Source organism: Leptodactylus fuscus, chromosome 6, assembly GCF_031893055.1.
Source record: "Leptodactylus fuscus isolate aLepFus1 chromosome 6, aLepFus1.hap2, whole genome shotgun sequence".
Classification (NCBI taxonomy): domain Eukaryota; kingdom Metazoa; phylum Chordata; class Amphibia; order Anura; family Leptodactylidae; genus Leptodactylus; species Leptodactylus fuscus.
In genome coordinates this window covers 136762364-136834452 of record NC_134270.1, presented here as the reverse complement: position 1 = coordinate 136834452, position 72089 = coordinate 136762364, and the positions used below count along the sequence as shown (strand labels likewise).

At 41.8% G+C, this 72089-nt stretch overlaps 6 protein-coding genes across 6 annotated transcripts; all 6 read left to right on the top strand.

Annotated features, from left to right (window-relative positions):
- Positions 1 to 7711: 7711 nt before the first annotated feature.
- On the top strand, positions 7712 to 8629 carry LOC142210079 (olfactory receptor 10A7-like). The gene has a single exon (XM_075279108.1). It carries the CDS (start codon positions 7712 to 7714, stop codon positions 8627 to 8629), a length of 918 nt encoding a protein of 305 aa, XP_075135209.1.
- A 7995-nt stretch (positions 8630 to 16624) lies between these two features.
- Positions 16625 to 17578, top strand: LOC142210078 (olfactory receptor 2A7-like). Its single transcript, XM_075279107.1, has one exon. The coding sequence runs from the start codon at positions 16625 to 16627 to the stop codon at positions 17576 to 17578; it is 954 nt and encodes a 317-aa protein (XP_075135208.1).
- Positions 17579 to 26379: 8801 nt separating this feature from the next.
- Positions 26380 to 27297, top strand: LOC142209715 (olfactory receptor 6C3-like). Its single transcript, XM_075278759.1, has one exon. It carries the CDS (start codon positions 26383 to 26385, stop codon positions 27295 to 27297), a length of 915 nt encoding a protein of 304 aa, XP_075134860.1. The 5' UTR covers positions 26380 to 26382.
- A 6966-nt stretch (positions 27298 to 34263) lies between these two features.
- Positions 34264 to 35184, top strand: LOC142210077 (olfactory receptor 10A7-like). The gene has a single exon (XM_075279106.1). The coding sequence runs from the start codon at positions 34267 to 34269 to the stop codon at positions 35182 to 35184; it is 918 nt and encodes a 305-aa protein (XP_075135207.1). The 5' UTR covers positions 34264 to 34266.
- A 5013-nt stretch (positions 35185 to 40197) lies between these two features.
- LOC142210076 (olfactory receptor 2A25-like) lies at positions 40198 to 59130 on the top strand. The gene is made up of 2 exons (XM_075279105.1): positions 40198 to 40224; positions 58324 to 59130. Exons 1-2 carry the CDS (start codon positions 40198 to 40200, stop codon positions 59128 to 59130), a joined length of 834 nt encoding a protein of 277 aa, XP_075135206.1.
- A 9444-nt stretch (positions 59131 to 68574) lies between these two features.
- On the top strand, positions 68575 to 69495 carry LOC142210075 (olfactory receptor 11L1-like). Its single transcript, XM_075279103.1, has one exon. It carries the CDS (start codon positions 68578 to 68580, stop codon positions 69493 to 69495), a length of 918 nt encoding a protein of 305 aa, XP_075135204.1. The 5' UTR covers positions 68575 to 68577.
- Positions 69496 to 72089: the final 2594 nt, after the last annotated feature.

Genomic DNA, 72089 nt, shown 5'->3' with positions numbered 1-72089 from the left:
TCGGCTCTGCTACATCAGATTGCTACATCTGATGTAGCAGTGCCGAGTGTGCATCAGATGTGTAGTTGAGCAAAACTGACTCAGCACTGCTAAGTCTCTGCATTCGCATAGGAATGCATTGGCCAGCCTTCGGCCAATCAGCGCTGGCTCTGCCGGAGGAGGCGGAGTCTAAGGTCGGACCTGAATGGAGACTGGTGTGGAGCGATCTTAGACTCCGCCTCCTCCAGCAGAGCCAGCGCTGATTGGTCGAGTTCCGTACTCTGGCCAAACAGCGCTGGCCAATGCATTCTATTAGCCCGATGAAGTAGAGCTGAATGTGTGTGCTTAGCACACACATTCAGCTCTACTTCATCAGGCTAATAGAATACATTGGCCAATCAGCGCTGGCCAATGCATTCTATTAGCTTGATGAAGCAGAGTGTGCACAAGGGTTCAAGCGCACCCTCGGCTCTGATGTAGCAGAGCTGAGGGTGCACAAGGGTTCAAGTGCACCCTCGGCTCTCCTACATCAGAGCCGAGGGTGCGCTTGAACCCTTGTGCAGCCTCGGCTCTGCTACATCAGAGCCGAGGGTGCGCTTGAACCCTTGTGCACACTCTGCTTCATCAAGCTAATAGAATGCATTGGCCAGCACTGATTGGCCAGAGTACGGAATTCGGCCAATCAGCGCTGGCCAATGCATCCCTATGGGAAAAAGTTTATCTCACAAAAATCACAATTACACACCCGATAGAGCCCCAAAAAGTTATTTTTAATAACATTCCCCCCTAAATAAAGGTTATCCCTAGCTATCCCTGCCTGTACAGCTATCCCTGTCTCATAGTCACAAAGTTCACATTCTCATATGACCCGGATTTGAAATCCACTATTCGTCTAAAATGGAGGTCACCTGATTTCGGCAGCCAATGACTTTTTCCAATTTTTTTCAATGCCCCCAGTGTCGTAGTTCCTGTCCCACCTCCCCTGCGCTGTTATTGGTGCAAAAAAGGCGCCAGGGAAGGTGGGAGGGGAATCGAATTTTGGCGCACTTTACCACGTGGTGTTCGATTCGATTCGAACATGGCGAACACCCTGATATCCGATCGAACATGTGTTCGATAGAACACTGTTCGCTCATCTCTATTCCTCACCAATCCATCCCCGGTTACACCCGTGTTCTATACTCTTCCCAAAATCCACAAAAGACTACAAAACCCCCCAGGCAGACCGATAGTGGCGTCCACAGACTCTATACTCTCACCTTTGGCCATCTTTTTAGAAAAAATCTTAACCCCACTCACCAAAAATACATCCTCTTTTCTGCTTGACACCTCTATGTTCCTCAACTATGTACGCAACATTAGTCCAGTACCAACTGACACCATTCTTGTTACCTTCGATGTAGTGAGCCTATACACCTCCATCACACACAACAAAGGCATTCAGGCCACAAGGAGGTTACTTGAGAAATCATCAGTGAGTTCACAGGTCACCAGCCTAGCGGTAGATCTCCTGAAAATAGTACTGGAGGAGAATTATTTTCTCTTCCAGGACACATACTACAAGCAGAGACAGGGCACCGCTATGGGGTCCAATGTGGCCCCTCCATATGCAAATGCATATATGGCAGACTTTGAGGAAACTTGGATATATCCGTTTCCTCACTTCCAAACACATTGTCGTCTATGGAAAAGATTCATAGACGACATTTTCTGTCTATGGACTGGCGGACTAGAATCCCTGTTGAACTTTAGGGACTACATCAATAATATCTGGCCAGAACTGCAATTCACACTAACACACAGTGATGAGTCCATCAGCTTCCTTGACACACTTGTTAACAAGGACGGTGAAGGTAACCTATCCACAGATCTATTTGTTAAGGACACAGATAGAAATAGTCTCCTTCATTACTCCAGCTTCCATCCCACAGCGACTACAAAAACCCTTCCCAAATCCCAGTTTACGAGAGTAAACCGCATAGTTGAGGACCCACTAAAACGCGCCTCTAGATTAGAGGAAATACGACTTAAGTTCAGTGAGCGGGGTTATCCACAATCTGTTCTGGAGAACTTCCAACCCAACCCGACACGCACAACGGAGAGGGTAAGATCCAAACAAATACCATTTGTTCACACGTACCATCCCTTCAACTACAAGATACACCACATTATTCGCAAACACTGGGATACCCTAAGGAAATCCTTCCCTAATGTTGAGGAGTTCCAGAACGGGTTTATGCCATGCTACAAGCGCCCAAAAAATATACGCGACACTATTGTGAAAGCTGACCTCGGCTCCAATCAGAGGGTACCAAGACAGACATTCCTATATACACCCAGAAGAGGCACTTTTCCTTGCCTGGGATGTCTCCAATGCTCCAACATACTTAAGGGAGATAAGATATACCACCCTCTGTCAGGACGCGTCTTTAATTCACCAGGTTACTTCACTTGCGAGTCCTCATATGTTGTGTACTTGATTAAGTGCCCGTGCGGTCTCGCATACGTTGGGGAGACCACCCAGCGTGTGTGGGACCGCATACGCCAACATAAGTCCAATATTCGCTGCCAATTGCTACACTTGCCAGTACCAGCTCACTTCCATAGCCAGAATCACAATATTGCTCAATTAAGGTTTCAGGTACTGGAACAGGTGGAGACACCTAGGAGAGGGGGCGACAGGATACGCCTCCTCAAACGGAGAGAGGCATTTTGGATCTACACTCTACAGACTATGGAGCCCTTGGGAATGAACAGGGAATATGATATAGCTGCTTTTCTATAAACTTGGACCTGTTATATTAACATTACTCTCGTGTCTTTCAGAATCGCCGTTAGAAGACTCTTGTGACGTCGTTAAAAGGTATCCTTGGTCCAGGACAATCTGGTATCACTGTCATCATTCTACCTTGTGTCCCCTTACATTACCTTTTTATCCCTCATTCCCTATCTTCCTATTCTCCAACTCTTATCTCTTAGATCATTCGTGTATCTAATGTCTTATCTATTCTATCTTCTGTTACATCCCACTTGTTCATATTCCACCTAAATACATTCAAATCAACACACATTTATTCACACCCCTGCAGCATTTACATATAGCCTTCCATGATGAGGTATAGTCAGCCTCATCACATACTAACTTTGCTGACACCTTCCCTTGTCATATTCCCCCGTCCCCTGCCATTTTTATCCCCCCACACCCTGTGGGTGATCGCCGCTGGCACATGCATGCGGGGGCGGCACCTCACTATGTTTCCTAGGAAACGCAGTCACGTGTGCACACTCGCACACGCGACCGCTCCTACTTCCCGGCCGGCAGCACTATCATCCACTGTGATGATACGTGCGCTGGCTGTGACGTCGCGACGCACGACGCGCATGCGCCGTGACGTCACATCGGGCCGGCTCAGCGCGGGATAAAGAGCTGACCGCCCGCAGTCAATACCACACCACCAATGACAGAGGACGTACCTCGGACCTCCACCAAAGGTAAGCTGGGCATCCCAGGACCAGCAGCTCTCTTTCCTTCACCCCCCAAACAGCCATGGAACTATGCAAACCCTTATTGATTACCTCCATTCTCCCACCAGGGAACACTGCACCACCAATGCTATTAACCCCTGAATGAGGTCACTGCACCACCAATGCCATTACCCCCTGAGGAGGTCACTTCAATTAAGATCTCCGAATTTACCAGCCTTCTGGTCACAGGGCATGCTGAGCATCCTTGCATGCCTTTTTTTGGGTGAGCTACCTTCTTTATCTATGTCAATATTCACCTATCCATGCCACTGTCCTATTTACCTCCAGTTTACATATTTTTCCTCAGTACTTCTGGAATGAAATGAGTTGGGGACCACATTTGAGTACATTTTCTACTGACAGCCTAACACCTTTAAAATCATCTTTGGGTAAGCATCCAGTCTATCACACATCATGTCAGTAATATACTACCTTACATTTTGCATGACAGTATGTATTCGCCAACAGGCTTCTACATTCCTTTGAAAACTCTTCCATGTTTAAAGAATACTCTCCAACTATATTGGTATGTCATAGTTGCCATTTAATTGCTTCCTCATCTTCTCCTATTATAGGGGTGTTTAACAGTCTGGAGACCTCTTCATTTTCATCTTCTCTTGGTATCTAAGGGACACTATCTCTCAATCAATTCCACTCCATTTACCTTATCTGTGTGTGACCAAGGACCTTTACGGCTACAACAGCGAATTTATTACTATGTGATATTAGTTAGCACATTCCAGGATATCTCTTTGAGATATCGACCTTAACTTCTGGACTTCTTTAAACTGACCAGTGATGCTTTGATGTATATGTTGTACAGCCAGTTGATAATCACTTGTATATTGTACACGATGTGTTATGGTGTATTACTCACTGTTGACTTATTGCACTATATATTTATCTATTTTGTAGAGTCTGACGAAGGCCAGATAGGCCGAAAACGTTTATTCAATTTCGTTGTTCACCAAGCATTGTCATAATCTTGAGAATAAAAGGAATTAAGCATAAAAGATTGTTTCCCGGTGGGATCCTTTAGATTATCAGATACGGGTTGGGACCCTATCCTACCTTAACTAAGCCGCATCCATCACACCTATTTACACGGTGAGTGGACTTAGTTACATGAGAAGGCCTAGTAGTTGGTGGGATAGCTTAGCTAGGGAGACAGGGTGGGGGTGTAACACAGTGAGAGAGGAGGGCGGAGAGCAGTGGCAGGGAGGTAGTGTGGAAGGTACACAAGGAAGCTACATAGAAGGAAGCTGACACCCGATAAACAAATGCAGCTGATACCAGGAGTTCCCACAGACACCTAGAAATAACTAAAAACAATACTAAAAGCATATGGGTGTACTTTTAACCCATTAATAGCACTAACAGACCTTTTAAAAAAAAAGATTTTCTGCCCGGCAAACTCCTTTAAGTCAAATCTTACTATGATGCTGCTGTCCACAGGCCTGACCATGATGTAAAATATGAGACATTTATTTTACGGCTCCATTCAAATAATGAAATCTTCATTAAACTAAATCAAACAACACAATAAACAAAAGTTGAGTTCTTGTGTGTCATGAGAATAAAACCCATCCCTAGATATTCAGCCTAATGGAGAAAGAACAGTATATAAAGGGCAATGACATGGATTTGCTGCCTGTCACACGCTGTAAGTACTGCAGTTTATTCTTTATATAAATCAGTTATTGCTTATGAATATTTATAATCAGAATATCTGTCATTGTTTCATGATCTGTCTTTTTAAGGCTTATGAACATTTTTGGGTGATTTTTATTATTACATTGGCTGTATTATGAGATTAACATAACCTATTTGTAGCTGCTTTTAGTAACACTTTGTACGTCTTCTGCATCCTACATGCATTTTATACACTACAGGCTCAGTTTTCTTCAGTTTGATATCTGGAATATCTGGATGACCTTCTGATTGACACCCGTATAACCAAATTATATAAACTTAAAATGGTTGTCAGTTTTATGATCCTTCAGGAGATCACAGATAAGGTCTATAGATCAAAGCCTCAGATAAGCTCTCTAATAAAGACACATTGTACAGCAAGCCAGGTAATGTGTTAAAGGTATTTTACTTGTCTGTCTATCTGTCCTATCCTATCTGTCAGGATCTGAGTTGTTTATAATATTTTTGTGTATTTTTTTAAGTAGATTCACAATATACATTTTTTCCCTGTCAGTATGTCTTTGTAGAATGGGAGGAATCCACGCAAACACGGGGAGAACATACAAACTCCTTGCAGATGTTGAACCCAGGACTCCAGCACTGCAGGGCTGCAGAGCTAACCACTGAGCCACCATGTTGCTCCTTGTATTTTTGATGGTGTTCATCTGGGGATGTGAGCTACTGAGCGGTTAGTGGTTGGGTCTCGGCCTCAGTGTATACTTGAGCTTGCTTTGTGTCTCAGTAGATGCGAGCTTCAGGTGTGTGTAATGGTCGTCAACCTATCAGGTCTTTCTGGGGTCTGTAAAAGACTAACTGCTGACTTCAGTCCTTGCTGATTTTCGTGGTTACCAGCTAGGATTCTTGGCCCAGTTTTGAAGAAGAGTTTAGGGGAGTTGTACGGTTTCTGGAGCTGAATTGGAAGTGGCGTGAGTTTTGTTCTGTGTGAGAGTCTGTTTTCTCCTCATACATTCCTACTGTCCAGCAGTTCTGGCTGCCTGTCACTGTTTGATATTAGTGAGTTTCTGTTTTAGGTTTCAGGTTTGTTTTTCCCCTGTCCTGTGATACCCTTTCCTCACTACTCCACTCATTCTCTCCTTAATCCCTGTTGTGTGTTTAGTGGTTGCGCTGCACCTGTTAGTTCTCCAACACGTCCCATCCTAGTTAGTAGTGTTTGCAGCTGCACTTATTCTTATTCTTAGCTGCCAAGAAGTCCTTTCCTTTCACTAGTCCTTTCACTAGTCCTTATCCTTTCACTAGGGGTGACCGCCTCTGGTTTCCCAGTCCCTAGTCTCTTTCAGCTCTAATCTGACCTGTCTGTTAGGTCTTCGTGTTTAGAGATCCAGTATTTGTCGGGCCGAGCTTAACTTGGGTTCAGCTGGCCAACACCCTCAGGCAGGGCCTAGTCAGCCCTCGTAGCACTAGGGACAGCTTACCTACCTCGTTTCCATAGTAGTGCAACAGAATTCAGTACCACGGTTGTTCGGGGATTGACAACTGTGACATAATCGACCTGTTTATAAAAGCAGCATATGAAGAGTCATCAGGGGTGAATCCCTTAGGGCACTGACTTCTCTTCAATGTAAAAAAATATAGAAGATAGAAGCCCTGAAAAATAACTTGTTGACTACTTTATACACCCATATGTGTGCCACATTTCAGTTCATGCACAGCCTTTTTTTTTCTATCTATCTATCTATCTATCTATCTATCTACAGTATCTCTATCATATTTCCTTACAACAATGAAAAAGTCTTGCAAATCTAATATATACTGTACATTCAGTGGTGACTTACTTTATAATACACCTGTTCATTAATAGTCATCTAGATGTGGCCAAGGGGTCTAGTCCTTGTTCCTTCTCTACCAGTCACCAGAAAAGGGAACAGATGTGATCTAGGTATAATGGAGAACTCTGAACATTTGGTGATTAGTGGATAATATTGAAGTTGTAATGGCCTTCATAAGAAAAGGTTAATGAGAACGGTCAGACTGGATCACATTGATGGTAGATGCTTGAGCAATAGACATAGTTATATCCAGAGTGGCTTATCTGAACTCACAACACCTTGAAGTTCATGCTACAGCTGTAGAAGATTGAGCTTATCACTAGGTTCCAGGTCTGTATAGTAAATGCAGGGAACTGAGGCTGTAGTTGGCATAACTGCATACATACAGTTATATACTATATACTTTGTTGTTGGTGGTGTAGTTTTAGTGTAGGGAATATTATCTTGTCACTCATTACTTAGTCTGCAGTCTCTTTCAGTAAAGTTGTTGACCAATATCACCAATATCATTTTAACCAAATGGGGTCATGAAAAGTCAATAGCCTGCAATAGCCTGCACATCACCAGTGCCGAAAAGCACGTTATTTACTAAAAATATATATGTGCAAAGTATCCACTTCATCAATGTTTTTGTCTACCTAAATTACTTGTCTTCATATGATCTAAATTCAATATAAATATCACTTTTATGTTCCAGGTTAAATATTGGATCTTTCAATAGATCTACAATGAACCAGACAAGAGTGGCGGATTTCATTCTTTTGGGTTTTGGAAATCTTCAAAGCTTTAATATCGTCTTCTTCATTCTTTTCTTGGTCATCTTTCTTTTTACAGTAATGGGAAACTTTCTTATCATCATCCTTGTCTCCACCAATGTCCACCTCCAGTCCCCCATGTATTACTTTCTTTGTCATCTTTCCTTTTCTGACCTTGTGATTTCCACAAATGTTATTCCCAACATGCTTGGTGCCATTCTACTAGGAGGGAAAATAATGACGTACTTTGGCTGTATTACCCAATTTTACTTCTTCAGCGGTTCAACCATTACAGAATGTTTTCTTCTTTCAGTGATGTCTTATGATCGATACTTGGCCATCTGCAACCCCTTAAGATATTCTAGTATCATGGACCTTAAGCATCAGATCTGTCTTTCTGTATGGCCATGGTTGGTGGGTCTTACGATTAATCTGGTTGCAGTCATGCCGGTATCAAACTTTAATTTTTGTCTTGACAATATCATTGACCATTTCTACTGTGACCTTTTTCCTCTTCAGAAGCTTTCTTGTTCAGATACTTCTCTTGTAGAACTTGAAGTCCTTCTGTTTTCTATGCCAATATTTATATTTCCTTGTACTTTTATCACTGTAACCTATGTGTACATCTTTCTCACCATATATAAGATACCGTCTACAACTGGCAAACAGAAAACCTTTTCTACCTGCAGTTCTCATCTTATTGTTGTGGGGATGTTTTATGGGACACTCATAGCTAAATACATGATCCCATCTAAAGGACATTCATTGCTTATAAATAAGATTGTTTCCTTACTGCACACTGTATTTACTCCTCTGTGTAACCCCATAATATATAGTCTGAGAAACCAGGATATAAAAACGATACTTAAAAAATTTTCTGGCCAGCAATAAGAACTTACAAAATTTTGAAAATTCTGTTAATACACTTATAAAGCTATTTCACTCTTTTCTGCTATACTGTATAATGCTTATTAGTAATTGTTACCACTGTTTAGGGTAATGATTCAAATAATAAATTAGGATCCCATTTAGTAATCTTGTTATTTTATATTGATATCTGTTTTCCTCTAGTTGGAGAATACAACAATTTAGGAAGACTAGGAGGAAAACTGTCACAGTTGTGTCAATGCCCAAGCAACCATAAAATGAATGCTGCTTGCACCTCTATGGGAATGGGGTAGGAAAACTCTCCCTGGCAATACGGCGGATGACTAGGCCCTGCCTGAGGGTGTTTGTCAGCTGTATCCAAGCTAAGCTTGGCCCCGACAACTAGCTCTCTAAACGCGAAGACCTAACAGACAGATGGGGAGAGAGCTCAAAGAAGCTAGGGACTGGGATGCTAAAGGCGGTCACCCCTAATGAAAGAATAGGTGCAGCTGCAAACAGAAACAACCAGGATGGGACAAGCTGGAAAACAGGCAGCACAACCATAAACACACAACAGAAGCTTGAGGAGAGGAACAGTGGAGTAGTGAGGAAAGGGTATCACAGGACAGGGGTAAAATAAACCTGAAGCCGTAAACAAAAACTCACTAATACCAAGACAGTGTCAGGCAACCAGAAATACATGTCAGGGGTTGAGTAGAAATGTTGAGGGTTAAAAACTCACACCACTTCCAAATCAGCTCCTGAGACTGTGCAACTTCCACAAAACACTCCACCTAACTGAGCCAAGAATCCAGGTTGGTAACAATTAAAACCGGCGAGGACTGAAGCCAGTAGTGAGTCTTTTACAGAGCCCGGAACTACTTGATTGGTTGATGACAATGTCAAACACCTGAAGCTCGCATCAACTGAGACGCCCAGCCAGCTCAAATATACACTGAGGCAGTTCCCCAACCCCTGACGCCACAGCTCAGCAGCAAAGAGAACGACCAGAGAGCCACAGGACACTGGCTCAAATCCCCAGACAAATACACACCAATTTTACAACAACTCAGGTCCTGCCAAAAACATCAAGATAGTAAACCTAGTAAAAAGCAGGATAAAATTGGTATTAGGTGTTAAAAGAGTAGTCCCATTAGGGTAACAATCTGTGCCCATATGCTCCATTAGGGCTTATAAACAAGATGTTCACGGGTAGACACTTTGAAAACCCATTCAAGTGAATGGGTTTGAAAATTGGCTGCCAGGTTTCCGTCTCCTGTCCAGTTTCTCGGGCAGAAGACAGAAAGCCGCAAAGCGGAGACCGGGTGCTGGTGTGAACCCACACTTTGTAGCAATGGCGCTCCACCATACCAGCAAAGAGCACCAGAACCCTGCGTCCATGGCGTTTCAGGCAGACAGCAGGGTGCCCTATTTGTCAAGGAAGAGAGAACCACAGAAGGTCAGGGATGTTGAGAAATTATGGGCAACAAAGTTTATATTTAACAAAGCCTAAGTAAGGGGGCATTCACACAGAGGAAGTTGGCACTGATTCTGGCACGATAACTCGCGTCAGAATCAGTCCTGAAAAAAAGACTCCCATTGACTTCAATGGGTTCCATTTTCAGCGCAGAACCCATGGAAATCAATGGGAGAAAAAGCATCCTATTGATGTCATTGGATTCCGCGTGGAAAACAGAACCCATTGAAGTCAATGGGAGTCTTTTTTCAGCACTGATTCTGTGTTATCGTGCCAGAATCAGCTCCAACTTCCTCTGTATGAATGCCCCCTAAAAAGAGATAGACTTGGACAGTATCTCAGGTGTGACTACTGAAGTCCTTAGACCCAGGTCAAGCAGACACTTGGAAGGAGAAAAAATCTCCATTCCTGCATGTGTTATGGAAGAGATGAATATTATCAAATATCTGTGTTTTTTTATAGCATTACATGCAAGCTTCATGTTCTTAAGTGCTGAAAAATTCACATTAAACAATCACGCAGTAAAACCAGTTGTCAGAAGGGTCAATTTTATTTACAAGATAGAGGAATGGTTCTTAAAGAGGACCTTTCACCATATCTGGGCACAGGCAGTGTTATATACTGCCAGAAAGCTGACAGTGCGCTGAATTCAGCGCACTGTCGGCTTTCCCGATCCGTGCCCGGTGTAAAGCGCTATCGGTGCCGGTACCGTAGCGCTTTACAGTCAGAAGGGCGTTTCTGACCATTAGCCAGAGACGTCCTTCTGCCTCGCGGCGCCTATCGCGCTGTGCTGTGGAGCGGAGAGGAACGCCCCCTCCCTCTCCTGATAATGCTCGTCTACGGACAAGCTGTGTGAGCAGAGGGAGGGGGCGTTCCTCCCGGCTCCACAGCACAGCACGATTGGCGCCGCGAGGCAGAAGGACGTCTCTGGCTAATGGTCAGAAACGCCCTTCTGACCATAGAAGAGCTACGGTACCGGGCCGTAAGCTCTTCACACCGGGCACAGATCGGGAAAGCCGACAGTACGCTGAATTCAGCGCACTGTCAGCTTTCTGGCAGTATATAGAACTGCCTGTGCCCGGATATGGTGAAAGGTCCTCTTTAAGGGTTTTAGCCAAGCAAATATTACATAGATGAATTATAATTAGTGGAAAAATCTGTTGCCATTAAAATTTGCAATATGAGTATAGAATATGTATATCATATGTACAGAATATCCCTATAGGAGAGGGCGTTAACAATATCTATAAAGCAATGTGGGATATGTTGGCACTATATAAATAAGCAAAATAAATAAAATAGGACTAAAGATTAAAAAGCAAAAAAGGATGAATGTATTTGATATAGCTGGACAATGATCATTTATGCCACTGTTATGGAAACTTTTACACAAAACCAAGAGATAAACCATCTCTTAGGTCAATAAATAGATGAAAATTTATATAGATACTAAACAAGATAAACAGAAATAATTGAAGTAGCCACAGAGACCTCTGATAGGGCAAAGAAGATTGGATAATGTCCCATTACAAGGGTTCTTAAGCCAAATGTATGGCATCCAGCCATCTAAATTTCCCCTTATAGCCAATATCACTCTCATAGGAGAGCTAACATAATTATACACATGGCTTATAGTTAACTCCAAAAAAATCCTTATCAATCAATTTTGACTCATGTATCTAAAACAATGTTTGTGGACTCACTAGGTTCCTAGTAACTAGATCATAACAGAACATTCTTGATCATATGACAAGGCCACATGTGAAAATGTCTGCAATAGAAGAATTAGCAGTATACTTATATACTATGGGATTACAAAATAATAGCTATTAATTATTAGTAAAAACTATAATGATTATTTTTCTTTATCAACTCCCCATGATAAAACGCATGTCAGGGTGGATGCCATTTATTAATTTGCATTTTCATGGATCAATATTGATTTGTGTTTATCTGTATGTTCTAGTATACCATGTATGTGTTGTTCTTTGCAGCTTAGTTGGGGCTAGGTTTCATTGTTTAGATCATAATAGCACTGCCGATACATTAATAGTTGTCTATTGACCCATGAATTTATTATTATACTATGAATTGTATATTCGGGTTATCATATATTGTAGTTGTATGTGGGGGTGTCGTCATGTTTAACCTTTTAATCTCTATACCTATGTTTTAATATTCTTCTAATAAAGATTTAAATTTTATATTGGTTCATTTGATTAAATTGTTGATGCTGTGTTGCCTTTGGCTACAAACCATTGTTGCTTATATGTTCACTAAACTTGGATTGGTTCTGATCATGTTTGCTTCATGCCTCAAGGTTCTAGACCTGAATCTGGATTTGTACACCCATGCTTCTGTTTATTGATTCTGTTACATTACTTTTGTAATGCAATCTACACACTGCAAGGAGTTACTATTAGAGGATACTCTGTTTCTACTCTACTTCTACTCTAATTGATCAAGGAAAGCTTAAAAAAAAACAAAAAAAAACAAAAAAAAAAACAACAAACAGCTGGCGGATTAGAAATACTCACCACTTCAAGCTCTGTCCTCTTTTGAGAAAGCCAGACACTTGCTGTCTAAACATGTGACCACCACAGCCAATCACTGGTGTCAGCAGTGGCACAGCTATTGGAATTGGTGCTATCATAATGGCTACTGGTCACAGGCTTAGATCGATTACAGGTCTCGGCTTTATCACTGTTGAGGTCAAGAATTAACCACGGGAATCCTATATTTAGCGTATGGAGTTCAATGAGATGAGATGAGTAGTATTCGATCGAGTAGGTATTCGATCGAATACTACGGTATTCACAATATTCGTTCTTGATCGAATACTACTAGCTATTCGCAGTAAATATTCAATTCAGTACCAGTGTTGATTGGCCGAATGCTGTACAGTGTATAGCATTCGGCAAATCAACGCTGGTTCTGCAGCAGGCTCGTCCTTGCTAGTCGGGAGAGCTGGCAGCTTGCTGTTACGAGGGAGCTGACTTTTTCTCATAGGAATGAATTGACCACCGTTGATTGGCCAGTGTACAGCATTTGGCCAATCAACGCTGGTTCTGCCGGAGGCTTATCTGTGAGGAGGCGGAGTCTAAGATCGACCACAGCAGTCTCCATTGTGGTCCTATTTTAGACTCCGCCTCCTCACAGACGAGCCTCCAGCAGAACCAGCATTGATTGGCCGAATGCTGTACACTGGCCAATCAATGCTGGTCAATGCATTCCTATGACAAAAAAGTCAGCTCCCTCATAACAGCAAGCTGCCAGCTCTCTTGACTAGCAAGGACGAGCCTGCTGCAGAACCAGCGTTGATTTGCCGCAGGCTCATCTTTGCTAGTTGGGAGAGCTGGCAGCTTGCGGTTACGAGTGAGCTGACTTTTTATCAGCAGAACCGCAAGCGCTGTGCAGTTCACGGGCCCCATAGACTATAATGGGGTCCGTGCACTTTAACTGCACAGCACTCGTACTAAACACTCTCCTCTTACTATTCATGGACTTGGTGACTCTCCTTTAGTTGAATAGTGGTTTCCCCTGAAACAAGCATTTTTTCCCATAGACTATAATGGGATTCGATATTCGATTGAGTAGTCGAATATTCAGGCTCTACTCGAAACGAATATCGATATTCGCTCATCTCTAGTGACCACATTTAGGATTGGACTAGAGTCACCTTAGACAGTGAGTATTTCTTATTTTAAAGCATCCTCAATATTTATCCTCTTCCCGCTGCCCATTTTTCGATTTTGGTTTTTGACTTCCAAAAGCCATAATTTTATTTTGTTTTTTTATTTTTTTTTCCACTCATGGAGCCAAAGAAATGCTTAATTTTTGTGAAACAAATTGTGTTTTGTAATGTTACCCTTTATTATTCTAAACGTTGTACTGGGAAGCTGTAAAAATAAAAAATTCAGAATGGGGTGGAATTGGAGAAAAACTTTATTGTGTGATTTTCTTATAGGCTTCATTTTTGCAGTTTTCACTGTGCAACCAAAATGAAACGTCACCAGTATGGGTTGGTACAATTCTGGGGATACCAAATGTGTCTAATTTTAGCATAATATTTTAAGCCCTCAAAAAATGAAAAAGAAAAAGTTTTTAACTTTTTTATATTTACGTGCTGGGCTGAATAAGGCTTCTTTTTTGTAGGACATGGTATACTTTTTTTCCTGCTACGACATTCATGGTATGGGAAAAATATTTGTTATATTTAGTTTGTACATCGGGCGTTTTTGAATACAGGGATACCTATGTGTACTGTATGTGTTTAACTTTTATGAGTGTTCTAGGAAAAAGTGGAGTGAGATGAATTTTTTATATTTTTTTTAAATTTTTTTACTGTAATTTTTTAATCCACTTAGACCCCTGGGAATTTGATCAATAACATAATGTACTGCATTGCATTGTTAGATTGCTTCTATAGGATACATACAATGACAAGACTGGGAGTCTTCAGCTATCATAATAATGGATCTCTTGCTCTGGATCCCGCCTAAACTGCTGCCCCTTTCTATACATCCGGGAAAAATGGCACTTTGGTAATCTTTTACCAAGGTGTCAGGGGGGTGGGGGGTTAATACTTGTGATCAGTGTCTATGGCATATTTAAATACCTGACATCTGCCGATGTCGAGAAAGGTTTAATAAAAGATTTTAGAGACAACCTCTTTATAGTGACCCTGTCAGGTGGTTTCTGGACACCAAGCCACCCGAATATCAGTATGGGTTGGTTTAGTGTCCCAAACCTGTCTATGGTAAGCTTGTTTCCCCCAGAATTATTTTACAAAATGTCTAATATAAACCAAGAGCTAAGTCTAAAATTCTCATTGAGCTTATCTATGGTGTACCAGTGGATTCACATTTCTCCAATGAAGTCGGGACAGCATGCGAACATACAATTAGATGCTACTGGTTTAGCCTCAAGTCAAGGCTACTGGTTTAGCCTCAAGTCAAATCTTACAGTGGCACAGTGGGTACATACAGTCCAGAGCACTGACCATGATGGCATATTATTATTATGTAACATTTATATTGGAGTTTCATTTCATTGAAGTTTGCTTAAAGTAAGTTTAACAGTGAACAAAAGTTAAGAGTTCTTGTGTGTAATGAGAATAAAAACCATCCCTAGATATTCAGCACAGCACACAGGAATGGAGGAAGTACAGTATATAAAAGGTGATGCCACTGATATATTGTTGTGCTGTTGCCCAACAGTCACACTGTAAGTACTGTAGTTTATTTCTTCTATAGATCACTAGTAATTTATGAATATTTATGTAATTTTATATGAGGTATATCAGCAAACCTGCCATTGTTTCATGATATAAAATCATTTGGGGATATTTTTTTTATTATTATTATATTGACTTTATTATCATAAAAAATGATTAGTGATTGATTTTTATTCATTTATTACATTATCTTCTTCAGCTTGCATGTTTTCTCTTACATTGCAGGCTGCTCAATTCCTTTTAGTTTGAAATCTAGATTCACCTGGATGACCTTCTAGATGACATCTGTACAACCAATTAAGATAAAGGGTCATTAGTATTTTGAGCCTTTAGGAGATCACAGCAAATGTTTATAGATAAGACCCTCAGAAGAGGGACATACTCACAGACACATACATACAAAATATACATAATTCCATAAAGGGATTCTATCTATCTATCTATCTATCTATCTATCTATCTATCTATCTATCTCCTATCTATCTATCTATCTATCTATCTATCTATCTATCTATCTTAGTTACCTACTTACAGGTATCTATCCATCTACTGTATATATCCATCTATTTATTTACTCTTTCTATCTGTCATAACAATTAAAAATCCTTTCTTATTTAATATATACATTTAGTTGGTCACATCATCTGTTCAACAATAGGTATAGTCAATGAACCAAAGATACGATAACAAGTCAATTTATAAAGTCATGCAGACAAGAGGTTAAGCTTGCGTTCATCCTCCACCAAAATCGGAATGATCGGTCTGAGCTACAGCAGAAGTTGTATTCAGAACAGCTTATCTGAACTCACAATACCTTATCATTTTAGCTATAACAGAAGAAGCTTATCACTTGGTTCCATGTCTACCAGCTAAACTGAGGCTGAAGTTGGGATAACTAGATAGATGAGGATAGAAAAAGCAATGTCTTGTCAGGATTAGGTTTAAGCCACATGAAGCTAAGAATCCACCCTGTTTGTCCACATTTCACATTCTTGTCTGTGGTGTAGTTATATCGTAGTAGGGAATGTGTGTCTTGTCACAGGTAACTAAAACACCACAGTGGCCTTATCCACGTACTGACCATCCATGTACCAATCATTTAATGACAGCAACCAGGTAAACCCTTGGATACTAACCACACATCAACCCTAGCCTGTTCCCAGAGAATAACAGTGGGTTTATGTACCACAAATAGCTTGCTCATCACCAGTCCCGTAAAGCAACGTTAAATCCCTATTTCAATGTCTGTAGTCAGATGATCTAGAATAAATATCATTTCTATGTTCCAGATTTCTGTCAACTCAGAATGTCTACAATGAACCAGACAAAAGTAACTGATTTCATTCTTTTGGGTTTCAGAAGTCATCAAAGCTTCAATATTTTCTTCTTCATTCTTTTCTTGGTCATCTTTCTTTTTACAGTTATGGGAAACCTTCTTATCATCATCCTAGTTTCCACCAATGTCCACCTCCAGTCCCCCATGTATTACTTTCTAAGTCATCTTTCCTTTTCTGATCTAGTTATTTCCATGAACATTGTTCCCAACATGCTTGGTGCTTTTATACTAGGAGTTAAGGTAATGACTTATCTTGGCTGCATCACCCAGTTTTACTTCTTCAGTGGCTCAACCATTACAGAATGCTTTCTTCTTGCGGTGATGTCTTATGATCGATACTTGGCCATCTGCAACCCTCTGAGATATTCTAGTATCATGGACTTTAAGCTCCAGATCTGTCTTTCAGTATGGCCATGGTTGGTGGGTCTTACTCTTAATCTTAATCTTAATCTTGGGGTCTTGCCAGTATCAAACTTTGATTTTTGCCATGACAATATCATTGACCATTTCTACTGTGACTTTTTTCCTCTTCAGAAACTTTCTTGCTCTGACACTTCTCTTGTAGAATTTGAATTCGTTCTGTTTTCCCTGCCAATATTTATCTTCCCATGTGGTTTGATCATTGTAACCTATGTGTGTATCTTTCTCACCATATATAAGATACCGTCTACAACTGCTAAACAGAAAACCTTTTCTACCTGCAGTTCTCATCTTATTGTTGTGGGGACATTTTATGGGACACTCATAGCGAAATACATGATCCCGACTAAAGAACAATCCATGCTCATATATAAGATTGTTTCCTTACTGCACACTGTATTTACTCCTCTGTTTAACCCTATAATATATAGTCTCAAAAACCAGGACATAAAGATGACACTTAAAAACATTTTGGCAGGGGCAACACGGTGGCTTAGTGGTTAGCACTGCAGCCTTGCAATGCTTGAGTCCTGGGTTCGAATCTCACCAGGAACGACATCTGCAAGGAGTTTGTATGTTCTCCCCATGTTTGTGTGGATTTCCTCCCATTCTACAAAGACATACTGATTGAAAAAAACATTGGGGCTCACAACCTACATATTAAAAAAAGTAAAACTTTTTGGCTAACAGTTTTTTAATTGTGGTAACGAAATTATAAACAGCGATTCTGATATTGTTTTTTTGTGACGTACTTTACTGAGAAGGTAAAATTAGACTGATATAACTTGCATAAACATATTAAAAAATTAGCAAATGCTGAAAATTTTGAATATTTATCTGCTGCAATATCTCACATATACACAATAATACAGGGCAAAAAAGTTAGTTATATATTTCCAAATGTTCCTTTTGTGTTTCAAGCATATTTGAAATTATTTTAGCATATTTGAGTAATTTAGACAATTTAGAAGTTTATCAAGTTTATAAGCAAATTTTGGAAATTTTGAGTATGTGATTTTTTCCTGTACCAAGCTATGTTTGCAGACAGGAATAGGTGGCATAATGGCAGAACCTCCTATTGATCCAATTTGGAAAACTAGACCCCTTCAGGTATTCTTTGAGGGGGTATAGTGAGCATTTTGGTCAATATTGTTTTGCAAGAATTTTTTTCAAATACATGTAATTTTAAAGCCAGTTTTTTTGCACACAACACATCAAAAAGAAGAAACGCAAAATATATCACCACACTTCTCCTATGTTAAAAAATGTGGCCTTAGTCCTATGTACGCACATACAATAGGGCCCAGGAGGTAGGGAGTGCCGACTGGATTGCAAAACACAAATTTTGCTTGCAGATATTTTAGGCCCATTGCACATTCAAACAAGATTTGAGTTATAAAAGCAATTGCACCCCCCCACACCATAAATGACACCATTTTATAAAGTAGATCCCTTATGGTATTCACTGAGGGGTATAGTGAGTATTTTGACCCCATAAGTTTTGAAAAAATTTGCATCAAACAAAGAATTTTCATATTTTTTACACAAAAGTGTCATTTTAAAGGCAGGTTTTTTTGCACACAATACATGAAAATGAAGAAAAATACCCCATAATCGATGACCCAATTTCTCCTGTGTTCAAAAATGTACTCTTTGTGGCCTTAAACCTAAGTACAGAAGCATGGTGGAGCCCAAAAAGAAGGGAGCACCAGCTGGATTTCAAGACACATTTTTTGCTTTAAAATGTTTCAGGCCCATTACACATTCAAACAAGATTTGAGTCACCAAAACAATTGAAAACCCCAATAAATTACACCATTTTAAAAACTAGACCCCTTGAGGTATTCATTGGAATTTTTTATTGAACCTCTCCAGACCGTGCAACAGGTGACGTCTATGCAGGAAAGAAATAGAAAGTTCAGGAAATCTAACAAGAATGTCATCTAATGAACACACCGCTCCATCACTGGAAACATCACGCAGTGTCAGACAGTTACATTTATCCCATAAAGAACGGTAAGCATCAACGTTAATGTCCAACAGATCAGGTAATAGGCCTAGTGGAAGCAAATGGGGCTTGGGCGCTAGTTGTTCTTTTAATAGTAACCAGATTGACGGAGCACTGTCCAAGAACTGATCAGGAAGAGTTCGTCCAGAGGTAACATTTTTGGGCAGCCATAGTCGTCATAAATAAGACAATCCATATAATCCAGATAGCAACTGGGCGGACACTGGAGAGTGTAATGGAGCCACCAGCTCGGACCACCAACTCAGCATAGCAGATTTATAGCAGTTGTATAAATTTGGGAGACCTAGTCCACCTTCCGACTTACGCCGAGACATTAACAACCATGCTAGTCTGGGAGCTTTGTTGCGCCAAATAAATTTAGAAAAGATCGATCTTAGGGAGCTAAAAAAGGGCTTAGGGATCAATATCGGCAGCATTACTAATTTATATAAAATTTTTGGTAGGAGATACGTCTGTATGATAGTTTTACAGCCAAACTAGGACACAGGGAGGGTTTCATAAGATGACAGTAGTCGTTTCAGATCATCTAACGGGGGGGATTTCTAACGTATAAGGAGAATAAGTCAGATGTAAGGCGATTTCCCAAGTATTTAATTTCTGAGGTTGCCCAGGAAAAGAAGGTGCGAGATCTAAGTATATTGACCATCGATTTAGACAATGTAATGTTCAAGACTTCCGATTTCGAAAAATTGGTTTTATAGCCTGCAAGCTTAACAAAATCAGTCTGTCAGAGAGAGAGCCTGTAAGCCATCTTCAGGGTTAGAAATAAGGAATAAAAGATTGTCTGCAAATGCTGTAGCATGTAAGTCTCCCTCCTGGACTGGCATACCTCTGATTCTCGGGTCTTGACAAATGGCTTGGAGAAGGGTCTTGATGAACAATATGAATACGGTAGAGGATAGGGGGCAACCCTGTCGTGTTCCATTAGAGATCTTAAAGCTATCTGAGAGTATTCCATTAACGTGGAGGCGTGCAGACGGTTGGTCATAGAGTGAAAAAATAGCTGAAATGATTTTTTTTAGGGAGACCAAATCTGAGAAGGGACAATCTTAGAAAAGACCAATCGACTCTGTCAAACGCTTTCTCAGTGTCGACGCTGAGCAAAACTAGAGGCTGCTTGGTGGTATGCGCTACGTGGATGGCTGGCAGGAGTTTCATCATATTGTGGCGGCCTTCCCTCCCCATTATGAAACTAGACTGTTCATCACAGATCAGCTGAGGGATAAATGGTTGTAATCTCCTTGAGAGGAGTTTTGCCCATATCTTAATATCCAGATTCAACAGGGAGATGGGTCTGTAGCTACCGCATGTCTTCCTTATGTATCAGTGTGATGTGCGCCTCCTGGGCCTGAGGGGTGTAGTTGGGAGCATTACACCAGTTAGTGAGATGTGGAGATAGGATGTCATGATACTGCTTATAATAACGTAATGGGAGGCCATCTGGACCTGGGCTCTTGCCAATCTGGAAACTGTCCACAATTTCCAGGAGCTCTTCTTTAGAGATAGTGGCCAGGAGAACATCACCAGCCTCTGCAGTAAGTGACGGCAATTTTAAAGAAGAAAGGAATGGTTCCGTTTTTGCGGTCTTTACCTCTTGGGACATCTCAGACGGTGCTCCAGAGAGATTATAAAGTTTAGAATAAAAGGAAATACATTCTCTAGCAATCTCTTCAGTAGATGTGACAGATGGGCCTTTTGAAGAGCGGATGGAGGAGATAAAAAGTTTCTTTCTCTCTTTCCTCAAGAGGTTGGTCATAATGCGGCTGCCCTTGTCGCCATATGCGTAAATCAATTTTCTATAATGTAAATGTTGTTTAGCAGATTGACGATTGAAATAGTCCCTTAGTTGCTCTCTTAAACTAGACAGTTCCTTTTGAGCTTCATCCGTTTATGAAGTTTCTCAATCTGGGCTATACGCAGGAGAATCTCATCTAGTTTTTTACGAGCATCTCTTTTAACCTTTGTTGCCAAAGAAATAAAGAAACCTCTAATGTAGGACTTATGTGTTTCCCACACAATCGCAGGACTACAGTTAGATGTAGAATGTATCTCGAAGAAATCTGTGAGTTTATCCCCGATCCATTTCGCATCGACCTCAGGATCTAAGAGTGATTCATTTAATTTCCAAGACCATTGGGAGGGGGGAGGTGAAGGAGGGAAAGGGGATATGAAGGTGCTTTATGACTCAAAAGGGATCAGTGGATAAAATCTGTGTGTCCACCGATCACACACCAGACTAAGTAGGCCTCGATAAAATATCCAGAACAGGAGCTCTACGTTTATTACAAGTAGGGGGGGGGGTGGAATGGGAACTATGGCCTGATCAATTGGGAGCCCTTTACACACCCCTTTAACCAATCCAAGAAAAATATATGGTCACAGTCTGAAGTAACAATAGGATAATGAAATAAACATATGGTAGGAACAGTATTCCGGCAGTAACAATATTTGAGCTATTGCTGCTGGCAACACATTCCAGTTGTAGTTGGTGGAGAACCATGCAGTGGGATATTTGTGATCCTGGTTTAATAGCTGTATAAGGCCTCATCTGTGTTGGGAATCCGTTCGGGGGAGTCCGCATGAGGACCCCCCCAAACGGAATACCAAATACAATGGCAAGCGATGTGCCAATGAAAACACATGGACCCCATAGACTATAATGGGGTCCGTGTGCTTGCTGCGAGAACATGCGGACAGGAAAGTATTTCACAATCTACTTTTCTGTCTGCATGTTTCGTGCGGAGATCTCGTGGCAAGCACATGGACACCATTATAGTCTGTACTTTCACTGCAAACACTGCAACACTGGCAAATGAGAACGGTTTACCAAACGCAGATGTGAACTAATGGTAAATGTACAACAGGGCTTTACCGTACACCTATGAATCAAGGGTGGTTGAGTGGAAGCAGTGTCTTGTCCTGATAAAGTTGAGGGTGCGAAAAGGTCCACACCAGAGGAGGTGGATGGGCTCCACTTGGTATTAGAACTAAGCCTGCACAAATGGGGTGGTACCAGAATCTGGCCTTGTTGCATTTCTGGACTGTAACTATTGCCGATCAAAAAAATTACCCAATGGGCTGTGAAAGCCATGTATTATCCCTGCCTTTAACTGTAGCTACAGGTGTTGATGGCGGTGTGCACTTTGCCCCACAGTGACATATCCAAAGAGGTGTCCACATTGTTTGACACAAGGTGAGAAAGCAGGGACAGCTTTTCTAGATAAATAATAGCAGCTAGGTATCCTCCATCGAGGCTGAATGCATGCCATCATTTGACTGTAACTCCAGCTACTTGGCCAGTTAAGTTGCAGAACCACCAGATGACTGAGCCCATATTTTTATTTCCTGGACACACATTCCCTTATGAATGCCAGCGTCATAAAAATTGAATCCGCTTCATTATGAACTGACTTGCCCATCTCTATTTGACAATCCACTGTATGAAGGCAAACACAACGTATGGATGAGTATTCCAAACCCTTCACCATGCACAATGCCATACATGGTATTGCAGCTCAGCACCATTCACTTGAAAGAAACTCTCCTGCAAGCAGGCCATTTGACCTAGGATGAAGTCACATGAAGGAAGACACGATGGTCAGCTGATGATGCCTTAGGTGTTGGACCCCAGTTTTTACTGATAGCCTTGGACCCCCAGTATTACTGATAGCCTTTCCTATGGGTAGGTCGTAAATATTTTAAACCTAAAAAATTAAAAAGTTTTATAAAATAAATCAAGTAACACAATGAGCACAAAAACGTGAGATTTCTCATGTGTAATGAGAATAATTCTGTCCCTAGATATTCAGCCCAGCACACAGCAATGGAGAAAGTGTATAAAAGATGATGACTCTGATATATTATAGTGCAGCTGCTTGAGAGTCACACTGTAAGTACTGCACTGTACATCATTCTTTATACATCACCTTTATGGGAATCTGTTCATATAACACTAATCTAATATAGTATAATGGTGTTTCTTTTTCCAAAGCTGTAATAATATTATAGGGGTATTACAATTTTAGTAACTAAAACTATTTTTCATTGTATAACGAAGAGAAATACAATTTTTCAATATATTTTCTCTATCAGTTGTATGGCATATTGAAAATCCTGGCTTGCTGTTATTCAGTAGGAACCTTCACTGTTTACTTCCAGAAGAAGTAGCTGTGTGAACTTATGCACTAAAGGTTCCTATAGGATACAGCAAATATAGCTCTTGAACACTGTGATGAATTGACAGAACAGATATCTGGGAATATTGTACAAATTGTAATTGACCACTAGGGTCGAGCGATCGGGACCAGGAAGGATCAGGAAGGATCGGCTAGAAAATTATCGGAAATCGGATTTTAAAATCGATCCTGAAATCTCAAGATCGGCTCAACCCTACTGACAACGTATAGCCTTTGCTAAAATAGGATGACCAATTAAACCGCTGTAGTGTAAGGTCATGAATATAAGACAGGACATAATGGGAGTGTCACTCATTTAGAAAACTAGAAATCTAGAATGAATTACTAGCAGCACTTTACAATCTAAAAGGTCTCCACCTTCCATTACATTTTGCAGTCAATAATGGTCCCATGACTTAAAGGTACACATTGTCTTAAAGGTGTTGTTCACTTTCTTCAAATAAATGTTATTGTTTCTATGATGAAAAGTTAGACAATTTTCCATTTACTGTATTTAACTTTATGTATCAATTCCTTAAGATTTTCTAAATTGTATCTTGTTTTGATTTATTGTTTACTTCCAGTGGATAAAAATCAGGACAGCTTGTTACTGTGTAGTGACTATAATGAGCTGTGCACCTGTGTGTCCATCACATGACCACGGATTCTTCATCACATGACCATGGTCTGATTTTTATCCCCTATAAGTAAACAATGATTTAACAAGACAAGATTTAGAATATCTTAAGGAATCGATACAGAAAGTATATTGGAAAATTGTATAAGTTTTCAAACAATAACATTTATTTGAAAGTGGACAACCCCTTTAAAACATCTGATCTATCCGATGCCTATATTTATATAACTAGTCACAGTCTGTAGATGGGTAGATAGTTACACAGACCGTTTTCTGACATCAGCAGCTGCCTGACAGCTTCTCTAGTCATGTTTCACTCCATACTATATAGAGAATTCACTTCTTTATGTGCTGTCACTGGGATGTTATATGGTCAAGATACACACATAGATTTAGATGTTATATTCCACTATGAATGCGACACATACAGATCTTACTTTATAAGCATGTGTCTATAAGAATGTATAGCCAAGATAAATATCTCTCTATATAAAATTTAGGTCATGATGACTCCAGAGTAGAAAAACATGGCGGACGTTTATAAGCCCATGTGCAATGTTTAGTCCCAAACAATAGGTCATTTTTGCCGCAGTATATTCGTTAACAAGTACAAATATATACTGTATACGTAGTAAAAAGCATCATGGGAAATTGACATTTACAAATACTCTATGATACTTATAAAAATACATGAGTGAAATGTGTGAATTGTAACACATATACTATACAGTATGTTAATCTATGTATCAATAAAATGTTCTTATTGCACATCATACTAGATAACCAACATGATTATGGGTTCTCATAAGGCCAACAGACCTATGGATGGTGGAAGGACATAGGTAGACACATCTATAGGCATGAATTATTTTTCTCACAAGGGTACAAAGACCTTCACACTTGCTACACAGTAATGATATTTGCACTTCAGTATTTTCTAAGCCATCAATACACATTAGATGTTCATTGGCTGACTAGGCTGGTTTGGCCAATTCAACCAATGAAGATCCAGCTATTGGACATCTAGATGCATGGTTGATTGGACCTCCGCTTATTTTACTCTGGGGTCTGAGGAAACTTCAGAGTATAATAGTGAATCATGAATGAGAAAATTCAAAAGTTTTTGTTTTGGATTGAGCCTGAAACATTTGGTTCAATCATTATGAGTTTAATCTAGATACTACACGTTATTTATGGCTGTCCAAGGGCAGAATTTAGCATTCTCATAACATTCTGGATAGAAGAGAATACCATGAGTCTCCAGCCACAATTGGTTGCGACCCATACCACATCTCCTTGACTTAATACTGAGAACATACAAACTACATGCAGATGTTGCCCTAGATTGGAGTTGAACTAAGGACTCCAGCACTGCAAGGCAACAGTGCTAATCAACAAGACACCTTTATGAACTACTAATGTAACTTTGCCTCTATCCCTGTTTAGATATGTTGCAGATGCTTGACAGTGCTGAGACCTCATGCATGAGCCCAATTCTCTGCACACATCATTACTTTCAGTAGCTGTCTCCTTCTATGAAACACCCATTTGCTGAGACTTTCCATATGAGCACACTCCAGTACTGCTTCTAGGATGTTGCAGAGGAGTCTCATTGGCCTGTTCACTCCAACACATGCTGATATTGTAGGCTATGGATCTCTTTTTCTCTAAATTCAACTTTCACACCCATGGACACATAAACACAACCATTTCCTTCAAGGTGTGGAACAGACCATCAGAAACTACTGGTATAAATATATATGTCTTATTATTGTATATAGATACAGTGCCTTGCGAAAGATGGCCGGGTCTTGGTAGATTTGCAGTGGTCTGATACACCTTCTATTTCAATATGATTGCATGCACAGTGCTCCTTGGGATGTTTAAAGCTTGGGAAATCTTTTTGTATCCAAATCCGGCTTTAAACTTCTCCACAACAGTATCTCAGACCTGCCTGGTGTGTTCCTTGGTCTTCATGATGCTCTCTGCGCTTTAAACAGAACCCTGAGACTATCACAGAGCAGGTGCATTTATACGGAGACTTGTTACACACAGGTGGATTCTACTTATCATCATCAGTTATTTAGGACAACATTGGATCATTCAGAGATCCTCACTGAACTTCTAGAGTCAGTTTGCTGCACTGAAAGTAAAGGGGCCGAATAATTTTGCATGCCCCACTTTTTAGTTTTTTATTTGTTAAAAAAGTTTAAAATATCGAATAAATTTTGTTCCACTTCACAATTGTGTCCCACTTATTGTTGATTCTTCCCCCCAAAATTTAAATTTGATATCTTTTGTTTGAAGCCTGAAATGTGGCAAAAGGTTGAAAAGTTCAAGGGGGGCCGAATACTTTCACAAGGCACTATAGTTCTTTGTATTTGTTTCAATTTAACTGTTTAAGATTCAATGTCTTCTCCCCACCTAGAATTCATGGTATGTCAATGGTCTGAATTAGAGCTTAAAGATGAATAAAACAAGAGTGACAGAATTCATTCTATTGGGTTTCGGAAACCTTCGCAGCTTCAATATTATATTCTTCATTTTTTTCTTGATAGTCTTTCTTTTTACAGTTATGGGAAATCTTATGCTCATTGTCCTGGTTTCAGTCAACATCAGGCTTCAGTCCCCCATGTATTATTTCCTTTGTCATCTTTCCATCACAGACCTTATAGTTTCCACAAATGTTGTTCCAAACATGCTCGGTGCCATTCTCTTTGGAGAGAAAAAGATGACTTACGTAGGCTGCATCACCCAGTTATACTTCTTCAGTGGTACAACCTTTACAGAATGTTTTCTTCTTTCGGTGATGTCTTATGATCGATACTTGGCCATCTGCAACCCTCTGAGATATTCTAGTATCATGGACTTTAAGTGCCAGATCTGTCTTTCAGTATGGCCATGGTTGGTGGGTCTTACTCTTAATCTTGTAGGAGTCTTACCTATATCAAACTTTGACTTTTGCCATGACAATATAATTGACCATGTATTTTGTGACATTTTCCCTCTTCAGAAGCTTTCTTGCTCAGACACTTCCATTCTAGAACTGAAAGTCTTTATCTTTTCAATGCCAATATTTATCCTTCCTTGTGGTTTGATCATTGTAACCTATGTGTACATCTTCCACACCATATATAAGATACCGTCTACAACGGGCAAACAGAAAGCCTTTTCTACCTGCAGTTCTCATCTTATTGTTGTAGGGGCATTCTATGGGACACTCATAGCGAAATACATGATCCCATCTGTAGGACATTCCTTGACTATTAATAAAAATGTTTCTCTACTTAATACTTTATTTACCCCATTGTTTAACCCCATAATATATAGCCTTAGAAACCAGGACATAAAGATGGCTTTTAGAAAACTGATTGCTCAATAAAAAAAGGAAAAAAGAGTAAAAAGAATTGTAAGCCGATTTCTGGTGAGGTAATGGAGGGGGTGTACATCTCACCCAGACTACTAAGTTGGGTGAGATAAGAAAACTCCAGAAAGAACGTTTCTTAGCAGATAACTATTGTCTGCTGAGGGTTATTTCAAAGTTTCAGTTAATGGGCTGGATTTTTAGGAATGGCAGGTAGGATTGGTAGTGGGACCTGTCATTCCACCCCCCTCCAGTCCACACTTTGGGGAGGTTCCGACAGCCACTCAGCTGCAGAGAGTTTGCTCATCAAGGGAGGCTTAAGAAGTTGCTCCAGCAGCAGACTGTGGGCAGAGCTTGGCTGGAGAGCCAAAGAAAGAGGTCATATTTTTGGAGCTGTGTCCTGAATGATTCTACTGGCTTTTGGATTTCTGTTATTCTAGGTGAGGTAACCTATTCTATGTTTAGTTAGAGCCTAGATGGGCAGGGATTTATTTTTGTATTGTTTCCTTTTGTTGCTGCACTACATTTTTGAGTGAAAATAAACTCTACCTTTGTTTTGGACTAAAGAATCTGGACTTTTGTGTCTATGCCACCCACCTAGCAACCCCAGACCCTGACAGAATATATAAATAATAAATATGTATGGATAGTTCAATAGCTGAAAGATTTTTGTTCTTCAAACTATATAAGTTTTGATGCCTTCTATTGGCTAAACTAAAATGCAATAACATTTTAGTGGTTCCCATTGGAACTTCAATCTTACATCATGACATTAAGGTTTGTGAGACCAATAAGGCTTCAATATCATATTCTTCATGGTTTCAGAACCCCAATGACAGATGAGGCGTAGATGTTTCAAAGAGTTCCAAGCTGTGCATTGAATACTATTATGTATGGAATAGTCTATCAGTAATGATACAGTTTTTATAATTGACTGTCATGTTAAGAAGAAATATCTAGTTAGTATTTCTTTTTGTAATTCAGTTTTTATCCAGCTTATACAAAATAGTTATCGAATGTTTGTAGAGCTGGAGATGGGTTTGCCTAGTGCTAAAGAATGACTTTAGAGCAGTTACCTGTCTAGCATTATTGGAAATAGAAAGTACATCAACTCATTCTCAAAGTCAGGAGCTGAAATAGGCTGGGAAATTAGAAGTTGAGTCTGAGTTATACAAAGGAAGTGCTGACATCTAGGGCCGTTTTAATCCATTGGAAGGTCCAGTGCAAAGGTTTCATAAATCCCTCCACTTCATCATCATCACCACTTAGAAATTTCAGACTTGCAAAAATTTGAATGCTCACTTAGAGGCCCTCAACCAGTATAATGCTTCCCTAATGGCCCTATTCAATATAATATCCCCATCCAGCTAACCCCACAGTTTAATGTCCCCCACCAAGTATCCCCACAGTTTAATGTCCCTCTCTAGCTGCCTCCACAGTTTCTTGTTTCTTTCCAGTTGCTCCCACAGCATAATGTCCCTGTTCAATTGCACCCACAGTATATTGTCCCACTCCAGCTGCCCCACACTTTAATGTCCCTGCCTGTCCATTCACCCACACAGCATAATGTCCCCCTGCAAGTACACTCACAGTTTAATATTCTCCTCCAGCTACCCCATGGTTTAATATCTTCCTCTAGCTACCCCTACAGTATAAAGTCCCCATGCAGTCACCCCCTGTTTAATGTCCCCGACCAGCTACCCCATGGTTTAAAGCCCCCTTGCAGTCGCCCCCACAATAATATGTTCCTCTTCTTAAAAAAAAAAAAAAAAAAAAAAGGCTAATACTCACTTTTCCTTGCTCCCCTGCTTCTCTGGTCTGGAGTCTTCAGGGAGCTGCGGGGGCGATGTAAGTGACATCATCACATGGCACTTGTGGCTCTCGGGGAAGAGAGGGGATGAATGGTAAAGCAGGGAGAGGATGCTGATGAGCTGAAGTTGGGGCATCATGGAACAGTGGGACAGAAAAAGCAGGACTGTCCTGTTGTCCCAAGGGGGCCCCTGCTACCCTAAGACCCACAGTGCAAGTGTAACATGGGTTTTATGATTAAAGCGGCCCTACTGACACTCATGATCATCAACCCTCCCCATGAGAGATTATGAGGAACCAATTGGTTATATGGCAGCCTGTCATGTAATATTCCTATTGAACCATGCCTTTAAATCACAATGCATTATATAAACAATCAAACAATTGCATGTTCAAGTCCCCTAGAGGGACTAAAATAAAAGTAAAATTAACTTCAAAAGAATGTGATTAAAAAGTACAAAAATTCCCCATTATCCCAACTTTACACAAAAATCTACCTAGACAACAAAAAATAAACATAATTTGTAGCCACACAAAATATCCAAACTAAGTATAAAAAAAAGTAAAAAAATTATGAGGGTTACCCCAATCCCCAAACCAATAACCACACCATTAGCACTGCCAAACAAACTCCTAACTCCCACCAATCATTGTAGTGCTCTCTTCATAACACCAAAATGAAGAAGGGACAGAACTTGCTTGTTGTTCCTCCATGTGCATGTGGATAGACAACCCCCTTGTTACTGGGAGACAGTACCCGTGAAAATGTCAGACATCAAAGGAAATCAGAAAAAAGGTCAACGAAGTTGATCCAGTTGTAATATGCTGAGGGTGACCTGTGGGCCTCCTTGACTTCCAGTTATTTTCTGAGAGATGTTTACACAAGTATACTTCAAAATATGAGACATTTCCTCAAGAGTCAACATTTCCTTTGTGTATTGAGAATAAATCTCTCCCTAGATATTCAGCCCAACACACAGCAATGGAGAAAGTGTATAAAAGGAGATGACTGATATATTGTGGTGCTGTTACCTGACAGTCACACTGTAAGTACTGTACTGTACACCATTCTTTATACATCACTGGTTGTAGGAGTATTTATTCATGTAACATTATATCTAACCAAATATTGTGCAATGATGCTCTCTTTTTAAAGACTATGAAAAGTATTATGCGTCGGTAACCCTTGAGCAACTTCAGGTCAGCTGGAATGAGGTGGCCAATTGGAGGTAGGTGGAGATTGAGGAGACTATGTTAGATGCTCCGCTCTTGAGAATTTTAAGCCCTAAGGATCTTGGCCTGCAGTGCAGTCCGGCTCCATTGTTAAGTATTAAAGCATCTATATGGGCGTGGAAATATTTTGTATCCCATACTTCCCTAGAGGATCTGCTCCCCCTAACAAAGCTCCCATGGCTTTATGCGCCCACATTTCTCCCCCAGTTGAGGATTCGTAGCTGGATAGCAAAAGGTCTTAGCAAAATCTCCCATCTATGTGAAAATAACTGCTTTAAATCATTCTCGGCGTTACGGGAGGAATATGATCTTTCCTACAAGGATTTTTTTTAAGTACCTGCAGCTTAGACACCTTCTTCAAACTCACGGAGCATCAAGACTCGTTTTTCCCAGGCTTGCATGGAGATTATGGAGGCAAACTGCACCCCCTAAGGGCGGCATCTCAGCTTTTTATACTTTTTCTCTACACCCTCTGAGCAGGTCAAACCTCTATGCCTTTCGAGGTGGGAAGTGGACCTCGCCAAATCTATTTCTCTGCCTGAGTGGTATGAGGCCTTTGGGTTTGTTAAGTGGGTGTCGAAAAGAGTGGCCCACTGGGAGACAGCTCAAAAGATCCTTTCATGCTGGTATAGATCTCCTGTACAGTTGCCGAATATTGACGTATCCTTCTCGAAACTCTGCTAGTGGGGCTGCAGTCGCGAAGGCACTCTGTTACATACAGTCCTATGAAAAAGTTTGGGCACCCCTATTAATCTTAATCATTTTTAGTTCTAAATATTTTGGTGTTTATAACAGCCATTTCAGTTTGATATATCTAATAACTGATGGACACAGTAATATTTCAGGATTGAAATGAGGTTTATTGTACTAACAGAAAATGTGCAATATGCATTAAACCAAAATTTGACCGGTGCAAAAGTATGGGCACCTCAACAGAAAAGTGACATTAATATTTAGTAGATCCTCCTTTTGCAAAGATAACAGCCTCTAGTCGCTTCCTGTAGCTTTTAATCAGTTCCTGGATCCTGGATAAAGGTATTTTGGACAAACAATTCAAGTTCAGTTAAGTTAGATGGTCGCCGAGCATGGACAGCCCGCTTCAAATCATCCCACAGATGTTCAATGATATTCAGGTCTGGGGACTGGGATGGCCATTCCAGAACATTGTAATTGTTCCTCTGCATGAATGCCTGAGGATTTGGAGCGGTGTTTTGGATCATTGTCTTGCTGAAATATCCATCCCCGGCGTAACTTCAACTTCGTCACTGATTCTTGAACATTATTCTCAAGAATCTGCTGATACTGAGTGGAATCCATGCGACTCTCAACTTTAACAAGATTCCCGATGCCGGCATTGGCCACACAGCCCCAAAGCATGATGGAACCTCCACCAAATTTTACAGTGGGTAGCATGTGTTTTTCTTGGAATGCTGTTTCTTTTTGGACGCCATGCATAACGCCTTTTTTTATAACCAAACAACTCAATTTTTGTTTCCAAAATGAAGCTGCCTGGTCCAAATGTGCTTTTTCATACCTCAGGCAACTCTATTTGTGGCGTACGTGCAGAAACGGCTTCTTTCTCATCACTCTCCCATACAGCTTCTATTTGTGCAAAGTGCGCTGTATAGTTGACCGATGCACAGTGACACCATCTGCAGCAAGATGATGCTGCAGCTCTTTGGAGGTGGTCTGTGGATTGTCCTTGACTGTTCTCACCATTCTTCTTCTCTGCCTTTCTGATATTTTTCTTGGCCTGCCACTTCTGGGCTTAACAAGAACTGTCCCTGTGGTCTTCCATTTCCTTACTATGTTCCTCACAGTGGAAACTGACAGGTTAAATCTCTGAGACAACTTTTTGTATCCTTCCCCTGAACAACTATGTTGAACAATCTTTGTTTTCAGATCATTTGAGAGTTGTTTTGAGTAGCCCATGATGCCACTCTTCAGAGGAGATTCAAATAGGAGATCAACTTGCAATTGGCCACCTTAAATACCTTTTCTTATGATTGGATACACCTGGCTATGAAGTTCAAAGCTCACTGAGGTTACAAAACCAATTTTGTGCTTCAGTAAGTCAGTAAAAAGTAGTTAGGGGAATTCAAATCAATAAAATGATAAGGGTGCCCATACTTTTGCACCGGTCAAATTTTGGTTTAATGCATATTGCACATTTTCTGTTAGTACAATAAACCTCATTTCAATCCTGAAATATTACTGTGTCCATCAGTTATTAGATATATCAAACTGAAATGGCTGTTGCAAACACCAAAATATTTAGAACAAAAAATGATTAAGATTAATAGGGGTGCCCAAACTTTTTCATAGGACTGTATGTGGTGGGAATGTCCCCCAGTCCAGGCTTTTTGGACCGCTGTTTTCCGCTTTGTCTTCTGTAGCTGGTCTCCCCATCTTCCCTAGCCCAGGGTTGGTGCTCTGCTTTCTGAACACTGGGTCTTTCCCCACAGGTATGCATGTGGTGCTGGCTCAAATCCTTCTAGCAGCCAGATCTATGATAGTGCGACAGTGGAAGTTTGCACCCTGCTTGACGATAAGTGATCTGATTCAACATGTGGATTTGGCTTTCACCCTGGAGTGGATGCTGGCCACTAAAAATCACACTTTCCCCAACCTCTGCTACAGGTGGGCCCTTTGGTTCTCCTTTATTCCTTTATGGAGGGCAAGAGGGGTCCCTCAGCCCAGACTCCCCTCTCCGATCCCAGTATAATTACATAGTGGTCCTCGCACACCGGAACACTATTGACACATTGACAAATGATACAGAACAGCAAAATATAACATTGTATCACCATTCCCAGTTACTCTCAGTGAGAGAGCAACAGTCCAGTGCATGTCAATACAGTACAGTATAGGCACACAGTGTGAGGAGGGGAGGATCATGGTAGCAGGATGTTTAGCTTACAAGGTCATTAATAGGAGCCACTTCTGTCATCTTTCACTATTTTAGACTGTCGGAAATGGGAAAACATTGCCCTCTTACGATTTGGCTAAGCAGGTGAGTCTAAGAGCCAATTCTGTCTTGTGTCAACTGTTAGGGTTGTTGTTGGCATTATAGTAATAACATGATGAATGGTATCTTGATATGCATTACTTAAATTTCATTGATAATAATTGTTGATCATGATGACTATCCATTTATGGTGTACCCATCTTTTTCAGCAGCAGCAACAGCAACAGCCAGGCTCCAAGTAACAAAGCACATGCTCAAGTTGGGTCAATAAATACGAAAATTGTTTTCATGTACTCCAATGGCCTTCACATCACCAATACTCAGACCAGTAAATCATGCCCTGTATTAAAACTTTATGGATAAAAAAGGTGTACTGGTGTATTTTGTATATCGTTTGTGTGTGTGTCCATAAGCGTCATGTGATCATGTGTAACTCAGTTTGGATATCGGTGAAAAACCTGCGATCGGTGGTTATAAATACCTGAAGTAAAGTTTTGTGAATCTGACCTTGTGTAACAGTGTCATCCACAACACCCTGTCCCTCTCCTTTAAAACTGACCTACAGCCGTGAAGAAAAATGGATGGGTTGCTGTGGAAATCTGGAGTAAAGCTTTAATGTGTGATACCATGCGCTGAGCTGTGTATCTAATCCTCCAATGTGTGATACTGTGTGCTGAGGTGCGTATCTAATCCTCCAACATGTGATGGTGTGTGCTGAGCTGTGTATCTAATCCTCCAATGTGTGACACTGTGTGCTGGGCTGTGTATCTAACCCTCCAATGTGAGATACTTTGTGCTGAGTTGTGTATCTAATCCTCCAATGTATGATACTGAGTGCTGAGCTGTGTATCTAATCCTCCAACATGGAATAATGTGTGCTGAGCTGTGAGATTATAAGAGATTATATAAGAGATTATTTACTGTAGAATGGATTTCACTTCTATGTTCCAGATTAAAGATAATTCAGCATAATTACAATGAACCAAACAAGAGTGACAGAATTCTTTCTGTTGGGTTTTGGAAACCTTCATGGCTTCAGAATTGTGCTCTTCATATTTTTCCTGATAATCTTTCTTCTTACAGTTATGGGAAACCTTCTTATCATCATCCTAGTCTTCACCAATGTCCACCTCCAGTCCCCCATGTATTACTTCCTTTGTCATCTTTCCCTTACTGACCTTGTGACTTCCACAAACATTGTTCCCAACATGCTTGGAGCCATTTTACTAGGGGGGATAATAGTGACTTATCTTGGTTGCATCATCCAGTTTTACTTCTTCACTGGTACACTTGTTGTAGAATGTTTTCTTCTTTCAGTGATGTCGTATGATCGATATTTGGCCATCTGCAACCCTCTAAGATATTCTAGTATCATGGACCTTAGGCTCCAGATCTGTCTTTCAGTATGGCCATGGTTGGTGGGTCTTACTGTTAATCTTATAGGAGTCTTACCTGTATCAAACTATAATTTTTGCCGTGACAATATCATTGACTATTTCTACTGTGACTTTTTCCCTCTTCAGAAGCTTTCTTGCTCAGATACTTCTCGTGAAGAACTGAAAGCATTTCTGTTTTCTATGCCAATATTTATTTTTCCTTGTGGTTTGATCATTGTAACCTATGTGTGTATCTTCCTCACCATATATAAGATACCGTCTACAACTGGCAAACAGAAAACCTTTTCTACCTGCAGTTCTCATCTTATTGTTGTGGGGACATTTTATGGGACACTCATAGCTAAATACATGATCCCATCTAAAGAGCAATCCATGCTCATCAATAAGATTATTTCCTTACTGCACACTGTATTTACTCCTCTGTTTAACTCCATAATATATAGTCTCAGAAACCAGGACATAAAGAGGACACTTAAAAAGTTGTTAACAAAGAAATAGAACTTTCATTTTATGATATTTTTTTTAATATACTACATTCTGCTGATAAAATTTTATGGCATTATTATTATTATTATTATTATTATTATTATCCTAATAATATATTATATTAACGTTTGTATGTTTGTTACTCAATCATGCTTAACTCAAAAATGGCTGAACGGATTTGGATGATATTTGGCACATAGATAGTTTGTAACCTAGATTAACACACAGGCTACTTTTTATCATAGTAAATGACATAGCTTCACGACTGTTATGAATTTATATTCATATAATATATTAAGCTGCTCTTACTTTTAGAATTAGCTAATTGGAGTTTGCTGATAAAGCCTGGTCTGTTATGTAAACACCCAGATAACACTGAACCAATTGTGTACAAGCATTTGCATATTATCTGATCTGCTCCAGTGCTGAGACAATGACATGGGACAACCCCTTCAATCCAAATTTACAGTTTGCCAATTTTAAACATGCCTTGAAAAAGAAAATCTAATTTGTCGCAAAATTCTAAAACAATGAGAGCTATGAAGGTAGCCAGAAGTCTTTCTTCTTATCTTTCTTATGGTAGAGTTGGAAGGGACCTCAAGGGCCATCGGGTCCAACCCCCTGCGAGTGCAGATTTTCCTAAATCATCCCAGCTATATGTTTATCCAGATTCCGCTTGAAGATTTCCATTGATGGAGCGCCCACCACCTCCCGTGGCAGCCTATTCCACTCTCTCACTACCCTCACTGTCAGAAAGTTTTTCCTAATGTCTAATCTGTATCTCTTTCCCTTTAGTTTCATCCCATTGCTTCTTGTACTTCCTTGTGCTAATGAGAATAGGGTAGATCCCTCTGCACTGTGACTACCTTTCAGATATTTGTAGACTGCTATTAAATCTCTCCTCAGCCTTCTCTTCTGCAAACTAAACAATCCCAGTTCTTTTAGCCGCTCCTCATAGGACATGGTTTGCAGACCTTCCACCATTTTGGTTGCTCTTCTCTGGACTTGCTCCAATATATCGATGTCTTTCTTGAATTGAGGCGCCCAGAACTGTACACAGTATTCCAGGTGTGGTCTGACCAGGGAAGAGTACAGCGGAATAATGACCTCTCTTGATCTAGATTCAATGCTTGTCTTAATACATCCCAGAATTTTATTAGCCTTTTTTGCAGCAGCACCGCACTGTTGGCTCATGTTGAATTTGTGATCTACTATTATGCCCAAGTCCTTTTCCCCTATGCTATCACTTAGTTCTATTCCTCCCATAATATATATGTTTTTTACATTTCTGTTACCCAGATGTAGAACTTTGCATTTGTCCCTGTTAAATACCATTTTGTTCGCCTCAGCCCATTGTTCCAGTGTGTCTAAGTCCTTTTGAATACACTCTCTCTCCTCTCTAGTGTTGGCTATTCCTCCTATCTTCGTATCATCTGCAAATTTTATGAGTTCCCCAATAAGTCCATCGTCCAGATCATTTATAAAGATATTAAAAAGTACTGGGCACAGAACAGATAATATGCGGCAGATGCGGCAATATCACTAAGTCAACAGAGTCCTCCTCAAGTGGAGCCGAGGAGGATTGAGCAAGCTAGGCTTCAAGCGGTTCTTAGAGCAGCCGAAACGCTGGAGCAGGTGGATAATCATTGCCAACAACACATATGGCATCCTATTGAGCTGCTGAGATGCCGGAACATGGAACATGGTGCAAGGAACGAGTTACGCGGCAGGCCAGCTTGACAGTTGCCGGAGCAGGTGGATCATTGACGTCAACTGCACGCTCATTATATGGTGTCCCAGCGAGCTGTTGATATGCCAGAACAATTACAGGCATAGAACAAGTTCAGTAGTAGGACAGCTTGAGAGCTGCCAAAACACTGGAAAAGGCGGATCATCGACGGCAGCAATTTGCTGAATAAAGGCGGATCATCGATGCCAACAACACACAAATGAAGTCACGGGCAGAGTTTAGTTATATCATATATATTATATTACTTTGATAACTTTGGTAAATTAAAACTGTCTTTTGTGTGTCCAATAATTTTTTTATTCTAGTCCACACAAGCCAGAGGGAAACTGATGCCATAGTTTTCTATGTGATCGGTTCTGGAACAAGAGTCATCAATTTTGGCACCGCATGGCTATCTACAGCATTTTTACTTCCAGCTCCCTTAAAATTCATGCAGTAATGCTAAACGCTGAATTCTGCCTGAAGATGGATGTGTCAGTACCCGTGTTCTGCAGAGGAGGGCCCCACACTGCTTCCTCCACATTCTAACTATTTACAACACTGATGCCAGCATTTTCAGGCTTCACTACTGTACCTAAGCAGTGGTTTTTCTCTTGGACTCCGCAGCTCATCTTGTAGGTGCTATGGCCTGAACTCATCCACCTCTCTATATCTAGGAGTGAAACTGGTATTTGCTGGCTTCTCTACTTTACCTAGTCAGGGGTTGCTATTGCAGGGATACTGAACTGGCAGGACGGCCCGCTGTCTATGCCACCCAATATCACTAAGCCCTGATCCCTTTCACTAGTGGCATCAGTGATCGGTAATCATGTTTGCAGCCTTCACATGTGAGTACTCTTGTGCTGCGGCTTAGTGTTAGGTATCAGGGCTTGGAGACAGTGCGTGGGAGTGAATGTTCCTTCTGGCAACTGTTAATGTAAATTATAGTGGGGAAAATAAGTATCTGAAATACTGACGATTTTGCAAGTTCTAAACTACAAATAATGGAAAGGTATGTAATTTTTATCGTAGGTCAGAGGCTAAATCAGCAGGCAGACCCAATATCCAGAAGCCAGAGAAGGGTTAAAATCTGAACGGGCATCTCATATGTAGAATCAGTAGTCAATAGAATATCCAAAAACAAGCCAAGGGTGCTTATGAAGCAAACAAACACAAACAGGATTTACATCCAAACTAGTAGTTCAACAATTAGACGGTAACCTGAGTCAGGAGGGAGGGGTCTCATAAATGCTTTCTCAGCTGCTAATTCAACAAGCCAGGAAACTTCTGACAGATTAGAGCCTATTCTCAAAGTGAGTGTTAATGTTAGGGAATTGCTAGGACAGCAATTCCCCAGTAGCTGTTGAACCCTGGGACAGGACACAAGAGACAGTGAGCCTAAGCTGAAGCCTCCAACTGACCCATCCTATTGCCAGGCCCTATCCTACGTAATAGGCGGCAACCATGAAGACAGTCCCTTCCTGGATATGTGACACACAAAACGCAGACAAGATGGACAACAACAAAGAGAGGTCAGCTAGCCAAGGGTCAGTAGCAGTCGAGCGATGCAGTGCCAAATCGGAGTCCAAAGAATAGTCAGTAGGGAAAGCCAAAGGTCAAGGATAAGAATGCAAGCAAAAATAGTGACAGCAAGGAGCAAGTATGCACACGGCAATAGCAAGCATTGGTGTGAATGAGAGTCAAGACTAAATAGGGAGGAAGAACCCGCACCTGGAGTTGACAGGAAGGCAGGCTGTCAATCACACGAATTAACACTTCAAGAACAGAGGCAAACAAGAGCATAAGACGGGTGTGGTGCCAATACAATCACAGAACTAGAGCCGTGTTCACACAGTGCGACCAAAAACTTTAAGCCAAGAACCAAACTGCACACGCCTCCTGCGCCGCAGCACACGAGCAGAGGGTGGCGCAGAGACCCGAACAGACAAAAATGTTACCGTTAACCATTTGTTTTCTCTGAGAAAATTTTAATTTTCTGCCAATTTGTAGAATAACAGTTAATTTCCATACAACCTTCCATAGGTCATACCTTTTGAATGGGGGGTCTTCTCCGAACTTCCCCACAACTTTATTTTTGACCTGTCTGGTGAGTTCCCTGGTCTTCCTGATGCTGTTTTTCATTAGTGTCCTCTAACAAACCACTGAGGCCACCACAGAAAAGGTGTATTTATACTGAGACTAAATTTCAAGCACAGATGAACAATAAAATTTAGTCATTAGAGGGTTAATTTTCTACTTTCTGACAGTGGAGGCTGTGTATTAAAAAAATTTCTGACTCCAAGGAACAAGAGGACATGGATATTAAAGGGATTCTATCATTAAATTTTTTTTCCCTAACATGTAGCAATATCCTTAAGACAGGCTATTCTTCTCCTACCTTTAGATGTCTTCTCCACGTCGCCGTTTGGTAGAAATCCCGGTTTTCTTCGGTATGCAAATGAGTTATCTTGCAGCACTGGGGGCGTCCTCAATGCTGCCAGAGAAATCTCCAGCGCTGCCTGCATCTTCGTTTGGAATGGCCTTTCTCCGCATCTTTTTCTGGCGCTGGGGTCAAACTTCTACGTATGCGCAATCGGATCTGCCATCGGGCCTCAGGCAGAGCCAACTGCACATGCCCACGGAGGCCACTTACACTCGAAGATGGAGGCGGCGCTGGAGATTTCTCCCGTAGTATTGGGGACGTCCCTAGTGCTGCCAAAGAACTCATTTGCATACTGAAGAAAACCTGGATTTCTACTGAACGGCGGCGCGGAGAAGACATCCAAAGGTAGTAGAAGAATAGCCTTTCTTAAGGCTATTCCTACATCTTAGGGACAAAAAATATCAATTTAATGAGAAAATCCCTTTAAATTTACAGTGCTCAGAATGCCAGACATAAAGGAAATCAGAAAAGAGGTCAAAGAAGTTGATCCAGTCCTAGTATGCTGAGGGTGACCCGTGGACCTCCTTGACTTTAAAGCCTCGCTGCAGCTGCGACCACTGAAACCCTAAGACAAATATTAAAGTTACGCTTTTGTCTACAGGCCTGACCATACCATAAATAACAGCATAAAATATCATCATGTAACATTCATATTCATATTAGGGTTTTATTCAGTTAATTTCTGGGAGATGTTTCCACAAGTTGACAATAAAAGTTTATGCGTCAACATATGAGAACTTTCTTTTAGAGTTAACTTTTTCTTGTGCGTAATGAGAATAAAGCTGTCCCTAGACAGTCAGCCCAGCACACAGCAATGGAGAAAGTGTATAAAAGGTGATGACTGTGATATATTATGGCGCTGCCACCTGACAGTCACACGGTAAGTACTGTATTGTATATCATTCGTTATACATTACCCTTATGAACATCTGTTCATATAACACTAATCTAATATGGTATAGTGCTGTTTCTTTTTCCAAAGCTGTAAGAATATTATAGTGGTATTACAATTTTAGTAACTAAAACTATTTTTCATTGTCTAATGAAGAGATATATAATTTTCCAATATATTTTCTGCATCAGTTCTATGGCATTCTGAAGATCCTAGCTTGCACTTATTCAATAGGAACCTTCACTGTTTACTTCCAGAAGATTCAATCTATACAAGCTGTGTGAACATATTCACTAAGAGCTAGTTACACGGGCAAAGAGGGGGCGGATTATGGCGCTGAATCCACGTCATAATCCGCCCCCCCACAATGGAGGTCTATGTAGACCGCCAGGCTACTTTTTTCGTGAGCAGCAACTTTCTTGAGTTGGACTCTGTGGCTGATTCAGCCCCGGCATTCGCCTCGCAGCAGAAACCTCCGGAGTAGGCCCATTCATTTGAGCCTACTTTGGAGGGGGAAACCGCGTCTGTCAGAAGCCGTAACAGTCATGGCAGGCACATTTTGAGCCGAGAGTGACGTGGCTCTCCGCGTCACTCCTGGTGCTTATCCACTCCCCGTGTGAACGGGGCCTAAATGTTCCTATAGGATGACAACAAATAGAGATCTTGAACTAACAGAACAGATATCTGTGATTATTGTACAAATTGTAATTGACAACACATAGCCTTCATTTGCTAAACTAGGACGACCAAATAAACCGTTGTAGTGTAAGGTCATGAATATATGACAGGACAACATGGGAGTGTCACTCATTTAGAAAGCTAGAATGAATTACTAGCAACATAGGCATACGCTCGTATCACATTGACAGCAATAGGTAAAAAAGCCTTCCATTGATTTCAATGGGGAGCGCGCGTATGCCGGCACCCATAGAAATCAATGGGATCTGTTTTAACGCTGCTCACTCTGAATAAGTTTTACATTCTGTATGAGTGGAGCATTTACTCCGTGTGAAGCCTCTCTTAATGGTCTCCACCTTCCATTACATTTTGCAGTCAATGATGGTCCTATAAGATAAAGGTACACATTCTCTTAAAGGTGCTGTCCACTTTCTTGAAATGAATGTTATTGTTTCTATGATGAAAAGTTATACAATTTTCCAATTCCTATATTTCACTTTCTGTGCCAATGTATTGTAAAATTTAATACATTTTCAAACAATAACATTTATTTGAAGGTGGACAAGCCCTTTAAAACATCTGATCTATCCATGCAAATGATAGATACCTATATTTATATAACTAGTCACAGTCTGTAGATGGGTAGATAGTTACACAGACCGTTTTCTGACATCAGCAGCTGCCTGACAGCTTCTCTAGTCACGTTTCACTCCATACTAGAGAATTTAATCTCCATGTGCTGTCGCTCGGATGTTATATGGACAAGATACACACTTAGATTTAGATGTTTATATTCCACTATGAATGCGACACATACAGATCTTATTTTATAAGCATGTCCCTATTGACAATTGCAATCTATGATACATATAAAAATACATCAGTGAAATGTGTGAATTGTCACACATATACTATACTATACATATCAATCTATGTATCAATAAAATGTTCAACTATACAGTAGTTAGAATGAACTTCACTTCTACAGTATGTTCCACATTAAAGACCTAATATTCTAGCAAAAGATTGTATGAGTGACATGTACAGGGGATAAAATATGTTGGTTGAGTGCCCCTTTATATATTTTACAGTCAGATCCCTACAGTGGTAGACCGATTCTCCACTAATGGATGGTGGAAGGACATAGGTAGACATATCTGTAAGTGTGAATTATTTTTCCCACAAGCGTACAAAGAACTTCACACTTGCTACACAGTAATGATATTTGCACTTCAGCATTTTCTAAGCCATCGATACACATTAGATGTTCATTGGCTGAGTAGGCTGACCATTGAATCGACTATTGGATATGTAGATGCCAGAGGAGATTCGTTTCAGGAGATTAGTTAATTTTGTGTTGAACTTATTTGGTGTGAATTGAACTGTTATTCTAATACTCTATGGTGACATATTATAACACTTCTAATCACCTTGCCTCCCCTCTCCTGGGCTCCATTGTGGCATTCAGAGGTCCATCTGTGTCCTTTTCCACCTTCTTGGCTAACATCACATGCCCGATGGTCACCACCAAGGTCTGTGATTAGTGATCAGTGGTCACATAGGGCATTCTGATGTCATGATGCTTAGGCACATGGTTGCTTGGACTCCTGCTTATATTACTCTTGGAAATAACAATAATGGCGACCACAGCGACAACTTATTCCATGAACGAATCCGTTGGCCAAATAGTACTGCACTAAATCGGACTTGTAGAAAAATACGCTTTGTTCAAAACACACCGATAACTTAACACACGATACTTGGTTTCGGGGAATCTCACCCCTTTCAGTTCTTCTGAACAGGTAATTATACCCCAAATAAAAATCTATTATACTAATGGAACATGCTACTTATTTTTTTGTGAATACATTTGTATCCACCTTAGTTTTTGAGATATAGAAGAATATACATATAGGTTTTATAGTGGTTAGCCCCTATACTGACTGAATGTCATCAGATGCACACAGCCCTCTTTTGAGCTTTGATATTTATTTTTTACAGATTTTTTTATTAATTGACATATGGATTGTTGTTTTACAATAGCATTCCGCTATAGCATTTGGCAAATCAACGCTGGTTCAGCAGCAGGCTCAACCTTGCTAGTGGGGAAAGCTGGCAGCTTGCTGTTACGAGGGGGCTGACTTTTTCTCATAGGAATGCATTGACTAGCGTTGATTGGCCAGTGTACAGCATTCGGCCAATCAACGCTGGTTCTGCCAGAGGCTCGTCAGTGAGGAGGCGGAGCCTTAGATTGGACCACAGCAGTCTCCATTGTGGTCCGATCTTAGACTCTGCCTCCTCACAGACGAGCCTCCGGCAGAACCAGCGTTGATTGGCCGAATGCTGTACACTGGCCAATTAACGCTGGTCAATGCATTCCTATGACAAAAAAGTCAGCTCCCTCGTAACAGCAAGCTGCCAGCTCTCCTGACTAGTAAGAATAAGCCTGCTGCAGAACCAGCGTTGATTTGCCGCAGGCTCTTCTTTGCTAGTCCGGAGAGCTGGCAGCTTGCGGTTACGAGAGAGCGGACTTTTTCTCAGTGCAACTGCAAGCGCTGTGCAGTTAAAGTGCACAGACCCCATAGACTATAATGGAGTTCATGCACTTTAACTGCACAGCGCTCCTCCTAAACACTACTGCTACTCGTGGACTTGGTGATCCTTTAGTCAAATAGTGGTTTCCCCTGAAATAAGCATTTTTCCCATAGACTATAATGGGATACAATATTCGATCGAGTAGTCGAATATTGAGGTGCTACTCAAAACGAATATCGAATCTCACTGTTCGCTCATCTCTAGTTATTATATTACTGTTACTTTTATATATGGTTTTCATGGAATATATATATAAATATATATATATATATATATATATATATATATATATATGTATATATATATATATATATATATATATAATTTTTTTCTGCATACTTTTTTATTGGTTATGTATGTTGTACCATGTATTTTTTATTTCTGGTCATGTATTTTCTAATGAACTGAATATTTCTTAATGTGCTGTTCGTTGAAGTTGTCTAAGACGGATCCTGTATATATTCTTTCTTAGGATCCTTCGGTTGTTGCTCTGTAAGTATCACTTGTCATCGTGTCGTGTGTTAAGTTATTGGTGTGTTTTCAATAAAACGTGTTTTTCTATAAGCCAGATTTAGCGCAGTACTGTTTGGCGCAACAGATCCGTTCATCGATTAAGTTGTTGCTGTATTCGCCATTATTATTATTATTATTATTTTCCACACTAACACGCTCCAGCGGTTAGTGGAGGTTACTGCTTGCTGACCTCATATGTGACCAACGCAAAAGGAGTTTACCCCAACGAAGTGAATTCCTGTGGGTGACTCCAATGTAACCACTTCCAGTTGCTTGTTGCATCACACATATTATAATTTTACTCTGGGATCTGAGGAAACTCCAGAGTGTAATAGCGATTCGTGGGTGAGAAAATTCAAATTCAAAGTTTTGAGTTTGGATTGAGCCTTTGGTTCAATCATCACAACTCTAGTCACAAGTTATTGTCATTTATGGCTGTCCAAGGGCAGAATTTAGCATTCTTATAAAATTCTGGATAGAAGAGCATGCCCTGAGTCTCCAGCTACAATTGGTTGCGGCCCTTAACACATCTCCTTGTACTTAATACTGAGAACATACAAATGCCATGCAGATGTTGGCTCTAGATTGAATTTGAACCAAGGACTCCAGCGCTGCAAGGCAAAAGTGCTAACCTCCAAGACAATTGTCTGCACTACTATGCAATACTTTGCTTCTATCCTTGTTTAGAAGTGATGCCACCAAGGTGTGGAACAGACCATCAGAAACTACTGGTATAACTATATATGTCTTACTATTGTATAGAGGAAGCCAGTGCCTCAGGCATGCACACCAATAGAGGGCGCTCACTGAGAATGTGCAAGTCTATCTTCCATGTAATTAGGAAGATAGAGCCTCAGTCAAGCAAACCAACATTGAAACAGCTATCCTTGGCTGAGGGACTACCTGGTAAAATCCCAACATCATTGCAAACAAAGACCTCTGAGAAGGTCGGGCATGATGTTCATGGAAGATAGACTTGCACATCCTCAGTGAGCGCCCTCTATTGGGTTTGCATGCTTGAGGTACTGGCTTCCTAATTACATCATGGAAGTCAGATTTGCATATTCTTCCTACATTACTATTGTATATAGATAGTTCTTCACTAATTAGAAAACTATATTTGTTTCCTTTGAACTGTGTAAGATTCAATGTCTTCTCCCCGCCTAGAATTCATGGTATGTCAATGGTCTGAATTAGAGCTTAAAAATGAATAAAACAAGAGTGACAGAATTCATTCTATTGGGTTTTGGAAACCTTCACAGCTTCAAAATTGTATTCTTCATTCTTTTCTTGATAGTCTTTCTTTTTACAGTTATGGGAAATCTTACTCTCATTGTCCTGGTTTCTAGAGATGAGCGAACACTAAAATGTTCGAGGTTCGAAATTCGATTCGAACAGCCGCTCAATGTTCGTGTGTTCGAACGGGTTTCGAACCCCATTATAGTCTATGGGGAACAGATACTCGTTAAGGGGGAAACCCAAATCCGTGTCTGGAGGGTCACCAAGTCCACTATGACACCCCAGGAAATGATGCCAACACCTCTGGAATGACACTGGGACAGCAGGGGAAGCATGCCTGGGGGCATCTAACACACCAAAGACCCTCTATTACCCCAACATCACTGCCTAACAACTACACACTTTCCACATTCAAAAAAACCTCTATCAAAGTGGGAAAATACCTGGAAACCTTCTTTACTCCCCAAATGGATGGACACAAACCCCAATTTAAGCTCAACAAACAGTAACAACCACCCCTTTAAATCACGTTCCCCATGACAACCACAAATGGAATAGGCAATGGGAATTCCAAAAGCCCTCACCCTTAACTGTCATTTTGAGTGTGTGTGTGTGTGTGTGTGTGTGTGTGTGTGATGTGGTAAGACCTTCCAAAATTCACTTTTCTAGCCCTTAACATGAGCCCTTCCAAACAAAGTTACATGACCTTAAGCTGAGCTACCAGCAGAGATTGAGGCCCTTGGCATGAGTAGAGCCTTGCACCAGCAGTGTTTTTGGCACTTAGGGTGAGTTGAGCCTTGTACCAGCGTGTGTCCCTTAACATCAGGCGGGCCCTAAGTTCTGCGCTTTGCACAAAAGTTCCACATTAACTAGGCTGAATGGTACAAAGATTAGTAGGCCCGAGAACCAGGAACAGGTCTTGCAATGGCTGTCGGATAACGCTTAAAGCACATTGTCCACCAGCCAGTCAGCCTCTACCTCCTCTTACCCAACAGTCTTGTCCTCCTTCCACCCAAAATTCCCAATCTTCTCAGAACAATAACCCCAACTGTCCCTGCTCCCCAGAGCTGTTCTCCCTTCCTTTGACTGTACCGCAACCTGCCCCTCCATTTCGCGATTCCACGGACCTAACAGACGAGTATCTGTGTCCAGATGCTCAAACACTAGAGTCTCCTCCATTCCATCTCCGGTCGATTTGGTGGCGGATGACCAGCAACCCACCCTCATCGACGACGATGAGACGCAGTTGCTGTCAGGGCAGCCAGTTGACATGCGCATTGTGCAGGAGGAGGAGGCGAGACAGGAGTTGGAAGAGGAGGTGGTGGACGACGAGGACACCGACCCCACCTGGACAAGGCAGATGTCAAGCTGGGAAAGTAGTGTGGATGTTGAGGCAGGTGCAGCACCGAAAAGGGTAGCTAGAGGCAGAGACTTGTCCAGAGGCAGAGGTCAGCTGCTTTGCCGAAGCCAGGCCAGACCCGGAATGTCCGAAGATGTTCCCTTTTGTACCCAGCCCAGAAAAACTCCCCCATCGAGGGCACGTTTCTTGAAGGTGTAGAGTTTTTTCAAGGAATGCGCCGAGGACAGATATAGTGTCGTCTACACAATTTGCCTCTCGAAATCGAGTAGGGGCCCTGAGAAGAGCAACCTGTCCACCACTTCAATGCACCGTCATTTGGAATCCAAGCAATGGAATCAGTGGCAGGCAGCAACGGCAGGACAAACGTCGCCCGCCGTTCATGCCACTGCCTCTGCTCACAGTGCTGGCGATGCACTCCAGAGGACGAGCCAGGACATCACTTCATCTGCCTCCGCCACTTTGTTGACTTCTCCCTCATCCTCCCCTGTTTCTGTCTTATCTCCTTCTCCTGCACCATCAAAGGCACCATCAGGCGCTTCTTTACAACAACCCACCATCTCTCAGACATTGGAGCGCCGGCAGAAATACACCGCTAACCACCCACCCACGCAAGCCTAGAACGCCAACATCGCTAAACTGCTGGCCCAGGAGAGGTTGGCGTTCCGGCTTGTTGAAACTCCCGCCTTCCCGGACCTGATGGCAACTGTGGCACCTCACTATGCCGTCCCTAGCCATCTCAACTTCTCCCGGTGTGGCGTCCCCGCCTTGCACCAGCACGTGTCACTCAACATCAGGTGGGCCCTTAGTTCCGCGCTTTGCTGCAAGGTCCACTTGACCACCGACACTTGGACAAGCGCCTGTGGTCAGGGATGCTGCAGTGCTTATCTTTAATGACAGGCAGGGTGAATGTGGTGGAGTCTGTTCCCCGGGTGCAAACTGGGGTGGCCTATCTCCTCTCCCAGGCCAAAATTCATGGCAGGAGTAGATTGAAACCCTACGACGCTGCAACCTCCACCACAGCTACTAGCGGCAAACGCTAAAACACTGGTGTGGGGAGACGTCAGCAGGCGGTGCTGAAGCTCATCAGCTTGGGGAACAGACAGCACAGTGCCTCCGAGGTCAGGGATGCCATCCTGGCTGAGATGGCATTTTTTTTTCCCTGCTACACCTGGGGCCTGGCATTTTTACGCCTGTGATAATGGCTGGAACCTGGTAGCGGCTCTGGAGCTTGCCAGCCTCCAACACGTTCCATGTTTGGCCCACGTCTAACCTAGTGGTGCAAAGTTTTTTAAAAACATACCCAAATGTACCGAAGCTACTGTTGAAAATGCGGCGCTTGTGCGCCCACTTTTGCAAGTGCACAGGAGTCGCTGCTAGCCTAAAAACACTCTAGCAAGGCCTACATCTGTCCAAACACAGGCTGTTGTCCGTCATTCACACACGCTGAAACCCTACAATACCATATCTTGAGCAGGGTGTGTGAGCTGCACAGACCTTTGATGGAGTTCCATCTACAAAACCCAAGGGTTCCTCAAAGTCAGCAACCAAAGTTTCTGCACCATGAGTTTCCAGGGGTGGCAGAGTTATGGCTAGGGGAAGAGGCATGGATAGGGATGATGTCTAGGGGCAAAAGCAGTGTGGATGTGGAGGCAAGCTAAGCAGGAAAAACTGGGGGTACAAGCTAAGGCATGGACTGGGGTGATGTCTAGGGGCAAAAGCAGTGTGGATGTGGAGGCAAGCTAAGCAGGAAAAACTGGGGATACAAGCTAAGGCATGGACTGGGGTGATGTCTAGGGGCAAAAGCAGTGTGGATGTGGAGGCAAGCTAAGCAGGAAAAACTGGGGGTACAAGCTAAGGCATGGACTGGGGTGATGTCTAGGGGCAAAAGCAGTGTGGATGTGGAGGCAAGCTAAGCAGGAAAAACTGGGGGTACAAGCTAAGGCATGGACTGGGGTGATGTCTAGGGGCAAAAGCAGTGTGGATGTGGAGGCAAGCTAAGCAGGAAAAACTGGGGGTACAAGCTAAGGCATGGACTGGGGTGATGTCTAGGGGCAAAAGCAGTGTGGATGTGGAGGCAAGCTAAGCAGGAAAAACTGGGGGTACAAGCTAAGGCATGGACTGGGGTGATGTCTAGGGGCAAAAGCAGTGTGGATGTGGAGGCAAGCAAAGCAGGGAAAATGGTGGCTAGAGGCAAAGGGATGTCCATAGGCAGCAAGGGCAAAGATGCAAAACTCTCCCGTTTCAAGAATTTTCCTGACTTGTTTCCCCACAAAACATTCCTGGGAGGAGGGCTGAAACACCACCCTCCTCCTCCTCCGCTGTTAGATTTACCCCAGCTACGAGCTGAAAACGCTGCAACACTGGTGTGGGGAGACGTCAGCAGGCTGGGCTGAAGCTCATCAGCTTGGGAGACGGACAGCACACTGCCTCTGAGGTCAGGGATGCCATCCTGGATGAGATGGCAATTTGTTTATCCCCGCTGCCCCTGGGGCCAGGTTTTTTAGCTTGTTGGAGGGCTCTGGAGCTTGCCAGCCTCCAACACGTTCCATGCCTGGCCCACATGTTCAATGTAGTGGTGCAATGATTTTTAAAAACATACCCCAAATTAGCTGAGCTAAGGGTGAAAGTGCGGCACTTGGACACCCACTTTCCCAAGTCTACAGTACCTGGAGCTAGCCGCAATACACTCCAGCAAGGCCTACATCTGCCTGAAGCACCTACTGTTGTGCGAGGTCACCACACGCTCTAACCCTAGATACCGTATGTTCAGCAGGGTGTGTGAGCAGCAGAGACCTTTGATGGAGTACCAGCTACAAAACCCAAGGGTTCCTCAGAGTCAGCTCCCTCACTTTCTGCACCATGAGTTTCCATGGGTGGCAGACTTATGGCTAGAGGCACAGGCATGGATAGGGGTGATGTGTAGGGGCAAAAGCAGTGTGGATGTGGAGGCAAGCTAAGCAGCAAAAACTGGGGGTACAAGCAGCCGGTGACATCATCACTGACAAGCACAGCTGTCTGTCAGCTGACAGGCTGACTTTCACCAAAATGAACAGACAATGGATAGACTCATCATATACATGTCAGTTACATGACAAATTTAGTGCAATTTGCAAGTCCAAGATGGTTTGGAGATCTGCGGAGAGGAATCTCACCACCTCTTGCGGGTGCCATCATTTGGAAGGCAAGCCCTGGGCTCAGTGGGTGAGAGCAAGCGCAGGATAATCGTCGTTTGGCCTGGCGGCCACTGCCTCTTCCACTGTTGACAGGGCTGGCGCTGCAGTCCAGACCAGGAGCCAGGACACCTCCACATCTGCCTCTGACACTTTGGGGAGTTCACCCTTATCCTCACCTTTTCCTGCCATTTCTCCTTTTGCCCGCGCCATCATGCGCCTCTTCCCAGCAACTCCCCATCTCCCAAGCCTTTCATTTCATGCTAAAGTACAGCGCAACCCACCCACATGCCCAAGGCTTCAACGGCCTCATCTCAAGAAATCTGGCCCAGGAGATGTTGGAATCCCGGCTGGGGGACACTCTGCCCTTTTTGGGCAGAGTGTCTACTGCGCCACCGCACTGTGCCGTCCACACCAGCACTTTCCCCCAAACATGAGGCGGTCCCTAAATTCAGCGCTTAGCCCTAAAGTTCCATGTGACCAGTTACGAATGGACAAGTGTATGCGGACAGGGACGCTACCTTTCAATTTGGGCACAGTGGTTGAATGTAGTTGAGGCGTGGACCGGGTCGCAAAATGTGGTGGCCTGACTTGTCTCCCCACACAACATTCCTGGGAGGAGGGCTGAAACACCACCCTCCTCCGCTGTTAAATTGACCCCAGCTACGAGCTGGAAACGCTGCAACACTGGTGTGGGGAGACGTCAGCGGGCCGTGCTGAAGCTCATCAGCTTGGGGGCCAGACAGCACACTGCCTACAAAGTGAGTCATGCCATCCTCGATGAGACGGCAATGTGGTTTTTGCCACTGCACCTGGGCCCAGGCATGTTGTCATGTGTGATAATGGCCGTAACCTGGGATTGGCTCTGTAGCTTGGCAGCCTGCAACATATTCCATGCCTGGGCCACGTTTTTAACTCATTGCTGCTAATCTTTTGAAAAAGGTACCCCAATGTTCCTGAGCTACTGGTGAAAGTGTGGCGCTTGTGCGGATAGTTTTTAAAGTGTATAGTTGCCGCTGCTAGCCTCTATGCACTCCTACAACGCCTGTACCTGCTGGAACAACGGCTGTTGTGCGACGTCTCCACACTGCTGGCACTAAACATATCATGTGTTGAGCAGAGTGTGTGAGCAGCACAGACCTTTGATGTAGTTCCAACTCCAAAACCCTCGGGTTCGTCAAAGTCAACTCCCTCAGTTGCTCAACCATGAGTGGCCATGGGTGGCAGACTTATGTGAAATCCCATCCCATCCATTGCACTGGACACGAAACATTAGCATGCGCTCAGCACAACTTCGGATATGGCAGATGCGTTAAGCAGGGTGCAGGGTACAACACAGACCAGGCCCGAGCACCAGGAACAGGTGTTAGAAATACTGCAGCATCTGCCATTTCCTTCCAATTTTGGGGTTTTGGACCCGCCACCGACTTGTCTGGACCTAAGTGGGGATCATGAGACACAGTTGCCATCAAGGCAAGCTGTGGTCATGTGCGGTTTGCAGTAAGGGGGCAGTGCGCAATTGGAAGAGGAGTTGGTGGATGACGAGGCCACCGACCCCACATGGACAGGGGTGATGTCTAGGGGCTAAAGCAGTGTAGATGTAGAGGGAAGCTAAATCAACAAAAAACCTGGGTAGAAGCAAAGGCATAAACTGGGGTGATGTTTAGGGGTGAAAGCAGAGTAGATGTGGAGGGAAGCTAAGCAGCAAAAACAGTGGGTAGAAGCAAAGGCATGCAAAACTCTACCCTGTTGGAAGACTTATTCCTAGGTCTGGAACACGTTAATGGCCCCCCTGGACAAATTACTGCCACTCAGGGGCCTAGTGTCACCAGGAGGGACAAGTATGGGCGCATGTTGTGGGAATACCTGGCCGACACCAGCTCTGTCCTCTCCGATCCCTCTGTGCTCTACAGCCTAAACTTATTTTCTCATCTTTTTTTCTGAACTGCACATCTCTTGCCTGCTTCCTTTGGGATCTTAGAAATGGTGGTCCACTTCCACAGATGGTAACTTCAATAGACAGTGTAACGGGAGTAGCTGAGGGATCGCTGTCTTAACCACTTTTTGGCACAAAATTAACTTCCAAAGCCAAATATGGTGCAAGTATATGATGCAAGGACACCTACACACCTATCTCTGACACATTGGGGAGTTCACCCTCATGCGCCCTTTTGGCCTGCACCATCATGCGCCTCTTCCCAGCCACTCCACATTTCCCAAGCTTTTCATTGCAGGCAGAAGTACAATACAACCCACCCCCATGCCCAAGCCTGTAACAGCCTCATCGATAAACTGCTGGCCCTGGAGATGTTGGTGTTTGTTTATGCTTCTGGAGACCCAGGCCTTCCGTCAGCAGATGGCAGCTGGGGCACCTCCCTATGCTGGGCCTAGCCGTTACTACTTCTCTTGGTGTGCTGTCTCTGCCTTGCGCCTGCATGTGTCCCATAACATCAGTCGGGCCCAGAGCTCTGCGCTTTGCTGCAAGGTCCACTTGACCACCGACACATGGACAAGCGCCTGTGGTCAGGAATGCTGCAGTGCTTATCTTTAATGACAGGCAGGGTGAATGTGGTGGAGTCTGTTCCCCGGGTGCAAACTGGGGTGGCCTATCTCCTCTCCCAGGCCAAAATTCATGGCAGGAGTAGACTGAAACCCTACGAAGCTGCAACCTCCACCCCAGCTACTAGCGGAAAACACTGTAACACTGGCATGGGGAGATGTCAGTAGGCCGTGCTGAAACTGATCAGCTTGGGGGACAGACAGCACAGTGCCTCCGAGGTCAGGGATGCCATCCTGGCTGAGATGGCATTTTTTTTTCCCTGCTACACCTGGGGCCTGGCATTTTTGCGCCTGTGATAATGGCTGGAACCTGGTAGCAGATCTGGAGCTTGCCAGACTCAAACACGGTCCACGCATGGCCCACGTTTTCCAACTTGTTGGTGCCATGTTTCTTTGAAACCTACACCATTGTGCCTGATATACAGGTCAAAGTGAGGCCATTTTCGTAAGTGAGAACTAGCCTCTGCTAGGCAGAAAACATTCAGAGCACACTCCTCTCATCTTCGCACCGTTGGCTGGCGGAGGAAGACGAGGGGGTTGGAGTGGCATCTGATGTCCCTATCCCACACGAGGCTAGAGGGTGCACTTCAGTGCATCCCATTGCTTCACCACAAATGGTGTGAAGGGGAGTGGAAAATGGAGGAAATGGAGAGTGACCCTTACAGTTGGGGCCAGCAAAGGCATGCCAAGTAACACACTGGCACACATGGCTGACTTCATCTTGGGTTGCTTTTCAACACATATTTCACATCATGAAGAACAAATAATACTGGATTTTTTCAAGCCTCGAACCCCGGTCTAGGTCTAATGTCTGTTCCTTTCTTATATTAGGGGAGAGGGAAAAAAAATTACTTCAGTGATACGTTTAGCGTACATAGACTGACTATTAATGTGTATCCCACTTAGTGTTGTTAGGGTTACACACCGTCACAACCTGGCTAAAGCTTCTATAGCTGTTAATAAAGTCAACATAACTTTACGGTATCCAAAAAGACAGCTGGTACCGACAGAGAGCAAGACAAATGTCACCCAAAGCTGTGAGCTCTGAACACCCACAGTGACTTTGGCGTCATCATCATTATAAGGGAGCGGGTGGTAATAAATAACTTGGCAGTGCCTAAAACCCAAAAAGCTTATACAACTATATTTACATTAAGATACACAAATGAAACTTTTCAGTAGCATGTCATGAGACAAGCTGATAAGCTCTTCCTTTGTGCAGTGCTATTTGAAAGTTAAACGCTGCCTTTATTTTAATTCTGGAGAAGGTGCAGACATTAGATTTAGAACATGTTGTCTTCATTGTCCAAATCCTCTATATAGGTAACGTGTTTTTCGGGCCGAGCTGTCTGGGAACGAGCTGGTGCAGCACTGACAACCTGGGTGAATATGGCAAGAGCCTGAGATGTAGGGTGAATGAATCCCCAAATTATTTGTGGAATTCCCAGTGAGACAATGGCACTGTATACCAGTATTAAAAATTGTGGGTGCACATAACCCCCATATATTCTTTGAATTCCCAGTGAGACAATGGCACTGTATACCAGTAGTAAAAATTGTGGGTGCACATAACCCCCATATATTCTTTGAATTCCCAGTGAGACAATGGCACTGTATAGCAGTAGCAAAAATTGTGGGTGCACGTCACCCCAACATATTCTTTGAATTCCCAGTCAGACAATGGCACTGTATACCAGTAGTAAAAATTGTGGGTGCACGTAACCCCCATATATTCTTTGAATTCCCAGTCAGACAATGGCACTATATACCAGTATTAAAAATTGTGGGTGCACATAACCCCCATATATTCTTTGAATTCCCAGTCAGACAATGGCACTATATACCAGTATTAAAAATTGTGGGTGCACATAACCCCCATATATTCTTTGAATTCCCAGTCAGACAATGGCACTGTATACCAGTATTAAAAATTGTGGGTGCACATAACCCCCATATATTCTTTGAATTCCCAGTGAGACAATGGAACTGTATAGCAGTAGCAAAAATTGTGGGTGCACATAACCCCCATATATTCTTTGAATTCCCAGTCAGACAATGGCACTATATACCAGTAGTAAAAATTGTGGGTGCACATAACCCCAATATATTCTTTGAATTCCCAGTGACACAATGGCACTGTATACCAGTATTAAAAATTGTGGGTGCACATAACCCCCATATATTCTTTGAATTCCCAGTGAGACAATGGCACTGTATAGCAGTAGCAAAAATTGTGGGTGCACGTCACCCCAATATATTCTTTGAATTCCCAGTCAGACAATGGCACTGTATACCAGTAGTAAAAATTGTGGGTGCACATAACCCCCATATATTCTTTGAATTCCCAGTCAGACAATGGCACTGTATACCAGTATTAAAAATTGTGGGTGCACATAACCCCCATATATTCTTTGAATTCCCAGTGAGACAATGGAACTGTATAGCAGTATTAAAAATTGTGGGTGCACGTAACCCCCATATATTCTTTGAATTCCCAGTCAGACAATGGCACTGTATACCAGTATTAAAAATTGTGGGTGCACATAACCCCCATATATTCTTTGAATTCCCAGTGAGACAATGGCACTGTATAGCAGTAGCAAAAATTGTGGGTGCACATAACCCCAATATATTCTTTGAATTCCCAGTCAGACAATGGCACTGTATACCAGTAGTAAAAATTGTGGGTGCACATAACCCCCATATATTCTTTGAATTCCCAGTCAGACAATGGCACTGTATACCAGTATTAAAAATTGTGGGTGCACATAACCCCCATATATTCTTTGAATTCCCAGTGAGTCAATGGAACTGTATAGCAGTAGCAAAAATTGTGGGTGCACGTAACCCCCATATATTCTTTGAATTCCCAGTCAGACAATGGCACTATATACCAGTATTAAAAATTGTGGGTGCACATAACCCCCATATATTCTTTGAATTCCCAGTCAGACAATGGCACTGTATAGCAGTAGCAAAAATTGTGGGTGCACATAACCCCAATATATTCTTTGAATTCCCAGTCAGACAATGGCACTGTATACCAGTAGTAAAAATTGTGGGTGCACATAACCCCCATATATTCTTTGAATTCCCAGTCAGACAATGGCACTGTATACCAGTATTAAAAATTGTGGGTGCACATAACCCCCATATATTCTTTGAATTCCCAGTGAGTCAATGGAACTGTATAGCAGTAGCAAAAATTGTGGGTGCACGTAACCCCCATATATTCTTTGAATTCCCAGTCAGACAATGGCACTATATACCAGTATTAAAAATTGTGGGTGCACATAACCCCCATATATTCTTTGAATTCCCAGTCAGACAATGGCACTATATACCAGTATTAAAAATTGTGGGTGCACATAACCCCCATATATTCTTTGAATTCCCAGTCAGACAATGGCACTGTATACCAGTATTAAAAATTGTGGGTGCACATAACCCCCATATATTCTTTGAATTCCCAGTGAGACAATGGAACTGTATAGCAGTAGCAAAAATTGTGGGTGCACGTAACCCCCATATATTCTTTGAATTCCCAGTCAGACAATGGCACTATATACCAGTATTAAAAATTGTGGGTGCACATAACCCCCATATATTCTTTGAATTCCCAGTCAGACAATGGCACTGTATACCAGTATTAAAAATTGTGGGTGCACATAACCCCCATATATTCTTTGAATTCCCAGTCAGACAATGGCACTGTATACCAGTATTAAAAATTGTGGGTGCACATAACCCCCATATATTCTTTGAATTCCCAGTCAGACAATGGCACTATATACCAGTATTAAAAATTGTGGGTGCACATAACCCCCATATATTCTTTGAATTCCCAGTCAGACAATGGCACTGTATACCAGTATTAAAAATTGTGGGTGCACATAACCCCCATATATTCTTTGAATTCCCAGTGAGACAATGGAACTGTATAGCAGTAGCAAAAATTGTGGGTGCACGTAACCCCCATATATTCTTTGAATTCCCAGTCAGACAATGGCACTATATACCAGTATTAAAAATTGTGGGTGCACATAACCCCCATATATTCTTTGAATTCCCAGTCAGACAATGGCACTGTATACCAGTAGTAAAAATTGTGGGTGCACATAACCCCAATATATTCTTTGAATTCCCAGTCAGACAATGGCACTGTATACCAGTATTAAAAATTGTGGGTGCACATAACCCCCATATATTCTTTGAATTCCCAGTGAGACAATGGAACTGTATAGCAGTATTAAAAATTGTGGGTGCACGTAACCCCCATATATTCTTTGAATTCCCAGTCAGACAATGGCACTGTATACCAGTATTAAAAATTGTGGGTGCACATAACCCCCATATATTCTTTGAATTCCCAGTGAGACAATGGCACTGTATAGCAGTAGCAAAAATTGTGGGTGCACGTCACCCCAATATATTCTTTGAATTCCCAGTCAGACAATGGCACTGTATACCAGTAGTAAAAATTGTGGGTGCACATAACCCCCATATATTCTTTGAATTCCCAGTCAGACAATGGAACTGTATAGCAGTATTAAAAATTGTGGGTGCACGTAACCCCCATATATTCTTTGAATTCCCAGTCAGACAATGGCACTGTATACCAGTATTAAAAATTGTGGGTGCACATAACCCCAATATATTCTTTGAATTCCCAGTCAGACAATGGCACTGTATACCAGTAGTAAAAATTGTGGGTGCACATAACCCCAATATATTCTTTGAATTCCCAGTCAGACAATGGCACTGTATACCAGTAGTAAAAATTGTGGGTGCACATAACCCCAATATATTCTTTGAATTCCCAGTCAGACAATGGCACTGTATACCAGTATTAAAAATTGTGGGTGCACGTAACCCCCATATATTCTTTGAATTCCCAGTCAGACAATGGCACTGTATACCAGTATTAAAAATTGTGGGTGCACATAACCCCCATATATTCTTTGAATTCCCAGTGAGACAATGGCACTGTATAGCAGTAGCAAAAATTGTGGGTGCACGTCACCCCAATATATTCTTTGAATTCCCAGTCAGACAATGGCACTATATACCAGTAGCAAAAATTGTGGGTGTATATAGCCCCAATTCTATTGCTAGGGGACTTGCAGGGTATTTCTGAGGTGAAGGTGGGGGGCACACCGTTGGAACGGGGATTTGGGGTGTATATATGGGGTATACGGGAATACACTGTCAGTGTGTTCCATTCAGGATCCTGGGAAAGCTGGGTTGCGGCGATTGAGCCCGTCAGTGCCACGTTACACTGACAAGCTTCTCCCTGGAATTGAAGTTATATGTAAGCCCAATATATTCTTTGAATTCCCAGTGAGACAATGGCACTATATGGCAGTAGCAAAAATAGTGGGTGTTTATAGCCCCAATCCTATTGCTAGGGGACTTGCAGGGTATTTCTGGGGTGAAGGGGGGGGGGCACACCGTTGGAACGGGTATCGGGGGTATATATCGGGTATACGGGAATACACTGTCAGTGTATTCCATTCAGGATCCTGGGAAAGCTGGGTTGCGGCGATTGAGCCCGTCAGTGCCACGTTACACTGACAAGCTTCTCCCTGGAATTTAGCTCTTATAAGAGCTGTTGGTTGTCTTCTCCTTCCTATCCTAGCCTGTCCCTGCCTACCCAGAATCTAACCCCTAGCTAACTGGACGGAAACCTCCGTCCTCGGTGAATTGCAAGCTCAGAATGACGCGAAGCTGGGCGGCGCTGTTCTTTTAAATTAGAGGTCACATGTTTTCGGCAGCCAATGGGTTTTGCCTACTTTTTTCAACGTCACCGGTGTCGTAGTTCCTGTCCCACCTCCCCTGTGCTGTTATTGGAGCAAAAAAGGCGCCAGGGAAGGTGGGAGGGGAATCGAGTAATGGCGCACTTTACCACGCGGTGTTCGATTCGATTCGAACATGCCGAACAGCCTAATATCCGATCGAACATGAGTTCGATAGAACACTGTTCGCTCATCTCTACTGGTTTCAGTCAACATCAGGCTTCAGTCCCCCATGTATTATTTCCTTTGTCATTTTTCCATTACGGACCTTATAGTTTCCACAAATGTTGTTCCAAACATGCTCGGTGCCATTCTCTTTGGAGAGAAAAAGATGACTTACGTAGGCTGCATCACCCAGGTATACTTCTTCAGTGGTACAACCTTTACAGAATGTTATCTTCTTTCAGTGATGTCTTATGATCGATACTTGGCCATCTGCAACCCTCTGAGATATTCTAGTATCATGGACCTTAAGCTCCAGATCTGTCTTTCAGTATGGCCATGGTTGGTGGGTCTTACACTTAATCTTGTAGGAGTTTTTCCTGTTTCAAACTTTGACTTTTGCAATGACAATATCATTGACCATTTCTATTGTGACCTTTTCCCTCTTCAGAAGCTTTCTTGCTCAGACACTTCCATTCTAGAACTGAAAGTTTTTCTATTTTCTATGCCACTATTTATCCTTCCTTGTGGTTTGGTCATGGTAACCTATGTGTACATCTTCCTCACCATATATAAGATACCGTCTACAACGGGCAAACAGAAAGCCTTTTCTACCTGCAGTTCTCATCTTATTGTTGTGGGTTCATTTTATGGGACACTCATAGCGAAATACATGATCCCATCCAAAGAACAATCAATGCTCATAAATAAGATTATTTCCTTACTGCACATTGTATTTACTCCTCTCTTTAACCCGATAATATATAGTCTCAGAAACCAGGAAATAAAGATGGTACTTAAAAAGTTGTTGACAAATAAATAGAACTTTCATTTTAAGCAATATTTTAATATATAAAGGCAGATAGGTGGAGCGGCACAACCGGTATTTTAAATAAAACGTGACTTTTATTGCATTCTTCTTAAAATTCCAAAGACAGAGACGTGGACATCAGTGAAGATAGTAGGAAAACATAAAGTGTTTTAAAATTGCATTACAGCTGACATGTTTCGACACAACCGTGTCTTAGTTGTAGCTACCAGTAAACTAAACTTCTCTTGTATATAAAGCCTAGTGGGACTAGTCTCCTCCCACTACACACCTGTACATAATTATTCAAATCTGACAAATGTGGTTTCTATGCCTTTGAAAACTCCTCTAACTGTTTAACAAAAATATCATTTTTTTAATTCAAACTGCTATTAATTTAATACATCAGGCTTTAGTCTGAATTATTGGTTATAAAGCAGTTGATATAAACACCTATTGGGAGATCAGCAGTTTGTATGAATTTGTATGTACTAGAAGTCCTGCCAATTACTTGCACCTGACAGTTCGAAGGCTGTTCTGTCTAGGAACCGCCTAGTGTGAACAGTGTCCAGGATTAAACCTTTACTGTGTGGAACCTTCACCCTAGGCTCAATTCTGCAAGTTTTCTATAATCACTTCCTGCAATTTACTGCAGAATTTTGCATATCAAAGGTATACTCATGCCACAACACAGAAGACTTTTTCAGTAAATAACCCTATATAGTTTTCCTCTGAAACCACTGAATATAAAATGATTTCTTTCTGATGTTGCCTTAACCTAACCTATAGAAGCTAAAGTTGGAGTTTAACCTGTTGTTCTCCTATTATTATGGATGTAATATATTGTATAAAAACTCCCGAACAAACAGAAATGCCAATTCCCTAGAAGTATATGTCATTGTTAGTAACTGACACATCTCTCTACTACTGTAACCCAGATTTGAAATTATATCAGTAGATCAGGGTTAGGACAACATATCAGGCGCGTCCAAACACTTTGCCCTCCTTCATGGGGGGAAGGTTGACACACTCAAATTTTGGGGTCTGGAAATTATCCACCCCAATCCGAGAAGTGGCAATATGAAAAAGCTGCTGCACAAAAAAGAAGCCCTCTGGATACTCCAGTTTGGGAGTAAGTATCCTATGGGTCTCAATTTGAAATCTGACCTAACCCTGATCTACTGATCTACTGTGACATCATCACAGGTCCTGTACCACTAGCACGGAAGAGACAGAGGCTGTGAATCGAAAGCAGGAGGAGGGACTTACATAGAAGAACCACAGAGGAGGGTGTAAACAGAGTATGACGTGAGGGGTGAACAGGAATGCCCATGGTGCACGGACGGCTCATTTACATATATGTTTAAAAGGTAATTCATTAAAATGTGTGGGGGGGGGGTCTTTTAACAAACGAATAGCAGGACTGGATTAGCCTTTTTAAAGGCTACTCAGGCATATGTTTATCTAAAATAGTGAAAATCCAGTGATAGAGCCCCTTTAAGTCCTGTTTTTCTATTGTATCAAATAGTTAATTCATGCAATAAAATGCAAAAAAATTACTTAAAAATTATACAACATGATTTTCTGGATTTGTTTTAGATTCTGTCTCTCACAGCTGAAGTGTACCTATGATAAAAATTACAGACCTCTCTATTCTTTGTAGGTGGTAAAATTGCCAGTGTATCAAATACTCAGTTTCTCCACTGTATGTTTGTGGCAGTAATAGTACAGTATATTATGCTGTGTTTGTGTGTGTGTGTGCACATGCGCGCGTGTGTGTGTGTGGCTATTATACTGTATGGTGGCCTACATGCTCCCATCTTCTGTGTAGTGCTCCTTAATGCCACACTCACAGTATAGTGCTTTTTAGTGCCCTCACCCACATTACAATGCTCCTTAATACACCCACTCACATTATAATGTTCATGAGTGCCCCTAACCACAGTATAAAGCTCCTTAGTGCACCCAAAGAATAATGCTCCAAAGTATAATGCCACATTAGTTTTTCTCAAGCAGTATAATGCCACGTTAGTGCCCCTCAGACAGCATAATGCCATGTTAGTTTCCCCCACATACGGTATAATGCCATGTCAGTGCCCCACACACACAGTATAATGCCACATTAGAAAATATATATATTTTTTTTAATTTTTCTTATTTGAACCTGGGGTGCATCCACTCCATTCTATCTTGTAACAACAGTTAAAAGGGTTGTTCAGGATAACCATTTTTTTTATATGAGGCTGGGGAAGGTCACATGCAGCCAGTAGAAGACACCGGAGCAGCAGGACTGGTATGTTTTGGGAGACACTAGAGCACCGGGGATAGGTATATTTTTGGTTTATTTTTTTTCTTCACCTTCCCTGGCCTCCTATAAAAAAAACCAAAAACATTATCCTGGAAAACCCCTTTAAGGTTAAGGTTGTTGTTGACAGCATGGTAGTAGCATGGAGAAAATTATTTTGAAAAACATCATGTGTACTAAAACTTTGTAGGTGAAAGAATATCCACAAAGTATAAGATGCTTCACCATATATTTCTGTTTGGTCTCCACTCTATCTATTGTAGATTGAATTTCAATTCTAAGTTCCAGACTTAAAATCTGATATTTCAACAAAATTGCAAAGAACAAAACAAGAGTGACATATTTCACTCTTTTTGGTTTTCAAAACTGTCACAGCTTCAGTATTGTGTTATTCATTCTTTATTGATCATCTTTCTTTTTCCAGTTATGGGAAACCTTCTTATCATCATCCTACTTTCCACCAAAGTCCACCTGTCCTGTGTATTAATTCTTTTGTCATCTTTCCTTTACTGACCTTGTGACTTCAACAAATATTGTTCCCAACATGCTTGGAGCCATTCTATTACATAGGCAGAATCAGTAGGCAATAGAATATAGAAAAACAAGCCAAGGGTCCTTATGAAACAAAAATCACAATCAGGATGCACAGCCAAACTAGTATTTCAACAATTAGTCGGCAACCTGAGTCAGGAGGGAGGGTTCACATAAATGCTTTCTCAGCCGCTAATGACCAAGCCAGGAAACTCCAGACAGATTAGAACCTATTCTTCATGTGAGTGTTAAACATTTGTTTTTCTCTGAGAAAATAAAAACGTTCTGCTCATTTGGAGAATAACAGTTAATTTACATGCAACCTTCTATAGGTCATATCTTTTGAATGGGGGGTCTTCTTCAAACTTCTCCACAATTTTATTTTTAACCTGTAGGTGAGTTCCTTGGTCTTCATGATCCTGTTTGTTCACTAGTGTCCTCTAAGAAACCATTGAGGCCACCAAAGAAAAGGTGTATTTATACTGAGACTAAATTACACACAGGTGAACAATAAAATAGCTCAATAAAATACACTTAAGTTTGTGGTTCTAAGGTGACAAAATGTGAAAAAGTCTAAGGGGTATGGATACTTTTGCAGGCCACTGCATAGGCAGGCCAATTCATGGGATCCCTGTCTCTTATATTCACAGGCCCAAATAAGAGCCAACTATTTAAATCGGTATAATTATTGGTATTATTCTGGAGTCTGGTAAAGGTGACAAGTTATTGTACAGGAGCTGCAATGGCCGCCATTTCTAGATGTTTTCTTCTGACTTACCGTATAAAAAATTGATAAAGAATAAGTCTTTAGTGTAGTGATAATTGATTATCGATTGATTTCATAAGGTGGTTTGAACAACATATAAGGTTATTCATAAATCCACGTCTTTGGTACTTTGGTACTTTAGTACTTCTTTTTCTGATCACTATATAATAGATATGAAGATGGTCCTTTACATATGTCTTCCCTTCTGTACACAACATGAAATAATTTGAGCAATTTCCTTCTATGACCAGGATGTTTTTGCATTTAACATTATTCACTTATTGTATACACATTTCATATATTATAGAAATTCTGATTGGAAGCAATACCTTAAAGGCACCATTCCCATTGGATAAAACATAGTTTCAAGTTTATATTAAAATCCTGTTAACTAAAATAAATGGATTGCTGAGACATCATTTAGAAAACTTCACACATGTCATTTAGACTTATCTCTATTCCTATTTTCTCATTCCCCAAAAGGATACTTAAGAATTGGAAGCCCCAAAGCAAATAATGTGGACATAGCTGTCATGCCTCCATCATCATCTCATCATACCTGTATAGCAAGTGCAGGAAGTTAGACTTCACCAGGCAGGGTCGGACTGGGGTGTCTAGGGCCCAAGAGTGGAATTGTTTTTAGGGGCCCACCGCCAGGACCCCTGTAGATGAGTTGTACAGAGACAGGATGGCTAAAGGTAATATCAGGAGCCGGCTGCTCGCCTGCCATACGATGTGTACCACTGCACTACCTAAACCCACTGCTACATCCTGTACGGTAAGAGAGCAGCATGGCTCCTAGAATTGTCACCATTACCTGTAGCCGCACTGTAATGAAAAAGCTCATCTGCAGAGTTCCTGGCTGTCAGACTCCCACAGATGTAATATTGATGGCTTATCCTAAGGACAGGCCATAAATATTAGAAACATGGATAAATCCTTTAAAGTGGTTGTCCAGGAATTGGAGCAACTCATGTGCCTGGCTGGAGGTTTAAAATAAAAAGCATACTCACCTGTCCTCAGCACCCCGTTGTCCTCCGCCAGTGTCCATTCAGTCTCGTGCTGGCACCTTCTTGCTGGGAGTCCTGCACCTCATGTGACCGCTAAGATGAATTGGGTACAGAATTTCCAGAAATGAGGTGTTGCCATGAGACCGAACAGACAGAGGCGGGGGACAACAGGGTGCTGGGGACAGGTGAGTGTGTGTTTTTTTTTTTTTTTTTAAACCTCTGTGGCTGAGGTGTAAAAATGAGAGATGAATCAGCTGTTTGAGTGAATCGTGGCATCTGTGCAAGCGCCGTGACCCCTTCTCTGTTTACACAGTATCGTACATCTCATAGTGGCCATGCCATGTAACTACAGCCACGTCCTATAAGCGTCTATGTGACAAGGCTGTAATTACATCACATGGTCACTATAAACAGACAGCGTGTGATATACACAGGCAGCATGGCCCCCTCATACAGCTGATCAGGGGGTCACTTATCTCTTATTGATGATTTATTCTGAGGATAGATCATCAATATAAATGAACTGGAAAACTCCTTAAGCCTAAGGCCCCATGTGGTGTCCTGCAGCAAAAAAGCGCTGTGGGAAAAACCGCGTCCATAACGCATCATGTTTCTTCCTGCAGCCCTTTGCACAGAAAGTTTGCAGAGCTTTCCTCTGTGTATTTTCTGCTTCAATTATATCGAAACCGCCAATGTCTAACTCTAAAACCAAGACTGCTTTGGAAATTACAGCATGTATCTTATTTTACTGCAAAGTGTGGATGGGGCTTCATATGGCGAAAACACCACAGGAAAAGCCGACAGTTCCTGCAATGTGAATGGGATTCTAGCAAATCCAATCCACACATTGTGGAAAATTATGTGTAGTGAATATGCTGCGATTTCCAAAACTGTTGGGGTTTTGGAAATCGCTGGAATATCACTTATACCTACGAAAACACTGATGGTTTCCCTAGAGGTGTAATGGAAGCAAAAAGTGAAAAGCGCTGCGGGAAAAAAACACAATGCGTTGCTGCTGCGTTTTTTCCTGCAGCGCTATTTTGTTGCAGTTTGCAACGTCAGGCCTTAGTCTTAATAAAGCCCAAGTGCCACTTTCATTAAATTAATTTCCCCCTCATAGTACGCCCCTGATTCCCCCTGACAAATACTGCACCCCTAATGACCCCTAATATCAATAACCACCCCCTTATGTTCATAATGCCTCCTAATATAACCTCCCCTTGTATTCCTAATGTCCCCTAATAACCCTTATATAAGTGACCCCCCTTATATTCATAATGCCCCCTCCTTATAATTATAATTTCCCCCTCCAAACAACCCTTTGTACTATTAAAATACCGACAACTAAGCTAAAAAAAAGTGTTATACCCACCTACCTGGGATCCTGATGAACGGAGTCGCTCACTTTACATCCAAGCGCAGGACGTCTGTGTATCAGCACAGTCGATCTAGTTAAAAATAAGCTATATTAATGGCGGTGCCTGGACCCAGAGCAGCCGCCATTGGTGTAACTAATGTTTTGTGGGCCTGGGTACAAACTTTTGTCCGGGGTCCCCTATCCCCTTACTAGAGAGAATTCTTGATAGTGGCGGTTATGGGCGCTAAAGCAATATCTCAGATACCTGAAAGAGATACAGCTTTAGTACCCACAACTGCAGCTATCAAGAATACGGTGAGAAAGCAGCGCAGCGCCCCACATGTAAGCAATACTGGGACAGTACAACGTGCTCCACAGGGGCCCCCCAAAAAGTATTACATGCTCCATAGTGACCCCCATACAGTATTATGCGCTCCATAGTCACCCCCAAATAGTATTATGTGCACCACAGTGGCCCCCAAAAAGAATTAGGTACTCCATAGTGACCCCCAAACAGTATTATGTGCTCACCAGTGACACCCCCCACAGTATTATATGCTCACAGTGCCCATCCCCCTAGAGCCTGAACCCACCAATCCCCCCTTCTTGCTAACACAGCCTGCCCCCCATCTCTCCCCTCTTGCTCACACAGCCTGCACCTCCATGTCTCCCCTCTTACTCACACAGCCTGCCCCCCATGTCTCCCTCTTACTCACCACACATGCTGTCTCTTCTCTCCTCCTTCCATCAGTCTGTTCCCGGCAGATTCATCTTCCTGTGTAAGTTTACACTGTTCTGTACGATCCGTGTAGCTCCGCCCACATATGACATCATCACAGGTCCTTCAGCCCAAGCTCTGCAGCACGTCTCTCTCCCTTCACTACCTCACAGTGACTTGCCCGAGTGCTGACACCAGCCCTGGGCAGACGCCTTACCGAACCTCCACTGTCTACTAAAAAAAGGCAGTGGAAGTCCGGTAGGGCCCCATAAAGGCCCCATAATGAAGTCTTAATAGTCCAGGCTCGGGGCCTATCGGGGGATTCCCCAGTCCCCCGGCGGGCCAGTCCGACCTTGTCACCAGGACATAGATACACTCATTGTTCTGTAAGGTGTTAAAGAAAAAAGGAGAATAAATGAGTTTTAGTTTACTATGGCTTCACTAGTGCCTCAGATAAGAGTGACTGAATTCATGCTAATGGATTTTGGAAAATTTTACATCTTTAATATTTTATTTTTTTTTTAATTTTTTTTTCTGAATATCTTTGTTTTTACAGTTTACAGAAACCTTTCTATAATCATCTTAATTTTCACCTATGGCCACCTCCAATCCACCACGTATTACCTTTTTTGTCATCTTTAATTTTCTGACCTCTTGACTTGTTGAAAGACTGGAGTAAATATTTTGAGCCCTGCACTCTAGAAGTAAGATGTAAATAAGGTCACAAAGTAGACATTTGCAACTTTTTTTTACATTATTTGGATTTCTACTTTTGAAACTGAAAGTGGGTATATTTAGCCAGTCCCTGGTCAGGGGAGTAAATGTCCCATGGTTTAACCCTAAAAAATAGTGACAGCACATTAGGTACACACTTTTTTACACAGACCTGACCCTGATATAAATGTTAATAAAAAATCATTGTGTACACACAGTAATTATGTCACTCTTTGTGCCACAGCCTCCTCCATAGAATCCCTACTTGACTATAGGCTATGGACCAACTGCTAATTTTGTCAATAGAGGGTTAATTTTCTATTTTCTGACAGTGGAAGCTGCGTAATAAAAAAAAAATTCAACTCCAAGGCACCAGAGGACATGGGTACTAAATTTACAGTACAAGGAATGTCAGACATCAAAGGAAATCAGAAAAGAGGTCAAAGAAGTTGATCCAGTCCTAGTATGCTGTGGCTGACCAGGAGACCTCCTTGACTTTAAGGCCTCGCTGCAACTGCGACCACTGAAACCCTAAGACAAATATTAAAGTTACGCTTTTATCTACAGGTCTGACCATACCATAAATGACAGCATAAAATATCATCATTAGAGATGAGCGAGTAGTACTCGATCGAGTAGGTATTCGATCGAATACTACGGTATTTGAAATACTCGTACTTGATCGAGTACCACTCGCTATTCAAATGTAAAAGTTTGATGCAGAACCAGCATTGATTGGCCGAATGCTATACAGTCGGCCAATCAACGCTGGTTCTTCTCCTACCTTTAGAAGTCTTCTCCGTGCAGCTTCCCCGCGGCGTCTTCCAGCTCTGAATTCACTCTGCCAGGCATCGGGCCTGGGCAGAGCCGACTGCGCATGTCCGCTTGTAGTGTGGGCATGCGCAGTCGGCTCTGCCCAGGCCCGATGCCTGGCAGAGTGAATGAAGAGCCGGAAGACACCGCGGGGACGCTGCAAGGAGAAGACTGCTCGGAGGATCCAGCCCGACCCTCACTCATGGACTTGGTAAGTGTAATTTGATCGAACGTTGCCTACCCCTGAAATGAGCATTTTCCCCCCATAGACTATAATAGGGTTCGATATTCGATTTGAGTAGTCGAATATTGAGGGGCTACTCAAAACGAATATCGAACCTCGAACATTTTACTGTTCGCTCATCTCTAATCATCATGTAATACTCATATTCATATTAGGGAGATGTTTCCAGAAGTTGACAATAAAACTTTATGCTTCAAAATATGAGAACTTTCTTTCAACTTTTTGTTGTGTGTAATGAGAATAATTCTGTCCCTAGATATTCAGCCCAGCACACAGCAATGGAGAAAGTGTATAAAAGGAGATGGCTCTGATCTATTGTGGCGCTGCCACCTGACAGTCACATGGTAAGTACTGTACTGTACATCATTCTTTATACATAAGAGACTGCTTAGGAGTATTTATTCATGTAACATTATATCTAACCTAATATTGAGCAATAATATTCTCTTTTTAAAGACTACGAACACTCTAGGATTTTTTTTAAACATATTTTAGGATGTAAAAAACATATTTGCAGTTTTTGTAATTAGAAATTAGCAATCGTTTCTAATTGTATATCCTCAGAACCTAACTGCTTGTCACTTTTATGCAGATGTGCTGGAAACAGTAAGTGACTTACTAATATATCTTTATTACAAATTAATTCTCAGTTTTGACTTCTGCTTACTCATAGACCCTTGTTTATTACAGCATTCTCCCTCCTTTCCTCTGCACTTCAGTCCCGCCATGTCTGCTGACGGGGAGGAATGTGACCAGACCACCCAACCAAGGCCTTCATATTGCATCTGACATAATGGGAGAGAATTGTCACGCTTAGTCTTCTAGGAAATCTGACATAATTTGCACCAAAACCACCTGTCTAATATCCTATGTGTCACAATATGTTCTTTTGCTTCTTATCAACATGCAAATGAGTTGTTTAATGCAATGAGGGAGTTGTCGCTTATCTCTTTGGAGCAAGGAAACTTCCTTATTGCTCCAAATCGCTCATCTGCATAATTATAATGAATCAAACAAGAGTGACAGAATTCTTTCTGTTGGGTTTTGGAAATCTTTACAACTTCAGAATTGTCTTTTTCAATCTTTTTCTGATAATCTTTCTTTTTACTGTTATGGGAAACCTTCTTATCATCGTCCTAGTCTCCACCAATGTCCACCTCCAGTCCCCCATGTATTACTTCCTTTGTCATCTTTCCTTTTCTGACCTTGTGACTTCTACAAACATTGTTCCTAACATGCTCGGTGCCATTTTACTAGGGGGGATGATAGTGACTTATCTTGGCTGCATCATCCAGTTTTACTTCTTCAGTGGTACAATTATTACTGAATGTTATCTTCTTTCAGTCATGTCCTATGATCGATACTTGGCCATCTGCAACCCTCTAAGATATTCTAGTATCATGCACTTTAAGCTCCAGATCTGTCTTTCAGTATGGCCATGGTTGGTGGGTCTTACTGTTAACCTTATAGGAGTCATGCCAGTATCAAACTATAATTTTTGCCATGACAATATCATTGACCATTTCTACTGTGACTTTTTCCCCCTACAGAAGCTTTCTTGCTCAGACACTTCTCTTGTAGAACTGGAAGCATTTCTGTTTTCTTTGCCACTATTTATTTTTCCATGTGGTTTGATCATTGTAACCTATGTGTACATCTTCCACACTATACTTAAGATACCGTCTACAACTGGCAAACAGAAAACCTTTTCTACCTGCAGTTCTCATCTTATTGTTGTGGGGACATTTTATGGGACACTCATAGCCAAATACATGATCCCATCCAAAGAACAATCAATGCTCATAAATAAGATTGTTTCCTTACTGCACACTGTATTTACTCCTCTGTTTAACCCTATAATATATAGTCTCAGAAACCAGGACATAAAGGAAGCACTTAAAAAGTTGTTGACAAATCATTAGAACTTTTATTTAGTGATTTTTTTTTTAAATATACTAGATTCTACTGATGAATCTATATTTTACAAAATTTGCTCTGTTAAAACTATATGTCTAATACTTTTTTATTTTTTATGGTAGTCAACTAGTAGTATCAGATTGTGAGGGCTTCCCACCACCCCCAAAACCAATAACCAGACCTGGGTGGCAACCAATAAGCCTATCCATCTTCTCTCCCATGCACGTCATAGCAATGCATATTATAGTAAGGGTTTCCCCTGCTCCTACAATCCTGCAGCACGCACTAGTCACCCTTTTTTTCTCATACACTTCATAGCACTTCTTGTTGTGAGGGCTTTCCTCCATCTCCACCAGTACCCACACCATTATCACTAACAGTCCCACTGTAAGTACTGTACTGTACATCATTCTTTATACATAAGTGGTTATTTATAAGCATATATTCATGTAACATATCAGATCTGATATTGTTTAATGATGATCTCTTTATCTTAAAGCTATGTACACTTTGGAATATTTCTTTTTGCATTAAATAAATTATGGGATAACAAAAAAATTAGCAGTTTTTTTTTTTTGCAAAAATTTGTCTTCATTTGTCCTTTACAGCCTGCATGTTTTCTCACACATTGCATGCTGCTCAGCTCCTTTCAGTGTAAAATCTGTCAGATACCGTGTGACAGCCTAACCCCTTCCCGCCGATGGCACTTTTTGACTTCCTGACCAAGCTCGATTTTTCAAAACTGACATGTGTCACTTTATGTGGCAATAACTTTGGAATGCTTTAACTTACCAAAGTGATTTTGAGATTGTTTTTTCGTAACACATTATACTTCATGTTAGTAGTAAATTGTGGTTGATATGTTTTGTGTTTAATTATGAAAAAATAGGAAATTTGGTGGAAATTTTGAAAAATATGCATTTTATAAAGTTTGAAATGATGTGCATTGCATACAGATAGTCAGACCGCCAAAATTATATCCTAAACCTCATGTCCCAGATCTCTGCTTTATGTCGGCATCAAACTTTAGTCAGGGCTCGTTCACATCTGCGTTGCCCTCTCCGTTGTGCAGGTTTCCGTTTCTTGCATAAAACAGAGCAGGAGACAGAAACCTGCAGGAGTCTCTCTCACCCATTCATTTGAATGGGTGAGAGAGATGTCCGGCCGTGAGCGGCGGTGAGCGTTTTGCGCTCTCCGCCGCAAAACTGGTTTTTTTAATCCGGACACAGAGTCGGACATGCAGTACTCTGTGTCCGGATTAAAAAATCCGGTTTCGTGGCGGAGAGCATAAAAAGCTCACCGCCGCTCACGGCCGGACCCGGTCTGTGCTTTGCGTCTTCTGGCATGCAGAAGACGGAAAGCACAGAACGGAAAGTAGAACGCAGGTGTGAACCTAGCGTCACCTTTTTATTTTTTACGAACATTAGAAGGTTTATAAGTGAAACAACAATATTCAACATTTTCAAGAAATTTCCCAAAACCATTTTTAAGGGACTAATACAGTTATGAAGGGGTTTTGAAAGACCCTTGTATTAAACCCCCCCATAAATCACCCCATTTTCAAAACTGCACCCCTTAAATAAGCCAAAGCAACATATACCTAGTATTTTAACTCTGATTGATTTTATTTTACTAATATTTTCGTTTAGCCCTAAAATTTGCACATTCACAAGGGGTTAAAGGAGAAAACGCATCCCACAATTTGTTATGCAAGTTCTCCCAACTACCATAGTACCCCACTTGTGGGTGTAAACTAATATATGGACGCACAGCGAGACGCAGAAGGGAAGGCGCGCCAAGGAGCTTTTAGAGGGCAGATCTGGCTGTGATCAGTTTCAGGAACCATGTTGCATTTACAAAGACCTTGAGGTGTCAAAACAGTGGAAACCTCTAGAAAGTGACCCCGTTTTGAAAACCGCACCCCTCAAAGAATTTATCAAGTGATGTAGTGAGCATTAGTAACCCCAAAGTGAATGTGTAAGCTGTGCGGAGTAAATTGGGCACACCAAATCCCATTCTATTTTCCCACCAGCTCCTATGACACGGGTGGGGAAGAGGGGCATTCTTGGGGATCAGCGCTGGTGTATTATCGCTCATATGCTCTAAATATGGGGTGTCCTCTGAAAACGCTCGCACCGCTTACACATTTCCTTCTAGTCACAGCCACTTACGTTCTAATGATTTGGCGACTTTTGGGGTTTTTGTCTTCACATTGTACAAGCTAGATTTTTATTTTTATCTTCTGGCAATGTGGCCATATGAGGGCTTGGTGTTTGCGGTATTAGATGTGCTTCTCAATGCCACCATTTTGGGGCCTGTAACTTATTGACTACATTTTATTAACTCTTTCTGGGTGGGATGTAAAAGGAAACATCAATTCTGACATTGCTTTTTAGCATTTATCTTTTTCCCCCGTGCAGCGTACAGCATAAGTAACATGTTACCTTTATTCTGCGGGTCGGTACGGTTACGACGATACCTCATTTATATGATTTTTTAATGCGTTGCTATTTGTGCAGAATAAAATTCAATTTAGGGAAAAAAATCAATTATTTTTGCATCGCCATCTTCTGAAAGGCATATTTTTTGCTAGACAGAG

Coding starts and splice junctions, on each gene's coding strand:
- LOC142210079 (XM_075279108.1), top strand. CDS start 7,712: ATGAACCAGACAAGAGTGGCGGATTTCATTCTTTTGGGTTTTGGAAAT.
- LOC142210078 (XM_075279107.1), top strand. CDS start 16,625: ATGTCTACAATGAACCAGACAAAAGTAACTGATTTCATTCTTTTGGGT.
- LOC142209715 (XM_075278759.1), top strand. CDS start 26,383: ATGAATAAAACAAGAGTGACAGAATTCATTCTATTGGGTTTCGGAAAC.
- LOC142210077 (XM_075279106.1), top strand. CDS start 34,267: ATGAACCAAACAAGAGTGACAGAATTCTTTCTGTTGGGTTTTGGAAAC.
- LOC142210076 (XM_075279105.1), top strand. CDS start 40,198: ATGGCGCTGCCACCTGACAGTCACACG. Junction 40,225..58,323: donor TGCCACCTGACAGTCACACG/GTAAGTACTGTA, acceptor TGAGTTCGATAG/AACACTGTTCGCTCATCTCT.
- LOC142210075 (XM_075279103.1), top strand. CDS start 68,578: ATGAATCAAACAAGAGTGACAGAATTCTTTCTGTTGGGTTTTGGAAAT.